The 72089-nt window shown below is 35.5% G+C and overlaps 1 protein-coding gene across 1 annotated transcript; it reads right to left on the reverse strand.

Annotated features, from left to right (window-relative positions):
- Window positions 1-20344: 20344 nt before the first annotated feature.
- On the reverse strand, window positions 20345-29943 carry SYT4 (synaptotagmin 4). The gene is made up of 4 exons (NM_020783.4): window positions 29701-29943; window positions 26033-26847; window positions 24165-24285; window positions 20345-23101 (listed from the first exon to the last, which is right to left on the reverse strand). The coding sequence occupies exons 1-4, from the start codon at window positions 29732-29734 to the stop codon at window positions 22794-22796; spliced, it is 1278 nt and encodes a 425-aa protein (NP_065834.1). The 5' UTR covers window positions 29735-29943; the 3' UTR covers window positions 20345-22793.
- Between the last annotated feature and the right edge of the window lie 42146 nt (window positions 29944-72089).

Raw genomic sequence — 72089 nt, forward strand, 5'->3', positions numbered from 1 at the left:
GAGGTAAAAATTAGGTGAAAGCTTAAAAGTTTCTATTCAGAATAGAATAAAGGAAAATGGCAGATCCCACGTTGGTACTTAAGAAGGGCCAAAACACTATGATACAGAGTGTGAATAGATAGAAATGCTGAGGTTGAGTCAAAAGAAACAAAATGTAATGAAGACATGAGACAAAATTCATTGTCTATGAATTTTAAAAGACTTTTGCTTCCCACATATGATGAGGAAAAAATATTAAACACAGGAAAAGAAAATCAGATAGGAAGACTTGTTTAAATACTACTGAACCCAGGTTGTTTTTTATGGATAGGCCCATATAAAAGCATAGCAATGGCAGGAAAAGATGACCCCAACCATATTTTATCTATTCTTAACCTTGATGTTAAACACCTTTGCAGTGTGAGAAAAAAGTGACAGGAGAGTTTATGACTATGCCGTGTTCTCCAAAGAAACCCAGCCTTGCAGAGCCAGGCCTGTGAGTGCAGTATAGTAGAGGGAAGATTCAAATCCTGAACATCTGTGTTTTACCAAGCACTTTACATATACTGTTTCATGAAAGCCTGCAAGGTAGTTATGCATTGCACAAGATGAGGAAACCAAGTTGCAGAATAACTTGCTCAATGTCACCTAACCAATAATGGAGAATGATGAAGTTAAAATCATGATGTGTCTGTTGGCAAAGTTTGTACATTTTCTAGCCATGCTAAGCTGCCTCTTGGTTGGTAAGATTCCTAGTTAAATGAATAGAGGTCATTTTCTGAAGTTAATGAGAACTTGGAGTAAAGAAAAAGAATAAAATATTATGACAGAAAGGATGCTTACATAAAATAAGGGAGCTGTCTACACAGCAAGATTAACTCATCAAAGTATAATAATAACGAACAAGAAAAAGGTTTGAGAGAGCTGTGAGGCTGCTAATGATGAAAAGTGTGACTGCAGTTATTAATAAAATAAAAAATTTACTCTGAAATTCCTAGATATAACATCTTCTCAACAAATATAACCAGAAAAACATGCCCAAACACTTGAAGAACTGTAACATCAATTTCTTCCCTTATCACAATTAAATGTTTACTAGTTCATTCTTTTCCATATTCTTTAGTATTCTCAGAGAATTATGCATACTTTTTTACTCTCTGGAATACATTTCAGTGAAACATGTAAAATTTGAATAGCCTGTTATCTGATCTGGAAATAAATGTGCTTGCTAAATACTTCCTGAGCTTTGTTGCCAGTTGGACTTTCAACTCATGATTCCAACATTTCCAGGTTTTCCTTTCTACACTATCTTGTACAAATGAATTGTGCTGAATTTGTGGTTTATAAATGGTATTTGATTTCTTCACTCATGTTTCACCCTTTACAAAAATTCATAGCATCCTAAAGTTAGTTTGAAGGGAACACATTTAGTAGAGTTAAAGGAAGGCAACTCTGCAAAAGGGAACACAGGTAGAAAACTTGAAAAGACTAAAGGTGTGAGTATAATGGTTCCAAAAAGGAGACCTTAGATGAACAGAGTTGCTAAACACAATGTTAGAATTTAATGCTGGGAGAAGAGCAGAGTGAAAAAAATCACAGAACTGGTCATCACCTCTAATGTACTAGGCTTCCAACCAATTATATGACATTGAGAAAGTCTTCCTACCTCTTAAATGGCTGTTTTAAGGCTTAGGGAATAATATTCGCAAACAAGCAAGTCACAGATTTTAGTAGCTTCAACAACAGTGGATTAGCTGGGAGCTCATCTTCGTATCATGGGAGTGAGGGTGACAGAGCAACAATTCTATCTGAAACATTTCCAAACACCAACATAATACAGGAAAAAAAGAATCTGGAAACACATTCTTGGCTCTCAAAACTTCCACATAAAATGACAACATTACTTTTCTATACTCAAACAAATCATCTGCCTCATCCACCTTCCTTCAGGTGAGGTGAAGTGTGATCTTTTATGTTGCTAGAGTAGAAAAAGCTTGGGATTTTGGATAGTCCTGCTAATATAAAGTTTATTTTGTAACATCCTGTGAAACATACTGCTGGGAATGTACACATAAGAGTGAAGAGGCGATGCTGTGCATGAGTACTTTCTTGTTCAAAAAGAGTCCCTGCAACAGCTACTGTCACTGCCAGAAGTAGTGTTATCTCTTGGAGGCCTCCAAAATATATTGGTTTTAACTTAATCAATCCCTCCTGATGCTAGGAAGGTAGCACAGACCAGCCAATAAAATTGAATAATTCAGATTACAGAATTAACTCGTTAATGTCCATTTGTATCACTCCATGAAACAAAGCTCGGTCATAAAAAGACATAGGAAAAATATTTTTTTTTCATAAGAGAGAGGGAAAGTTTTCCAGCACGAGCAGCCAATGTCCGGGGATGCAATGCCTTTCCAAGTGACGGAAGGCAGTGAAAGGGTAACCCTAAAGCACTGAGTTTGACGAAAGAAGGATAAGGTGGAATGGTTTCTTGAATGAATTATCTTTTTCTTCTTTTTTAACAATATCTTAAGGCATAATTGATATGCAAAGAACTGCACATATTTAAGGTTACAATTTCATGAGTTTGAACACATGCAAACAATTGTGTGATACCATTACCACAATCAAGGTTATAGACATGTCCAACGTCTTCCAAAGTTTCCTTTTGTTCCTTTGTTTTTATTTCACTTTTTTATCTTGTTTAGTGATAAGAACACTTAACATGAAATCTACCTTCTTAACAAATTTTGAAGTGCACATTACCATACTGTTCACTAGAGGCACTATGTTGTACAGCAGATCTCTAGAACTTCTTCATCCAGCATAGCTGAAATTCTATTCATTGAACAACAACTCCACACTTCCTCCTCCCACCAGCCTCTGGCAACCACCATTGTACCTCTGTATCCATGAGTTTGACTATTATAGGTACTTCATATAAGTGGAATCATGCAGTATTTGTCGTTTAGCGACTACCTTATTTCAAATAGCATAATGTCCTCCAGGTTCACCCATGTTGCTGAAAATAGTAGGATTTTCTTCTTTAGAAAAATACTCAATATTATTAGTAGCATTAGTAATCACGATAATAATTATAATCCTATATGTGGAAATGTTATGCATTTATATTCATTATCCCATCAGGTCTTGTTAAAAAAAAAAAAAAACTGTGTAAAACAGAACAAGTTACTTTCTTGAAAATTCTTAGAAATTTTACGTTACATGCTCATATGATTAACATATGTTATAGCCCCAAGAAGCAATACACTTCATTTAGACAGAAAATAAAGAACTAAAACATGTACTTTAGCAAAGAGAGAATGGAAGGAGGGAAATTCTATGATTTAATAGCAACCATTCATCAAGATGTACTGTCACTGCACCATTCCAAATTTATAACTAAGCCTGAAAAAGTATATGATATGAAATTTAATTTTCAGTTTTAATTTTTCTCTCTATATGCTTAGAATTAGAGATGCAAATTTCAAGGGAAAAATCATTTTTCAGCAACCTTTTGAGCTTATGTCTTGTTGGGGGAAGACATACATACATACATACATACATGCATATCTGCATATATAAAATAAAACCACCTGGTATTTGAAACTCGACATCTGCCACTATGATTTTTTGGTTAAAGATCAGAACCCAAAGGAATAGAAAAATAACAACAAACAACTTTTAATTTAGTTAGTGTGTACAGAAATATTCACATGCCTCAGTAGATAACTCATTCATAACCTTCCAAAATCTAGCTAAAACATATATTTGTAATTCTCTTTTCTCCAACATGTTTACCTCAGTAACAATGAATTGGTTGATATTGACAAGCTATGAACTTTATCAGCATTTTTTCTTTTACAAATGCCTATAAATGTTCAAATGTTTAAGTTTGTCTTAAGGTCACATTTGCAATGAATAGCAGCAAATTTATTGTTATAATTACTCTTTCCATTCTCTATAATCCCATTGTACTTCATATCACTATTATGGAATGTAATACATTTTACCATGTGCTTTAAGTCTTGTACATACATATGTCTATTTCTGTGTTTGAGAAGACCTTGAGGGCAGGTATTGTGTTTTATTGATCTCTTAATCCCATCAGTTACAAATTCTACAAGCATTTGTGTGTCTAATACTTTCCCTGATTTGAAATAAATTCCCATTGCTCTTCTAGTACACCACATGCCTTCAAAGTACCTAGCCATTACATGAATTATCATTGCTACCTTCAAAACATCCCTAAATCTTTTTAAGACGAAACTGTTTGTTTAGATCTAGGTAACTGAGCAATTTCAAAACATCAGAGCATTAGTTTAGATTCTCAGTAATGTGTCAGGGATGGAGGAGAGAAGTGGGGTGCAGAAAAAGTGTTATTACCACAAAGGATAACTCATTCATGTTACTTTCTGCCACAGCATCTATGGGCTTATTCCTGAGCACTGGCACATATAACTCATGGCTATAGCTAACTGGCAACATGCAAACTAAAAGGACTCTGAAAAGAACTATCTTTGTTTGGAAACAGGGGAAAGATAATCTCTAGGACTCATCTAATTCGACACAAAGTTAGCAGAGAGGAAATTTTTCCCAGTTCCATGCAAAAAAGAGTTGCAGTGTGACATCGGGGCTTTAAAAACACCACACTTTCTGATCACTGACAATGCTGGTGGTTTGGGCCTATGAAACACCTGCAAGCAGGAAGGCACTCATTAGCTGCAATGTGGGTACTTTCTGCAGTGTTGATACATAGCAGGAGGAATCTCACTGTCACATTATGGCAGCATTACTTGAGGCCTTGAAGCTTCCAGAGCATCACCACAGGGAGGGATGCTGACCATTGAGTGGAAGAAAATGGCTAGTACATTGAAAACTGTACTTGTGTGCATATAGGTGATGTTCCCTTAAAGCTATCGGAAATAGAAAATTGTATGGGTTTGGGAATCGATGATAGAGGATCAACTGAGAATTCTGGAACCAGAAGCATTTGAGGAAGAATTCCAACTACTGATTGTGACTGTAAGCGTGGTAGTTGTCATCTCTAGCCGGTATGGCCAGCCAAGTAACAGCTTTTTAGGGATGCAGAAACACAAGTGAACAGAAATGAATTTTATACAACCAGTAAATGAGAGCTGTTGCTTCCTTCTTTAGTCTTTCTGCATTATTTTCTAGAGCTCTTATTTTATACCCTCACTTTCACAAGGCATCAACCATTATGCTGCCCTTCAGCTGGCCAAGAACGTGACTTCTGATTCTCAATAATGCATCTATTTCTGAACCTCTAACTCTATGTCAAAACAAACCATACACTAAACCAGGATCTTTATTTGTAATAATGCAGAGGGCAAAGGATAAGTTATTCAGATGTCTTAATTGTGAAGTACCAGAAGACTACTTCAGCTTTGCCTGTATGCCAGCCCTCCTGTATAAAATAGTATATAATGTTCTGATCTATATGCCAGCTGGTCCTATTGTGATGCTGTTAGGTACCAAACACCAAAGTCCTGTTGTCTATACAGGGAGGTCGTATGGTTAATTAGATCTCTATTGTCTTTTAAGTGTTAAAGTTCTATCATTCATAGTCTGATTAAAGTTAGAGTTTTTTTAAGAAAGCCCTACATATCTGTTACCACTTTTGGGAATTTCCTGACTGCAGGATTTCACAGTGGGAAGTGGCCATTCTTTACAGTAGAGAGGAGCTCTCTGTATTTAGCCATCTTTAAGCTCACAGACTGGAACCCTCGTCTGTTGACTTGTAAGCCTGTATGGAACATATCATGTTATTGGTAACATTTTCACCTCTCAGAGGTTATTTCAAATCACAACACAACAAAAGGAGCAGTCTTGTGTACCTTGAGTGAAATTTTATTGCATCCCACTTTGCTTCTAGTGCACTGATGACAAATTTAGCCTTTTCGTTTTCATTGTAAGGGGAGAGCTGTCAATTTAAAAGAGATGGCAGTCATGTTCCAAAGGTCAGGCACAATTTCTGAGAGTATTGTATGCCTAAGATTTAAGACAGAAGATCCTGAATGTAGTTTTCTTTAAGCTATTTTTCTCCAGTTGGGCTTTTCTAAATTAAGAAATTTAATAAAAGCTAAAATTAGAGTCCAAATTTGGTTTTTCAGCTGTTTATTCATATTTTTTGATGTGATTATGACTAATTAGGGACACAGGCCTTAAAAATGCCCAACCATTAAATTTTTAAGTACATTTATGAAAGGCATTCCAGATTGAAAGCAGGATGACATGAGGAAATAGTATGTTGACTGGTTCTTCCAATTTACTATTGGACAGTAAAAAATCCAAATAATTTCTTAGAGAATTGTAGGAAATCCTGTATTCTAGGTCTATTTTCTTTTATTCTAAGATGCAAAAGTAAAAGAATCTTGACTAAAGGTGCATAAGTCATCAATACCTAGCACAGTTTCAGAAAGTTAGCTTCTGACATTTGTTTTCCTGATGTCTTTCATTCATACGTCAATTTAACACATATTGACTAGGTACTCAGAATATATAATACATTGTTCTAGGACTGGAAAATAGATACCCTAGGTCACTGCTAGTATGAGGTCTACATATCAGTGGTTGGGAACAGAAAATAAACAAACAAATCTATGCTTCCTCAGAAAGAAATAAGAGCTATGGGGATAAATAGATTGAAGGTGGCAGAAGCTGGGGTTCAACAAAGTTGCCTTGTAGAAAAGGACACTGAGAAGACAACCAGAGGAAATGAAACAGCAAAGCCTGCTGGAATTCTAGTGGGGAGAGCATCCAAGACAGAAGGGGAGTACCTGCAAGAGAGCAGTATGTTTGATGTTTCTGATAAGCTGCAAAGCCTATAGTGGCTAAAACAAAGTAAAGGAGAAAGCAAAGAGCAGAAGTGGTCAGTGAGGCTCCTAGAGGAGACCATGGAGGTTTTGCTGGTCATGTTCAGGTGGGAAGTATTTGGAAGATTTTTAGCACAAGAATGGCATAATATGGCTTGTGATTTAAAAGAGTAATTTATTAGGACTGATGTGTAGAGAAGAGTTTTTTGGAGAGTGCTTCAAGGATGGAATTTGGGAGACTATTAAGAGACTACAGAAATAGTCCAATAAAGAGTTGATGATAACTTGAAGTGGAATAGTAGTAGTGGAGACAGTGAGTTGTTTTCAGTTAAGAGGGTGGAGCTGAAGAACCGATGGAGCGGGTTTATTGTGAGTTCTGCTTTGAGTGTGTTGAATTTGAGATACCAATTAAGTATCTCACTGGAAATCCAGAATGGATCAATAGAAGATAATGCTGATTGAAAAAAAAACTATATTCTTATGTGAATGAGAAGGCAATTCTTCAAACCTCAAATATAATTAAAAAAGAAACCCTCTGTAGCATGGTATTAAAGGATAAATATAAAATTTAAAAACAGAAAATTTAGGCTCAAACCACAATTCTTCCATTTCGAATAAGTTATATAATGTCTTTAAACCTCAGTGTCCTATCTGTAAAATAGATTCAAAAATAACTTTTCTAAATAGTTCACATAGTAATTTTTTGAAGATTCAATGAGTTATTGCATAAATGTGCTTTATAAATTCTAAATGAATATTACTTAAAAGTTTCTGCTGATCAGAATTGCCTGCTGATGTTTTGTTTGTTTGTTTGTTTTGATTTTGGCTTATTATTTGTATGTTTGCTTTTAAGCCTCATTATATGATTTGACCTGAGGTTTACTGGGACAGAAACTTCAAGAATGAAGCTCGTTAATCTAGTGTTCTAAAAAAATCAAAACCCTCAACTTTCAATTTGCTTCTAGTTTTGAGACTCTGTGATCCAAATCTGTAACATTTAGTGTGTTTTAAAAATTGTATTTCATTATATAAACTGCTCTGTGAAGTCAAGCCAGTGTTATATCAGATTTGATATACAAAACTTGGCTTTGTTTAAAATTTTCTAGTGGGGACACTGTATGGGATAACAATTCTGTGACAATTCTGAAGTCAGATCTCCAGGATAATTTTGAGGAATATCAAGTTTATCTTCAGAGCCTATCACTCTTCTTCACACTATTTTTATTTGTTCACCTTACATTCTCACTTAAGAGCTCAGGTCCTCTTGGCTAAAGCAACCTGATTGAATTACACACATTCACTTCAGTTCCTATCAACTTAATGCATTATTACACTATGCTCTGAAATATCTTAAGTAATCTTAAGCAATACATCAGCATATTCTAAAGTAGACTTTTGGAAGAGGGACTATTGAACACAAAAGAATAAACAGTAAAATCTGAAATATTTCCAGACTGACATTTATTTAATAAAAAGAACTTGTAAAGGTTTTTTTTTTTTTTTTTTTTTTTTTTTTACCATTTTTGGAAAGCGGTTTCTTTCATCTTCAGAAAAGATGAGTCTCAATCAGTCTGAAGGAAGTTACTGAGGGAACATGGCAGCAGCCCAGGTCCCAAGTTAGTTATTTAAGAAGTCAACTGACTCAGTTACTTTTCATCTGACACAGATGCATGATTATGTGAAGGCGATGATACTGAAACTAAGAAAGAACAAGCAATGGAATAAAAAATAAGATCTATATTAACCAAATATAGATCTTGGTTTCAACATTGTTGTTTGAAAAATCTCTTTTTTTCACACTGTTCTTCATGGAAAATGTGGAAGGACTCAATTAACCAGATGTCAAAATAGAACTAAGTTATCTTGGGTTATATAGAATATGAAACCTTAAAATATTAGAACAAAATTGACTTTCTGTTCTAATAGCAGAGTTTAGACTGGGACCTTGATATCGTAACTGCCAGTCCTTTCTCAATATAGCATTTCTGTCCCTTCATGATTTTTTGCAATGTACTTATTTCTATGATAGCAAGATGAAGCTATGGAAATACTTTTTTTTTTTATTTCATGGCAAATTAATTATCACTTTTTAAGTCAAAAATCAGGTCTATAATTAATAAAAATAGTTTTTCTATCTATTATTGTAGTGAAAAAGCCAACTAGCATGGTATTTGTTTTTCTTCTTCTATTTTAGTAAAACTATATGTAGTTGTATATATATAACATAAAATTTAAAAATTTAGTGAAGGGCTTCCTCCTACTTTCTTCCAGTGAAATATGTTTTCAGAATATGGTTACAATGTTTACACTATCTCTCTTTGGAAATGAATTACTCTTTCTGTGGCTAGCTTTTGGGCGTAAGTATACAGATTCTGTGGTCCACGTACATCAAAGAGAGGAACAAATAGAACAAGAAAAGCCTTGATATCCTGGTGTCCAAAAGTTATGTAATGAATATAAAACAACATGTCTGTCTGCATCTGGAGAAGTAAATTTCTCTGTCATTCTCTTTTTCTCCATGTGTTATAAGCTACATTTTGTCCCCCACAAAATGCATCTATTGAAGTCCAAACCCCTAGTACTTCAGAATGTGACTGTATTTAGAGATAAGATCTTTAAAAAAGATAATTAAGGTAAAATGAGGTCATATGACTGGACCCAATCCAACGATTGGTGTCCTTAGAAAGAGAGGAAATTAGGACTCAGTCACACACAAAGAAGATCATATAAAGACAGTGGAAAGAGACAGCCATCTACAAACCAAGGAGCGAGGTCATAGAAGAAAGTGGCCCTGAAGACACTTTAATCTCAGACTTCTAGCGTCCAGAATTGTGAGAAAATACATTTCTGTTGTTTAAGCCACCCAGTCTGTGGTATTAGTTATGGCAACCTTAGCAAACTACACCAACACCTATGTTTTTATTTTTTTTAACATTCCTCAGAGTGCAAGCCTGTATTTGTTTTTTATATTGTCACTCTGTAATTCTTCATATTGTTTTCTGTGTGCTTTCCTTATAATTATTTGAATAAAATTATCATGCTATAATACTGGTTTGTAGTCATGTACATCTTTGCAAATATTCCAGCAACATTTGCCTTAGCGTGATTCCTTTTATAGCTTTTGAAAACTCAAGTTGAAAATTTTGCTTTTGCAGCTAATAACATGTTTGATATTTAGTTATATAAAAAGCATCCAGAATTTGGCAGACATGCATTAATATGCATGAATAAAGGCAGAGCTGAATCAAAATAGCAAAATAGTTTGTTATCCAACTAAACAATTGGTTACTACTTCAAAATAAAGCATTTTTCATACAGGTGGAATTATCTACTTGGCCCCCCTACCTCATCAGATCTCCCCATCATTCATGCCATGTCATCATGAATTTCTTGCTGTTCTCAACTTGATTTCAACATGGATTTTCTCTTTTTCATGAATTTTGGCTCTGTCTGACCTTAAACCTAAGCTTTCTCTGTATTTCTTACTCCCTCCAACCATGCCCTTTTTTGCATCCCCAATTGCCTTCACTGATAAAATGCAAATGTTAACCTCTGATAAATTGCCAAATTTCCAAATGATAAAATACCAGTATCTTTCCTACTTTCTTCATGGATGGATATTTTTGTGAGGATTCTTTTTACTGTGATGTAAAATATAGTTGTGAACTTCTAGAAGCAGTTGACTACTAACAGATATCAATACCTATTTTAAAAGTCCCACAGTTTAATTTACTAGATTTTCTTTTTTGCTTCTTTAGATTCAGAGAAATTCAATACACAGTTTCTGAAAACCCATTTCCACTCAGAACTAATCACTCTTCTACCATCCTCTCATGCAATCTCCACATTTTGCTGCAGTGGAATTATTATCAGCTCCTTTATAGAGAGGAAGAAACTGAGACACTTAAATATTTAATAACAAGGCAGTTCTCATTCAGCTAGTAAGAGATGAAGCCAGGATTCACACCAAGAGAGTCTAAATATGGAGCTCATGTTTTTATCCATTAAGATATAGGGAGAATAAAAAATGTTTTAGATTAAAAAAAGAGAAGTTGATCTAATAAAGCAATTTAATCAATTCACATTTCATTAACAAAAAGTCAAGAACTATGGAATTTTACTTACCAGAAAATGAATAGAAATATTTCCTTTAAAACAGGTAAACCTTTCCCAGCTCATAAATAATCAAGCCTATCCCTTTTCTATGAAGCTGTGATTTGGTCTCATAATCCATCTCAACATGATGTTCCACATAGTTATGATCACTAGATTGTCATCAGTATTCAAGATGACATCAAATTGTTACCTCTGCACCAAACACTCAAATATGCATGTTCAGAGAAGTAGATAGTAGTTCTTAAAAATGTTCAGTGGAAACACAACTCACATGGTTTCATGCAGGTTCTTATGTTCTTTTTTTTTTTTCTTTTCGAGATGGAGTCTTGCTCTGTCGCCCAGGCTGGAGTGCAGTGGTGCCACTATGGCTCACTGCAACCTCTGCCTCCCGGGTTCAAGTGATTCTCCAGCCTCAACCTCCCAAGTAGCTGGGATTACAGGGGTGCGCCACCACACCCAGCTAATTTTTGCATTTTTAGTAGAGACAGTTTCACCATGTTGGCCAGGCTTATCCCAAGCTCCCGACCTCAGGTGATCTGGCCGCTTTGGCCTCCCAAAGTGCTGGGATTACAAGCATGAGTCACTGCGCCCAGCCACGTTGTTTTATTTTCTACTACCTATGTATTATTGATCTGTGTTAAAAAACAAACAAACAAACAAACAACCACCACAGCAACAAAAAACTCTGGGGAATCAATTCAATTAGTACTCCTCATTATTTTCAGTATATGCTATATATTAATATCTAGCATTATCATAGAAACTGGGGGTCATAGAAGCAAAACACACAGTACTGTGTTATCTTAGAAGCAGCTCAGTATGATGCTGTATGCAAAGCAGAGATTTTAGATTCAAACAGCCCTGGGTTGCATCTCTTTTTGTCACTGTGGGGTTTTAAATTAGATAGCATTCTGATATTTATCTTTATCACCAGCAGAACTAGAAGAATATTGCCAACATCTTGTGTAGTTCCATGAATTCAGTGAGATAATATAAGTTAGAAAATGCATTATATAGGTTAGTTTTAAATGTAATCCAGTATATGTTTCAGGTACCTACTACTATGAACAGATCTGGATAGAACATGGAAACAAATGTCACAGAAAGATTCCCCCTTAAGTGAGAGTATAGATTTTAAACAAGTCATCCCAACTATAACGTGATGGTATTTGTACAAGAAGTAATAAGTCAGCAGTGGCACTAGCAACGCAGTGCTCTCTGCGACCTGGATCGGGAAACGATTTGGGGATGAGAACTAGGCTTATCTCTCATCCAAGGATTATGTATCATTATGGATTCTCCACTGGATAAATGACATATGAATATAACAGAAGCTAAGGCAATACTTTCAGTAAGTTCCTCCCTTTTCTCTCTAAGTCATGTGGGGTAAATATTTTTTCTAATACTATTTCTAAATTTGATTCAAATCTGGCATTTATAGTGTCTCAAACTTTCATTAACTAAATAAATAGTCACTGAGCTTACTATATACAAAACCCTGACTGAGCTATTATGAAATATAAAGATTAATAAAACACATTTTTTTTTAAATGATAGCCTTTAAAATTAAACCATGATGCATTTGAAATTGATGCTTTAAGAGAGTACTATACGGCTTTGTAAAGGAAGACTATCCCTATATGCAATCAGGGAATTCTTTCTGGAATACATTGTTATGTAAAAATATAAAGTAGAAAAAAACATGTATTCCATGCTTTCATTCATCTAATAAAGAGATATGTGTAAATATAAACACACTCATATTTATTTATGTTAAAAATTAGAAGAATCAACCCAAAACGTTTAAAATTATGGGAGAGGAGGGAAGACCTTGAGTGTATAAATAGAAGATAAGCTTTAATTAATATATTTTTTTTACAAATTTGAAATAAGAAAAATGGAAAAATTTCATCACCATAAAATAGAACTGTATTTTTAGAAAGAAAAATTTCTAAGTAGAAATGAAAAGCAAACAAGAGATGTACTTAAATAAATGATTGGATGTCATAAACACACAGAAAGTATCTCAAATTACTTTAAAATGTAATACATTTAACATTATATAAAATATAATATTTTACATATATTTAAACATTCTTTTTAAAAAAATATACTTTAAGTTCTGGGGTACATGTGCAGAGCTTGCAGATTTGTTACATAGGTATACACATGCCATGGTGGTTTGCCGCACCCCTCAACCCGTCATCTACTTTAGGTATTTCTCCTAATGCTAACCCCTCCTTAGCCCTCCACTCAGAGACAGGCCCCAGTGTATGATGTTCCACTCCCTGTGTCCATGTGTCCTCATTGTTTCACTCCCATTCATAAGTGAGAATATGCAGTGTTTGGTTTTCTTTTCTTGTGTTACTTTGCTGAGAATGATGGTTTCTAGCTTCATCCGTGTCCCTGCAAAGGACAGGACAGGAACTCAACCTTTTTTATGGCTGCATAGTATTCCATGGTGTATATGTGCCACATTAGCTTTATCCAGTATATCATTGATGGCCATTTGGGTTGGTTCCAAGTCTTTGCTATTGTGAATAGTGTCACAATAAACATACGTGTGCATGTATCTTTACAGTAGAATGATTTATAATCCTTTGGGTATATAGCCAATAATGGAATTGCTGGGTCAAATGATATTTCTGGTTCTAGATCCTTGAGGAATTTCCACACTGTCTCCCACAATGGTTGAACTAATTTAAACTCGCACGAACGATGTAAAAGCGTTCCTATTTCTCCACGTCCTCTCACCCAGTATCTTTTGTTTCCTGACTTTTTAATGATTGCCATTCTAACTGGCGTAAGATGGTATCTCATTGTGGTTTTGATTTGCATTTCTTTAATGACCAGTGATGATGAGTTTTTTTTCATATGTTTGTTGGCTGCATAAATTATTCCTTTGAGAAGTGCCTGTTCATCTCCTTCACCCACTTTTTGATGGGGGTTGTTTTATTCTTGTAAATTTTGTTAAGATCTTTGTAGATGCCGGATATTAGCCCTTTGTCAGATGGATAGATTGCAAAATTTTCTCCCATTTTGTAGGTTGCCTGTTCACTCTGATGATAGTTTCTTTTGCTGTAAGGAAGCTCTTCAGTTTAATTAGATCCCATTTGTCAATTTTTGGTTTTTGTTGCCATTGCTTTTGGTGTTTTAGTCATGAGGCCTTTGCCATGCCTTTGCTATGTCCTGAATGGTATTGCCTCAGTTTTCCTCCAGGGTTTTTATGGTTTTAGGTCTTACATTTAAGTCTTTAATCATGTTGAGTTAATTTTTGTATCAGGTTTAAGAAAGGGGTCCAGTTTCAGTTTTCTGCATATGGCTAGCCAGTTTTCCCAATACCGTTTATTAAATAGGGAATCCTTATTGCTTGTTTTTGTAAGGTTTGTCAAAGATCAGATGGTTGTAGATGTGTGGCATTATTTCTGAGGCCTCTGTTCTGTTCCATTGGTCTATATATCTGTTTTGGTTCCAGTACCATGCTGTTTTGGTTACTGTAGCCTTGTAATATAGTTTGAAGTCAGGTAGCATGATGTCTCCAGCTTTGTTCTTTTTGATTAGGATTGTCTTGGCTATACAGGCTCTTTTTTGGTTCCATATAAAATTTAAAGTAGTTTTTTTCTAATTATGTGACGAAAGTCAATGGTAGCTTGATGGGGATAGCACTGACTCTATAAATTACTTTGGGCAGTGTGGCCATTTTCATGATCTTGATTCTTCCTATCCATGAAATATGTTTCCATTTATTTGTGTCCTCTCTTATTTCCTTGAGCACTGGTTTGTAGTTCTCCTTGAAGAGGTCCTTCACATCCCTTGTAAGTAGTATTCCTAGGTATTTTTATTCTCCTTGTAGCAATTGTGAATGGGAGTTTACTCATGATTTGGCTCTCTATTATTGGGGTATAGGAATGCTTGTGATTTTTGCACATTGATTTTGTATCCTGAGAATTTGCTGAAATTGCTTATCAGCTGAAGGAGATTTTGGGTTGAGACGATGGGGTTTTCCAAATATACAATCATGTCATCTGCAAACAGAGACAATTTGACTTCCTCTTTTCCTATTTGAATACCCTTTATTTCTTTCTCTTGCCTGATTGCCCTGGTCAGAACTTCCAATACTACGTCAAATAGGAGTGGTGAGAGAGGTCATCCTTGTCTTGTGCCGGTTTTCAGAGGGAATGCTTCCAGCTTTTGCCCATTTAGTATGATATTGGCTGTGTGTTTGTCATAAATAGCTCTTATTATTTTGAGATACGTTCCATCAATACTTAGTTTATTGAGAATTTTTAGCATGAAGGGTGTTGAATTTTGTCAAAGGCCTTTTCTGCATCTATTGAGATAATCATGTGTTTTTTGTCATTGGTTCTCTTTATGTGATGGATTATGTTTATCGATTTGCATATGTTGAACCAACCTTGCATCCCAGGGATGAAGCCAACTTGATCATGGTGGATAAGCTTTTTGATGTGCTGCTGGATTTGGTTCCCTAGTATTTTATCGAGGATTTTTGCATCAATGTTCATCAGGGATATTGTCCTGAAATTTTCTTTTTTTGTTGTGTCTCTGCCAGGTTTTGGTATCAGGATGATGCTGCCCTCATAAAATGTTTCTTTTTTTTTCTATTGTTTGGAATAGTTTCAGAAGGAATGGTACCAGCTCCTCTTTGTACCTCTGGTAGAATTTGGCTGTGAATCCTTCTGGTCCTGGACATTTTCTGCCTGGTAGGCTGTTAATTACTGCCTCAAAGGAATTTACCATTTCTTCTGGATTTTCTGGTTTATTTGCAAAGAGGTGTTTATAGCATTCTCTGATGGTGGTTTGTATTTCTGTGGGATCAGTGGTGGTATCCCCTTTATCATTTTTATTGTGTCTATTTGATTCTTCTATCTTTTCTTGTTTATTAGTCTGGCTAGTTGTCTATCTATTTTGTTGATATTTTCAAAAAACCAGCTCCTGGATTCATTGATTTTTTGAAGGGTTTTTCATGTCTCTATCTCCTTCAGTTCTGCTCTGATCTTAGTTATTTCTTGTCTCCTGCTAGCTTTTGAATTTGTTTGTTCTTGCCTCTCTAGTTCTTTTAATTGTGATGTTACAGTGTCAATTTTAGATCTTTCCTGCTTTCTCTTGTGGGCATTTAGAGCAATAAATTTCCCTCTAAACACTGCTTTGGCTGTGTCCCACAGATTCTGGTACGTTGTGTCTTTGTTCTCATTAGTTTCAAAGAACATCTTTATTTATGCCTTAATTTCGTTATTTACCCAGTAGTCATTCAGGAGCAGGTTGTTCAGTTTCCATGTGGTTGTGCGGTTTTGAGTGAGTTTCTTAATCCTGAGTTCTAATTTGATCGTACTGTGGTCTGAGAGACTGTTTGTATGATTTCCTTTCTTTTGCCTTTGCTGAGGAGTGTTTTAGTTCCAATTATGTGGTCAATTTTAGAATAAGTGTGATAAGGTGCTGAGAAGAATGTATATTTTGTTGATTTGGGGTGAAGAGTTCTGTAGATGCCTATTAGGTCCGATTGGTTCAGAGCTGAGTTCAAGTCCTGAATATCCTTGTTAATTTTCTGTCTCATTGATCTGTCTAATATTGACAGGGGGTGTTCAAGTCTCCCACTATTATTGTGTGGGAGTCTAAGTCTCTTTTTAGGTCTCTAAGAACTTGCTTTATAAATCTGGGTGCTCCTGTATTAGGTTCATAGATATTTAGGATAGTTAACTCTTCTTGTTGCATCGATCCCTTTACCATTATGTAATGCCCTTCTTTGTCTTTTTTGATTCTTGTTGGTTTATAGTCTGTTTTATCAGAGACTAGGACACTGCTCTTCTCGAGCAGTATCTTCGTGGTGTTCTCTGTATATCCTGAATTTGAATGTTGACCTGTCTTGCTAGGTTGGTGAAGTTCCTCTAGATAATATCCTGAAGAGTGTTTTCCAACTTGGTTCCATTATCCCCATCACTTTGACGTACACCAATCAAATGTAAATTTGGTCTTTTCACATAGTCCCATATTTCATGGAGGCTTTGTTCATTCCTTTTCATTTTATTTCTCTCATCTTTTCTTTCTGCTTTATTTCATTATCTTCAATCTCTGATATCCTTTCTTCCTCTTGATAGATTTGGCTATTGATATTTGTGTATGCTTCACAAAGTTCTCGTACTGTGTTTTTCAGCTCCATCAGGTCATTTATGTTCTTCTCTAAACTGGTTATTCTAGTTAGCAATTCGTCTAACCTTTTTGCAAGGTTCTGAGCTTCCTTGCATTGGATTAGAGCATGCTCCTTTAGCTCGGAGGAGTTTGTTATTGCCCACCTTCGGAAGCCTATTTCTGTCAATTTGTCAAACTCATTCTCCATCCTGTTTTGTTCCCTTGCTGGCGAGGAATTGTGATCCTTTGGAGGAGAAGAGGCATTCTAGTTTTTGGAATTTTCAGCCTTGTTGCACTGGTTTCTCCCCATCTTCGTGGATTTATCTACCTTTGGCTTTTGATGATGATGACCTTTAGATGGGGTCTCTGAGAGGATGTCCTTTTTGTTGATGTTGATACTATTCCTTTCTGTTTGTTAGTATTCCTTCTAACAGTCAGGTTCCTCTGCTGCGGTCTGTTGGAGTTTCCTGGAGGTCCACTCCAGACCCTTTTCGCCTGGATATCACCAGTGGAGGCTGCAGAACAGCAAAGACTGCTGCCTGTTCCTTCCTCTGGAAGCTTCATCCCAGAGAGGCACCCGCCAGATGCCAGCCAGAGCTCTCCTGCATGAGGTGTCTCTCGGCCCCTACTCAGAGTTGTCTCCCAGTCAGGATAAATGGGTGTCAGGGACCCACTTGAGGAGGCAGTCTGACCCTTAACAGAGCTTGAACGCTGTGCTGGGAGATCCGCTGTTCTCTTTAGAGCTGTCAGGCAAGGACGTTTAAGTCTGCTGAAGCTGTGCCCACAACAGCCCTTTCCCCCAGGTGCTCTGTCCCAGGGAGATGGGGGTTTTATCTATAAGCTCCTGACGGGGGCTGCTGCCTTTTTTTCCTCAGAGATGCCTTGCCCAGAGAGGAGGAATCTAGAGAGGCAGCAGGGCCACAGTGGCCTTGCTGAGCTGCAGTGGGCTCCAGCCACTTTGAACTTCCCTGAGGCTTTGTTTACACTGCGAGGGTAAAACTACCTACACAAGCTTCAGCAATGGCAGACTCCCCCTCCCCCCCGCCACCTAAACTTGAGCATCCCAGGTCAACCACAGACAGCTGTGCTGGCAGTGAGAATTTCAAGCCAGTGGATCTTAGCTTGCTGGGCTCTGAGGGGGTGGGACTCACTGAGCCAGACTACTTGTCCCCTTGGCTTCAGCCCCCTTTCCAGGGGAGTAAACAATTCTGTCTCGCTGGAATTCCAGGCACTACTGGGGTATGAAATAAAAATTCCTGAAGCCCCCATTTTTGTGCTTGAAACCCAGGGCCCTGGTGGTGTAGGCACTGGAGGGAATCTCCTGGTCTGTGGGTTTCAAAGACTGTGGGAACAGCATGGTATCTGGGCCCAGTGCACCGTTCCTCACTGCTTCCCTTGGGTAGGGGAGGGAATTTCCTGATTCCTTGCACTTCCTGGGTGAGGTGATGCCCCACCCTGCTTTGGCTCACCCTGCGTGGGCTGCACCCACTGTCCAACCAGTCCCAATGCAATGAACTGGGTACCTCAGTTGGAAATGCAGAAATCACCCACCTTCTGTGTTGATCTCACTGGGAGCTGGAGACTGGAGCTGTTCCTATTCGGCCATCTTGCCAGCAATCCTCTATTTAATCATTCTTAGGATAATGTACCTTAAGAACAAAAAGAACTGCTCTTAAAATATGTTATATAATATTATTAATTTTGGGGAATCATATTTTTGACAGTGATACTAGTATTGTTTTCTTTTTTTGGTTTGGTTATAGTTGACTTCTATTTCCCATTAAAAAGCTTTATTGAGGTTTAATTCATATATAATACACTGCACACAGTTAAAGCATACAGTTTGGTATACTTTGGTACTCGTATGGATATTTTGGTACTTGTATGTATCGAGGGGTCATTAACTTTTATTGCTGAGAAGTATTCCATTGTGTAAATAAACCACAATTTTCTTGTTCATTCACCTGTTGATGAACATTTGACTTGATTCCAGTTTTTTTACTATTAAAAATAAAGCTGCTATGAAAATGCAAGTCTTTGTATAAATGTATGCATTCATTTGTCTTAAGTAAATACTTAGGAGCAAAATGACTAAGTCATGTAATAGGCAAATTTTTAACTTCTTATGAAAATTACAACTTACTTCCCAAAGCAGTTGGACATGCTATATTCCTTTTAGCAGTGTACAAGGGGTCCATTTCCTCCATAACCTTGTCAACCCTCGACATTTTCAAAACTTTAATTTGTGTTACTATAATTGGCGTTCAGGGTATCTTATTGTGGTTTTAGTTAGCATTTCCCTAATGGCCAGTTTCCTTAGAAAATCTCCTCCACATCTCTAGTTGCTTTTGGCAGGTACATTTTCTTAAAATATACTTGAATTCTAAAATGTAATGTCTCTTTTAACATAACTATGTACACTCTTACTACAATTAATACAATTTGAAACAAAATAAATTAACAGTAAATTCCAGTTTTATTCCATTTGCAAGACTGTTTTTTTCAACATGTGATTACCATAGAATATTTCTGTAGAGACTAGAGCTGTGAAAAATGTCTGATTCTCCAGGTGGTGGGTCCTGTTGTTCCCATTTACCTTAGCAGGTGTGTAATGGTAATATAATATATTATAGATGTTCTGGTCTGTTTTTTCCTCCTTCTTTAAGAAAAAATAAGACATCCAGGTCCTCATCATTTTATTAATCAAATATTTCTCAGGATGTGAAAAAAAAGAAAAAGGAATATAAAAGCAGTGATATGAAATAGGTAATGAAAGATGTTAAAATAAGAAATGAGATAATGGAAAAAAATAGAAGAGTAAATAAAGAATGGTGGCTGAAAATACTGGGGAGAAAAGTAAATGAAACATAGAAAAGTGAATAAAATTTAGAAAAAAGTCAAAGAATGTGAGAATAAGCCTAAACATCTAGCAAAGCCAGTTGATGAGGTCCCCTTGAGGAGAGTGGAATGGTATGGAGGGAAGGGCAGGGCAGGCCATGAAATCCTCTTGAGTACTATTCCTTCCTACTTGATTCCATTGCCTATGCTCCTTGATCCTCAAGTTTTGCTTCTGTATAATAAGGTTAATGATATCTGCTCCAGGTGATTGTTATGAAGATTTTTTTAAAAGGTGTATTAAAGATTCTGATGCTCAGTAATTAATGGTCCCTAACCTATACAAGGAGATCCACTAGGGAAACTTGAAAATTCAGTCAGCAATAAGAGAAGCCTTATTACAGAGTCCATTGGCAGAAAGTCTGCATTGAAACGGGTTGGGCAAAAGCAGCAATTTATTCATGTCTTACAAACATGGTCTTACAAACATCATACAGAGCTGGCACAAAAGAACAGACACTGTCTCACACACCATGCTTCCTTCCAAAACACTTCTATTGAGTTACAACATCAGAACAAATCAATTACTGAGTTACACAGTTCTTCAAACATGTATACCTCCCCATTTGGGTGGTGAGATTGGCTAATCAGACAAACAATTAATTTACATGTTTAATACAGTGCAGGATTTGTAACAGGATTCAAGATATTCACATTGATATTGTAATACATTCTAAAACAGTACATTTTCAGAAATGATGAAATTAGGTATTAAGATCTCCCTGCCTGTTTCAATTCCTTTGTTGTTTCTTTTCTCTTTTCTGAAAACCAGTTGCAAATAGTTTTACTCAACTTTTCACACTCAAAAACACTTTAAATTTTAAAAGCTAAAAACTATTTACAAATTATCCATTTTAATTTTAAAAATGTTTGTTGTTGGTTTCATTGTTCCATGTTAAAAAAAAAAAAATCGGCCTCGTCCAACAACCATACCTCAGCTGCTACCACCATTAACTTCTGGCTGCCGTGAAGAATACTTAGAATTGGCCCCTTACAACTTTTCAGAGGTCCAACATATATTCTGTTCCACGGCCCATGATACCAAATGCACATACATAAAATGGCCATTTGACTTCCCCAAACTACACACCTACTACAGTTCATTTCATGTTGCTTTCACAGAGATGCCGAGTGGAGCAAGATGCTGTGAGGTGACTTTGTAGTGGAATGAAGACAATGATTGGGAAATATGCTTTTTTAATCCCAAAGTCATTTTAAAGCACAAAAAAGAGGTTGATTTTTAATCTTTGTACATACAGAATGTAATACATTTTCTTTACATTAGGCATAGTCATAAAAAGCATGTATAAGTTGTTTGGAAAATGCATTTTTCATAGAATTTACAAACACTGTGATATCAAACACATTCTCAAAAACTGCTAAAGTACTGACACAAAACCTGACTCAAAATGTAAATTTTTCAGTAGACTTAATTTCTAACTTGCATATTTAATAATTCAACTGTACTCAAGTTCCACTCATACTTCTCTAAGAACTCAAATATAGTGACATTACTCTCAAGCTAATTCTTTTCAAATAATCACAGGGTGCAGCTTTAATCTAACAGGTTCTGAATGAATTTCAGAACCCTGGCACTGGAAAATGATACAAGACACAAGTCTGTAAACTGCTCTATAGACAACAGCTCAAGACAAATTAGCCTAGAAAAGATAGTGAAACACATTCTTTGTTGTGCTAATTTGACAGCCTAAGCATATTTTGCGTGAACATATGTAAATTATATTAGAATTGCTCTTGAACGATTTTGTAGTCTTACATTTGTTTGTTGGTTAAGTAACACTTTTTATCTGGCAATGTAAAAAATCTTCACAGTCTTTTCAAGTAGCATCTTAATCTTTTCTGGGGGACAATAAATTAAATGAAGACTTAGGTGGCCATGCCGACTCTGGGTACAAACGATGGCCTTAAAAGTACACTTGCACACTATACCTATTTCCTATAAGAAAATTGCACTTCTAACTGGATTTCTAGTTGAAGTTTATTTCTTTATTCACTAACTAATTCAACAATTTCACAAAGGTACATAGGGATTTCTCAGGCCACACTGAGGCTTGTGACAGGCAGTGAATAATCCAAGGCCATGGTTCTTATGTGAGGTTATATTTTACAAAATTTTGACTCACATGTAACCTTAGGGGGGAGAAAAATTATATTTCAGCCACAGTGTTCTCAACTCAGCCCTTTGATAAAATAATTTCTCAGCTTGTTCACTGTCCTTTTGAAATGAATCTGAGTTACTCTTATGATAAAATTGCATCAAATAATTACAAACCAAACTGAAATGACCAGATACTTTTATATGCAGGACAACCATTTGCACATGACAGAATTAATAAATACAAACTGGAGGACATTTTTTTAGTATCTTTGGATTTAAAGAAAAATTGATTTCCCCAACCTGAAGATAAATGGATAAATTTTCACAAGGCAAGGCATACTTTTCGTTTTTAAATCTTAATCACATTAACTTTTTGTGACATGTTCCAATGAGATTGTCACATTTATAATTTGGGATTCTGGCACAGTATTCATAAAATGTCTGACTATTCCTAGTTATATCACTGGTAATCTGAAGGAGATATTGAATATCTTATGAAAATTTATCCAACTCTTCTAATAAATAGGGAAATTATCATAATACACATTTGAAGTTACTTTCTGGTCTACTAATTCAATCCATTTCTAGCAACAACAACAACAACAAAAAGGTAGCTTGATTTCCCAAGCTTGCAATCCAATATAGAAAGAAAGAAAATTTCTCCTTGCCTAGTAAAAACCTTTAAGTTCCAACTCACGGCTAGGATGCTAACCATCACAGAGCACGTGCCACTTGGCAATTTGTCTCCTGGGGTAGTCACAGATCTCTTTCCAGTGCTCTCCACCAGTTCCTTCTGCTGCTGCACCCAAGACTAACTGCCCGATTACCTCATTTCGGGACCCCCTTTCAGAATCCAAAACCAAAAATTCAACACTTATATCTTCAAGGCCCTCACAAGGAATATCAAAGACAAACAGCTCATTGAACACTGCATTGGGGGTGCATTTCTTCACATGAGTCTTCTTCTTGGAGATTCTCTTTTTGGCATGGTACAGGTTCACTTTGACATAGGGATCTGCAGTGGAACATAACAGGCATTACAATGGCATAACTGGGCTGGAGAGCTGATATCAAGATAACAGTGCCCTTAGAGATCATGGCATGCCAATGACATGTGGTTACCAGGAAAATAAGTCAAAACAACAGAAAAATATGGATAAAACTTGGCATTTCTCTTGTCAACAGAATTGAAAATAAGGAAGAATATGGAAAATAAGAGAAAAAAGTTCTAAATTAGAGAATAAGGGAAAAAATTAATGATAGGAAAAGAAGTAACACAAAAGGAAAGAAAATAGAATGTTCTATGGACCCATTCTGATTACTATTAACTTACTCCAGAGAATAGGATAGAAGGAAAAAAATATATTAGACAACATGTAGCTTTACTGACTTGTATGACTTTGGGTGAGTCTATTTCCCTGACTTTTGGCTGTGTTTTCCATCGAATGAGGATTTAGAGTCCACAATGGCAATATTCTTTTTAGTTTTAACTTTTATGAATTTCTTTAGTCACAGGCTGGATTTGCTTTCTGTTTCCTAGTGTTGAGCTTCTCTGTGTCATTGTTAGTATGTAGATTTTAAGTTCATGCTACTTTATCACAATTACTTTTGCCTTTTTCTGGTGGCACCATATGAGTTAATTTTAGCTTCACAATCTAATCTTTTAAGACCATGTTTTCAACTCCCATCATTAAATAATAATAATATTATTAGATGATATCTGAAGAAGTATGTATTTCTAGTTCTCACAAGGCCCCTCAGGATGAGTAGCATTATGTCCAGTTTGTACAGTTTAAGAAACATACCCAATCATATTTTGCTAGTGAATGGAAGGGTTAGGATTTGAACTCAGGTAATTTTAAACTGTAGCTTATTTTGTTTCTCATTGTGCTATACAACATAAAATTGGCGTTTTGTTTCATTTTTTGTAAAGCTAGTCATAAAACTAAAAGCTAACTTTTATAGCAGATACATAAGGTATTAGAGAAAAGATAGAAGAGTAAGAGTAGGTGGGCTCATTTGCAGTCAAATACATTCCAATCATACAGTGAATCTGAATATTTCAGAAGCATTCTTACCTGAAAGTCCGGACACATCAGATTTAGGCAGATGTCGAGCTTTTAAGACAACCACAGTTAGAGTGTTTGTGGTGGACTGATAGCAGAGAGAGATCAGTAACTCACCCCGTCCTGAAGACTTCTGCAGAAAGAGAAATGTGATATAAGTATTTCTATCTTTTTAACTTTGAAGTGTGTACTTTCATTAAAGTTTAAATAACATCGTCATTTAAATATAATCTTACTTATTTTTATTTTAATATTCTAAGGAATTGAAGAGTAACTAAAAGCTTTTGAGCAGTACCATCGCTGCTTGAAAAACCACTGCCTGCCATCTTGTGGTCTTGTTTGGTACTACAGGAAGTTAAAATTGGCAATAAATTGGCCACACCCATTACTTAGAAATGTTTAAAGGATATTTAAATTATATCCTACACAGGATTATTTTTGGCTTTTGGTTTTTAATAACATCTCTACTTTTCAAAGTTATTAATAGTAATAAAGCTTATCTAATTCTTTGCATGAGTATGTGTTGGGTCAAATGACTACACATACTCATGCAAAAAATTAGATAAGTTTGATTTGATTTCAAATTCTTTAGCACCGACATATTGAAATTTGAACTCAGACCCAGTGAGAATTATTCTGATCCCAACTACATTCCTGGCCCAGAGGGATAATGGAGTTAAAATTCTCTGCCTCTTTCACAACAGCAAGTTTCCATTTAAGCCAAGGAATGAATTGATCTTAAGCATTGGAGAGCATTGTTTTTGGACAGTGTCATAGCGTCCTTCTTTGCGTGCTACTTAGATTTCATTTGTACTTTAAAGACAATAGATAAGATATACAATAATTCAAAGTAAAAGTTTTGACTGAAAGTAACAATATATTAACTTGGTGTTTGTTTGCAACTGAGAGTGATGGCTGACACAAAACTAAAACTGCAATATATTTATACAAAAACTAATATGGGACAGCTGTATAAGTAGGCACTCTAAGGAGAATAAGAGTAGAAGAAAGATCCTTATTCCCACTGTATCACTTAACCAGCCGGGTGTCTCAAACAAGCTGTGGAATGTATCTGAACCTTGACCGTCATTAATTTCAATAGGAGAGGAGACAGTCAAAATGAGCTCTCAGGTTTTCAGCTCTGAAACACTATGTTGTTTAAAAAACACAAATTAGTATGTCTATTGATTTTTATAAATCATTGTATTATAGAGAGAAGTTATTCTGATATACCACTGTTGAAATCGAGTTTCAAATTTAAAGTGAAAATGGGGTTAAATTTGTTTCATTGATGTCTTACTATTTTCTAATAAACCCAGAACTACCAGAGTAGTGTAACTACAAAAATAGCGGGACTCATTTCCTACTATACAATTTAGAGATGAGCATTTATAATTGAAAATGACGTGATGCCTCTTCCTTGAAAGGCAATTCCATGGAAAGTCAATACAATTTCCAAATCTTCAGGAAGAATTGATTTAATTTTAAATTTCAATTTTAAATTCAATTATGTTGACCTTGAAATCTCTTTGTTAACTTGCTTATGAATAAGAAATATTCACCTGTATTTTAAAGTAGCAGTGTCTGTCAAAATATTTATGATAGAGATTAACAAAAGTATTTATATAGGTGATATCTAAATATCCATAAAGAATGCCTATTTATTTTACATCATTAAAACACTTTGAGTATTTCAGTTATGGATTAAATTTTATTTCATCTGTTCTATTCCCTTGATCTCCATTAGATTATAATTAATAATAATTAAACATGGTAAGGATGATATGTACAAGCTTATCATATTAATAAAAATTCCTTAGACACCAAAATGCTACATAAAAGATTGTTTATAAATACTTTAAGCACTGAAAATAAATTACCCTAACATTTCTCTTGATGATCTCTCTATTCATTAACATTTTTCCTTCAGATAATTCAATTCCCGAGAGAGGAATTAGAACTTCCCCAATGATATCATCTCTTGAAAACCTGTCAAAACTCAAAATTGTGAAGTGCAAGGCCAATTCTTGGATTTGGGTGTAGGGTATCCCATAGAATGTAAAGGTCTCATCAAAAGCTGGATCCAAGGTTTTTCTCAGCACTCTAGTTTTCACTTTATGCTTCTTCTCTGGGAGGATCGTCATTTTGATATATGGGTCAGAGGTCATCGACTGCTCATCCATGGCTGGCAAGCCACGGGCTTCCTTGATATTGACCACAAATGCTTTTCTCTCGAAGTTGTATTCTAAGGAGAAGAAGAGAGTTCCCAGCTTCTCTTGTTTCTCTTCTGAAGTAAGGGAAGTGCTGGACTTTAAACTCTCAGGGGAAACTGACTCTTTTTCCCCTTCTAAAAAGAGCTTCGGGGTTGCATTCTCCAGATCAGAAGGACTGCCAGGTTTGAGGTTGGTTTTGGGAAAATTGCCATTGAGATCTCTCTTTTCAAGATCCAGATGCAATGAATTCTTTGGCACAGCTGGCTTATTCTTTACTTCATTTTTATCATCTGCTCCAAACTTCTTTTTGCTATTTAGGTTTTCAGGGTAAATATCAACTCCCTTAAGCACATGCACAAACTTGTATGGAGGAGTCTTGTTAGACTTGGATGATTTTCTCTGACAGCAGATCCATGCAAAGAGAGAGACTGTGAAGACCAGGCCAAATGCACTGAAGATCCCCACCACTGTGGGGATTTCATCTGAAAAATCAAATGACCAATAATATACATTAAAGAAGCAGAGCTGGAGATATGAGCCTTTTGAAAAGCCTAATAGAGCTAGCAATTGCTATAGGTTGGATAGATTGAATTACTTTCCAACTGTTCTGGGTATGAGTTAAGTGTATATTTCACACTAACTTCGGGTACAAATACATCCCCACAGGAAAAACATAAAGTGTGCTAGAAATTCCTTCATTTCAGTGGTTTTTCATTAATGAAATAAAAAGATGAAAATGGTCCTGAATCAGATATGGGGGAATGCTTAATGACTCTGACCTATCTTTGTTTTCTCAGATAACATGAGACAGCTACAATATGATGGATCAGTACTAACTTCATTATTTTTTATTGTCATTTTGAGGCTTTCCAGAGCATCACTTTTTACTGGAATTCTAAGTAGTTCTTTACTCAGAATTCAAGCAGCAAACATTTAGGGACTCAGTGGTTCACTCAATTGTAGGAAATTGATTGTGAAATGATATTTGCCATTGCCACAAACTCATTAATAATTTTCATCCCAATTATGGAACAGTGGTAAAAGAAATATACATATATTAGAGAAAGTAAAACAAAAACAGAAGAGCAACAAGGTACCGATATTTTGTAACTTATAACACTATCATCCCTTTGTATGACAATCCCAAATTTCTCAGTCAAACACTGAATTATACAAAGTATAAATTAATTAAACTTAAATAAGATAAAAACAGAACAATGGTTATAAGTGAATCAGCATTCTTTAACATGTAATGAGAACAGTGAGATTTAGAGTTCAATTTTATCTATAACTGTCTCTTCCTCTAGCACATGGCATGGCAAATGATAATCAAACTGAAATTGTCATTATTTTCTTGAATGATGGCACATTAAATTACTGACATTAGGTAATATCAATTATGCATAAGGCTTATCCTATTTTATATGTAAGCATCTTTCTTGAACAAATGGTTAGTAACACTATGGAAGTAAAAGCAGTATTACTACATCTATACATAGTGAATCCATAGAGTCAATGCTTAATATCATCAAAGTGAAAATAACTAATGTAATATTATATACATTTAGTTCCATTGCAATATGCTTTTATCCTGAATAGTAAATAATAAAGTTATAAGTTCCAGCCCAGAAAGGGTTAAAACTTTTCTAAATAACCACAAGAAATCCAGTCTTTTGTTACTTCCCTTCCCCATCCCCCCAAATCTTCTGCCAATCTACTTCACAATTATAAAACTGAACTCAGAGAATGTAAGGTTAAGAAAAGACAAATGAAATAGAAGATAAAAAGGCCAATAAAATCGCAATAAAAATCCTGTATTTTAATGTACAGAAACTGAATCATGTAAAGATGAAATAAACCTTTGACTTCTCCAGGTGGAAAAAAGAAACAGTGACTACTACAGTATAAAGCAAGAGCTAAAGATAATCAGCTAAACTTGGTATCAGCTTTTCAGTTTTTCCTTCTATTCAAGTCTTTGTGAAAAAAAAATGCACCCACATTCCTGGACCATAATAACCCAAGGCCAGGGAGCAAAAGCAAAGTCATGAACTGAGAGAGTTCTTTAGCCAATGTAAAAACAATAAAAACAGTAGAAAATCATTTTTTAAAAGTAGACTGATAGTCCATGCTAGAACATATTTTCACTGGCACAGTCTCTAAAAATTCCTCCATATTAGAAAATCATTCAGGTTTCAAATGAAGAATTGGGAATAAATGTCATACCAAAATAAACCCAATAACCCAAATGGAAGGCTGGGAAAGAAATTCATTTATGAACATAATATCACAAATTGTCCCTATTGAATAGTTATGTCAAATGGCAAACATTTTCTATAACGTGGAAACACTTATCTACTCCCTATGTATTCTCTACTGATAAGGTCTTACAATCTTGAAAGTCAAGATCATAGTTATTTTACTCAGCTTAATAACAATTATCACACATCTGTAGATATCACTCCTCTTCACAACCTTCTATGAAATTTCATGATTTAAAAAATACGTGTAAGTAAAATTCTGACCTTTTTCCTTTGGAATATACTGAGATCTAAAAATAGTACTTTTTTACTCTATGAAGTACGTCTAATTTTATGTACTGAAACCAAAAACTTGGTGTGAGAAAAGGAAAACTGAACGGGAAAATTGGAGCCCTAATTCAAGTTTCCAGCAGCTTTTAGCTAATTGTGCAACCTATAATACTTCCCTCATCTCTCTGGGCTTTGGTTAGCTCAGCAGTGAAATGAAATGGGCTGAGCCAGTTCATTTTGAAACTCTCTTTAACCCTGCTACCATATGATTCTGTCTTTCACTAGCAACATATTTCAAGGATACAAGAAAAACATAGCAGAGAAAAACACCCATATGGTACGCCCTGTAATAAAATATACATTGCCAAACCCCAATAGACAAGTTGCTTTTTTTAACCAAGATCAAACCCCAATGTAACCAGAGATATATTTATCTTCTCCTAATAAAATATAGATTTACCTACAAATAAGAATCACCTACAAAATAGATGAAACCAACATGGGAAAAACAGACCCCTTTTTCTTTACTCAGTACATGCTGCAATTTACAGAAGTACCTGAAAATTTAAGAACTTCCTGAAGGTAAATTCTCCCTAACAGAAGACAGTTTCAGGGAGAGAGATACCAAGGAAGGGAGAGAAGCTGCAGAAATAAGCCACAATTGCCTGACTGCCATTCTCATTTTCCTTTTAAATTAACTACCTAGGAAATCTGTATTCAACAACCGGGCAAAAAATAAATGAATAAACAGTCCACCCCAGAGTATTCAAGGAATAACCGCAGTCATAAGTTCAGTAACTTGCTTACCAAATTCTTCCCGGCTGGTGGTGATCGGAGCCATTTTTTACTGCGTGTTCTGTCCGAGGTGCTGAAGGGAAAACTGCCTGGCTGGATTCACTTGCCTGGATCTCAAGCGCCGGCTTTCGGAGCGCTGAAAACAACAGCGCAGAGCCCAGGGCACCAGCTCCTGGAACAGGGAGGAGGCAAAGAGGGAGGTCCACTCGCCCTCGCACAGTGATTTGCCACCTCGGTTCCTGTTTTGGCTCTTCTGAGAAGCTCGTCTCCGAGACTCCAGACGTGGCTGGAACCCGAATTGACGCAATCCTGACGCTACAGGGCTGAAATCAGCACCTGCCCCCCTCCCCTCCTCCCTTCAAGCTTTCCTTCTTGCTTCCTCCCTCCTCTCTTGAGGATTCAACACATGCTCATCAATTATTTTAACTGTTGGACCACTAGAGATTAGCTTTGCTGTTTTGTGGGGGCTCAGAGGCTCACCGAGATAAGCCCCGAAACTGATCCCTGTCAGTTCCTAATATAAAATCTCCTGATCACCTAGATGAATAAAAATATGTTTCTGAGTTTTCAGAATAACGTAACTTACAGAGGAGAAGTTTCTGCTTCAAATTACTCTTTTTAACATGCAAAAACATGTTTTCTTGCTTTTTAATTTTTTTCTTTGACATGTTATACCTATGATACTTATTACATTTAGAAAAGATTCACTACAAATTGATGCATTTGATATAAGATAGTTTTCCCAGTATAATCCTTTATGTTCTAATAAATTATTAGTCTAAATATTTTGCTGGAACAGTTGATCTTTCCTGGTCTCTCAGCTCTCTTCCCTTTAATATCTGACATTTGACCAGTTAAAGCACTTAGGAACAGATGGGGATAATTCCTTGGATATTCAGAGTCACTCTCAGTTATGACTTTTGCAAATAATAAGGCGCTTCTGAAATGACATTTATGGTTAAAAGGCCTGACTTCTAGTACGTTTGTACAAAATAGTTTCCAAAATCAGGCCAACATCTAAAGTAACATTGGTAACATTGGTTATTTCAAAGGAAAGCATTCCTTTTTCTAAACTGATGATATTCTCGGAGGTGAAAAACTGTGAAAAATATGGTGTCGGATTCTGATTCATTGGAATCTGAAGAGTGTGCCTTTCTAAAACAAATGCTTAGCAATTTTTCAAAGGAAAGAAGTCAAGCTGTAACTCCAACTGTCAATTATTGCTCTGCAAAGAATTTCTTTGCTCTGGAGTTAATAAGGAAATGGCATTCAGTGTGTGCTGGGATGTGGGAGAAGGGATACAGGGTGAGTCTCAGAAAGCTACTGTGCAAGTGACAGGTCCCTGCACATTGGCTAGCAGCAGCCCAGAGCATCAGGGCTCTGTCTGGGGAGAAATTGGCTTCAGTTCTTTGCATCATGGAAAATTTTATAAACCAGTCTTTTTTCTTTGCTATTCTATTTGCTCCCACATACTTGGCATTGGAGTGTTCCTCTAACAGATTTTTTTAAACTTTATATCTTCATGCTTTGAAAACACACAAACTAATTTGCTGTATTTAATTTTTCTGCTGGCAGAGTCTGTGGTTGTGTCTTTATCATTTCACTTTATTCAGATTACCTATTTCCTTAATTATGCATGCATGCACCCTGTAGGGTTGTCCCTAGAAACAAATATCCATTAGGTTAAAGAATAAGTGGCATTTATTTGTGATGCATATCATAGGTGGACCAAATACATGGTGTGATGTTTACTAAAGTATATATTTTCTAGCTAAGTTATTGCTAACATATGTTTAAGCTCATTTGTTGTAAACATAAATACCTTATGTGTTTGTTCTATAAATTAGTATCTCATTAATTTTACCTTCAGATGGTATAATGTTGTTATCTGTAAACTGTACAGATTGTTTAAACTCTATTTCTACGGAACCCACCCCATCCTTTGCTGTCTGACATCTGAGGAAACATCGTGATAAGATTACCTCTTGCCCAGAGCTAATGCTATTGTGGACTAAGTAACTATTTCATTGCTTGCTTTATAAGCAAACTGAAAAGAACTGTTATTAATTAAAATGCCTGAAGTTTCCCTCATTTTCATTTGATGAATAACATTTTAGGTATTATTCAATCTCTTTAGACAAGCTTCTAGCAACACCAGATGAGGAGTGGGCAGTAGACAGACCCCACACAGAGAAAAACCTGTACGTTTTTATGATTGAGATTCACACCCTACCACATTACTGAATTATTCTTTTTAGATCCATCAAACAAGTAACCAATTTACTGACGTGCAAAATACCGCTCTAGCAGGGGAGACTTGGGAGGAGGAGTTGTTGCTAGGTAACCACTTTTTCACCACCCAAAACACACAGCCTCAAACAAGTTCTTGCTTTGGCAAACACAGACCATTCTGTGCAGGCGGCAGTATTTACTTCAGAATGATTTTTTCACTGTTAAAATGGTTCAACTTTCACATTACTTTCTTTTCCAATTGCAAATGTCTATACATAATTTGAGAAACAATTAATAGAACACTTGAATTTAGTTTTAAGAAATTCAGTTTAATCTGAAAGCTATTGATGACTAATTATATGTTTTTATTCTATTTTATAACGTAATTAAATTTAGTATATATTTTGATTTTTAAATTATTGTTTATGTTATTTATTAATTGTATAGTTCAGTCTATATTTTCTCTTTTCTTTGAAAAATATTATTGGTGAAAGTATTTAGAACCTCATGCTAAGAAAAATATAATTTCAAAAAGTTTTGAAAATGTTGCCATGATCTTCAGTAATCTTTAGTAATACCTACATTAGTAATAAAATATCACTTTACTAAAATATCATTTTACCTACTGGTATGTGGGTGGAGTAGACTGAAGTATCTGATGATGGGAAATGGATAATTGTTTCAATGTTCCATATTATTATATTATGAATGCTGACAATAATGCTAATGGAATAGATTTATATTACAAACACACCCAAGTAAAAATCTTGCAAGACAAATCCCTCTTCATTTGGTATCACAGAAATCCCTTTACTACATTTGTTTTTCTTCAACATATTCAGCATTTACTATGTGCATTTAATAGTTCATATATGACAGTGAAACCAAACCACCAAATAAATAAGTAAAGCTTATATTCTTCTTTTCTTTATTTTCTTTCAACACATATTAAACATGTATCACTAGATTTTTACTAAGTGAGTGATTTATATTTGTCAAAATGAGAAAAAATGATCTTTTTCTTCATGGAGCTTACAGACTATACAAGAAGTTGACAGCTTTTTTCTCTAGAACTAGACAAAGAAACTTATGAGATCATCGTTACATACATATTTATTTTGCCTTGTTCTTTCTACAAACTCCGGTCAGCACTATTCTACAGCCATCACACCTATCTTATTCAGTCTCTTCTTATTGACCTTTTCCCCCTCACTATGGATCCATTATGATTCTTACACAGATTGCATTTTTTCTTTCCCTGTATCTCTCTATAAATTCTTTATCCTTTAAGAATCAGTTGAAGTTTCATTTGTACTATGAAGTTTCTGACTTATCAGCACTCATGGATTTCTTCTGATTTAAATTCTTACAACACTATCTCTAGTGAAGTCTTTTAAGCCAGCTTGACATATCCTTGATCTACATACCAACAATCCCAAAAAGATAAACCAAAGGCCTTCACTAATGCTAACCCCAAATATTCCACAAGATTCTTAATTTTTTATCTTCTCTGCACTAATTTATTTTTAGGACTTCTATCTCCATTTTATTTTTACTTTTTAGGCCTGCCTTCACACTGCGGCCTTTGAATACACTTCTCAAATTCCTAAGTCTTGATATCTCAACAATAATTTGATCTAGAGCCATCCTAGAAGATTTTTCTCTTTCAGTTCATCTTGAATGTATTTCTTGCTAGCTCCTCTACCTCCTTTTCCAATCTATTCCTAAGTGAGACCTCTCTTAGCCTTCCATTATCACTAAAAAACTGGGATTGGGCAGAGCAGAAGTATACTAAATTATTCATTTCAGGTAATGGAGATGTAAAAAATGTTTTATTATTAGACAATATTTATTTTGAAAATATAAAGATAAACACTGGTAAAACTGGCATGGATTAAAGCTCAAAAATTACTGGATTATATATACTCTTACATAAAATAGACAGATATTAAAAAAACAGGAAGCAAGAGTAAGGTTAAAATGAATCATAAAAATGATACAAAAGAAAAACAAGCAGATAAATTGAGCAAAATCTAATCATCTAAGTAAGCATGGAAGATTGACAAATTCCAAGGTAAAAGATCTTACACTGAGTTAAAAAATAAAGTTTAACCATATGCTGCTCATAGTAAAAATACTTAAATAACAGAATGCACAATGATTTATTAAACATAGAGAAATGTAAAGGATTAAGTTAAAAAGTCAAGAATAAAACTTGCTAGGCTTTGTGGCACGCCTGTGATCCCAGTACTTTTGGAGGGCTGGGCATGCTGGCATGCCTGTGATCCCAGCATTTCGAGAGTCCGAGATAGGCAGATCGCTTGAGCCCAGGAGTTCTAGATTGGCCTGGGCAACGTGGCAAAACTCCATCTCTTCAAAAATTACAAAAAATATTTGGGTATGGTGGCATGCGCCTGTGGTCCCAGCTATTTGGGAGGTGAAGATGGGAGGAACATCTGAGCCCAAGTGGCCAAGGTCGCAGTGAGCCACGATCGCTTTCCTGCACTTCAGCCTTGGTGACAGAGTGAGACCCTGTCTCAGGGAAAAAAAACAGTCAACAATAAAACATCAAAAGAAATAAGATATACAGTTTTACTATGTGAAAGTATATACTGACAATAAAAAGGCAACCGTTTTTAAGGCTTATGCTCCAAATAGCTTACCATCAAATGCGTAAAGCAAAATTGTGAAAAATATTGATGAGAAATATACAGCAACATAACTGTTAATTGTAGACATTATTACTTCTTCCAACCACTTACAGACTATTTTAATTCCAGGCTTGGGCCTTTTATCTGGGATGACAAAGTCTTACTGTCATTCTGTAAAAATTCAAACTGTAAAATTCAAATTGTTTTCAAGGCATGAAAACTCTTAGAGAACAGAGATATTTCCTCAAATATTTATTAAACGATTACTAGGAATTCTAAGAAAAGTGAGAAGATATTAAAATATATGATATTTTATTAAAAGAAATGGACTTAAAAATCAAGAAACTATAATCTTCAATGATTATGTAGTAGAACACCATTGAAAGAAGTATAGATATATATGTGTGTGTGTGCGTGTGTGTGTATGTATCCAACAAACCAACAAACCAACAATCTCCTCACTAGCACATATAAATAACAGAGAAACTTTTACACAGGGCCAGGAGGGTCCATGGTCTGTAATATACATGGCAGCATTCTGATAGCTGGAAGTGGAAGGCAACCTATAAATGCCCGTTGCAACACGAATGATTAAATTGAGTTAGGATTCTGTAATTCTGAAGTTAAAAGCAACCGACTATATCTATATCTACATCTGTTTCTGTATCTATATCTATCTATATCTAAAATACATACATATTCCAACACACTTATATCTTATAAAATATTATGTTAGAGAATTAGAGTTATAGGAAAACACCACTTACGTTATAGTGGATTTTATTTATGTCAGACCTTCCAAAAATAATTAGAAAGCCATATGAAATGTGTTTGAAAAAGTTTGTATTACAGCATTTATGAATTGATGAGACAACTAAAGATTCTAGGGCCAAGATACAAGGGAAACTATAGAGAGGTGAACTGACAGTTTGCAAGTCACTTTTCCTCTCAGGAAATTATCTGATTCTTAAAAGAAAATTTAAAAAAACTGAGAAATCAGGAAAAGAAACAGAGCTAAAAAATAGAAATGCAAGCAGATATTTTACCGATCTCACAGGACTGAAGAAGCAATAATTAGAGTTAGGGAATGCCTAGAAAGCTAGGAAAGAAGGAGCTGGAATCCTCAAAAGGAAGAAGATACAGAAATTGTCACTGCCCTGAGTGATTTTTAGACTCCAGACATTTGCTCAATATTTCAACTTTCAGGTGAGAGGTTTAGAAGCTAAGCAGAAAGCCACTGAGAAACAAAATGATGGCTTCAGCTGCCTCATGGTGCTGAGGATATAAAATGTATGCCGTATTATCCATCAATGAAAAGAACTCTTGGCCGGGCGCGGTGGCTCACGCCTGTAATCCCAACACTTTCGGACGTCGAGGCGGACAGATCACGAAGTTGAGAGACCGAGACCATCCTGGCCAACATGGTGAAACCCCGTATCTATTAAAAATACAAAATTAGCTGGACATGGTGGCACGCTCCTGTAGTGCCAGTTACTCAGGTGGCTAAGGCAGCAGAATCGCTTGAACCCAGGAGGCGGAGGTTGGCAGTGAGCCGAGATCACACCACTGCACTCCACCCTGGTGACAGAGTGAGACTACATCAAAAAAAAAAAAAAAAAAAAAAAAAAAAAAAGAATTCTTAGTAATCTCCACAGGCTGTAGTTGGGACTACTGTAGAACTACACCAAGGAGAACAGATAAATCATCTGTAGAATGAACCCTATAGAAACATAATCCTGGCTCCATGTAGTTTAGTTCCTGAGTGGATAAATGTAATGCCATTCTACCAGGGGATATTCAAACTCAATCTGAAAAAGATAATATCACCCAGAGCTGCTACAAGTTTTTATACACAATGTCCAGCATACAGTTAAAAAAAAATAAGGAGAAAGTATGCAATAAAAATCGGTCAATAGAGTAATGACATGGACAACTGTCATTAATATTGATAAGAGATAATAAGATGAAGTTATTTACCAGATAATTAGAATTTAGAAAACTCAGACTAACATTCTAGACCTAGAAAATACAGTTTTGACTGAAATAAGAAGTAAATGGGCATAATGAACAGAGAGTTGAATAAAGTAATAGGATTGGTGAACCAGAAGAAAAGTCTATAGATAACATCCAGACTAAAATAGAGCACTAAAAGTGTGGAAAATTCAGAAGAGTTTAAGAGACATAATGAAACATGGTAAACAGTAGTAGCAGAAGTACAATTTGGCAACCCAGAAGTGAGGGAAAGAAAAAATGAAGTAGAAGCAATATTTGAAGAAAAAATAATGACAATGAAATTTCTCAACACAATGAAAAAGATCAACCTGTACATTCAAAAGACACTAAATACTCCAAGCAGGATTAAAAGAAAACCACATAAAGCCTCATAGTTAAATGACTAAGACCAAAAGGCAAAGAAAAACATCTTGAAAACAATTAGAGAATAAGATAATAACATTTAAAATGCAGCAAAAAGACTCATCCAACATCCCAATAGAGATGACAGATGTCTGAAGACAGTAGAATAGCAACTTTAAAATGCTAAAAGAATAACTGCCAATCTAAAATTTAATGACAGCAAAATCAAGGTGAAAGAAAGAACTTTCTAGAAAAGTGGAAACTTAGAAAATCCATTGATGGCAAATGTTGACTTATAAAGGGAAAGTGATCACAGACAAAACCCAAATGCAGAGCAAAACAAAGAACATGGAAAAGGGTAAAATACATCTAGGTATAAATGAATATTAATAATAAATATTCAGGGTGTGAGCTAACATATAGAGGAATTTCAAATGTATGGCCAACAATAATTTAAAGGGTAAAATGGAATGATTTCAGTTCCAATGTTTTAAAATCTGGGAAATGTTAAAAGTAATAACTTATAGTTGACTTGTAATCTCCAAGGTAGTTATAAACAACAGCAGGAAAAAATATAATTAAGAAGTGCCAAAAAGCTAATAAAAGTTAAAAGAAAAAAAGAATAGAAAAGAGAGAGAAATAAGTGGTTTAATAGAATATAAGTAACAATTTGGTGTGTATTAACCTAAAAATAACATTATATTAAGCAATTATTAAACATTCCTTTTAAAAAGAAAAAAAAGTTTGTCAGACTAGGCAAAAGATAAAAACCCAACTCACTAATTCTATACTGCTTATGAGAGACAAAATTTAAAAATGAGAAAACAACAAAGTGAAAAGAAAAATATCCTATCTATTGTACACCAACCGAAGGGTGGAATATGTATTATATATATTCATATATACATATACCATATATATAATATATATTCTGTTAACTTGGTACAAAAGTAATTGAAGTTTTTGACATTACATTTAACCACAAAAACCGCAATTACTTTTGCACCAATCTATATAATTATATATTCTGATATATGTGTGTGTAAGAAAAGTAGATTTTTAATTCAGACAAACTGGAATTAGAAAAAAATAACATTTTATCATAGCTATACAGGGTAGAGTGATAAATTTTTCACTATGTAAGGAAGATATAAAGCTTTTAAATTTGTATGTGCCCATTAATATAGCTTTAGAAGATATAAAGCCAAACATGGAAGAACTATATGAGAAATAAAAAAATCCACATCATAAAGAAAACTCACCCAAACTTTGTTATAACTGATACAAAAAGCAAGGAAAATCAGTACAGATATAGAATATTTAAATGAATTAATAAATTTGACCTAATTATCAACTACCATACAAGTTGATAATTATACAATAATAATCTTTACAAGAAAACATTGAACATGGATCACAGAAGAATCTCAATAGAAATTAGAGGAAAATAGAGGGGAGGAGCCAAGATGGCCGAATAGGAACAGCTCCGGTCTACAGCTCCCAGCCTGAGCAATGCAGAAGATGGGTGATTTCTGCATTTCCAACTGAGGTACCGGATTCATCTCACTGGGAAGTGCCAGACAGTAGGTACAGGACAGTGGGTGCAGCACAATGTGCGCGAGCCAAAGCAGGGTGAGGCATCGCCTCACCTGGGAAGCCCAAGGGGCCAGGGAATCCCCTTTCCTAGTCAAAGAAAGTGGTGACAGATGGCACCTGGAAAATCGGGTCACTCCCACCCTAATACTGCGCGGTTCCAATGCACTTAAAAAACGGCACACCACGGGATTATATCCTGCACATGGCTTGGAGGGTCCTATGCCCACGGAGTCTCGCTCACTGCTAGCACAGCAGTCCCAGATCAAACTGCAAGGTTGCAGCCAGGCTGGGGGAGGGGTGCCCGCCATTGCCGAGTTAGTTGTTTGATTAGGTAAACAAAGCAGCCAGGAAGCTCGAACTGGGTGGAGCCCACCACAGCTCAAGGAGGCCTGCCTGCCTCTGTAGCTCCACCTCTGGGGGCAGGGCACAGACAAACAAAAAGACAGCAGTAACTTCTGCAGACTTAAATGTCCCTCTCTGACAGCTTTGAAGAGAGTAGTGGTTCTCCCAGCACGCAGCTTGAGATCTGAGAACAGGCAGACTGCCTCCTCAAGTGGGTCCCTGACCCCTGAGTAGCCTAACTGGGAGGCACCTCCCAGTAGGGGAGGACTGACACCTCACATGGCTGGGTACTCCTCTGAGACAAAACTTCCAGAGGAACGATCAGACGGCAGCATTTGCGGTTCACCAAGATCCGCTGTTCTGCAGACACTGCTGCTGATACCCAGGCAAACAGGGTCTGGAGTGGACCTCTAGCAAACTCCAACAGACTTGCAGCTGAGGGTCCTGGCTGTTAGAAGGAAAACTAACAAACAGAAAGGACATCCACACCAAAAACCCATCTGTATGTCACCATCATCAAAGACCAAAGGTAGATACAACCACAAAATGGGAAAAAGACAGAGCAGAAAAACTGGAAACTCTAAAAATCAGAGTGCCTCTCCTCCTCCAAAGGAATGCAGCTCCTCACCAGCAATGGAACAAAGCTGGATGGAGAATGACTTTGATGAGTTCAGAGAAGAAGGCTTCAGACGATCAAACTACTCTGAGCTACAGGAGGAAATTCGAACCAACGGCAAAGAAGTTAAAAGCTTTGAAAAAAAATTAGACGAATGGATAACTAGAATAACCAATGCAGAGAAGTCCTTAAAGGACCTGATGGAGCTGAAAACCAAGGCTCGAGAGCTACATGATGAATGCACAAGCCTCAGTAGCTGATGTGATCAACTGGAAGAAAGGGTATCAGCGATGGAAGACGAAATGAATGAAATGAAGCGAGAAGACAAGTTTAGAGAAAAAAGAATAAAAAGAATGAACAAAGCCTCCAAGAAATATGGGACCATGTGAAAAGACCTAATCTACGTCTGATTGGTGTAACTGAAAGTGATGGGGAGAATGGAACCAAGTTGGAAAACACTCTGCAGGATATTATCCAGGAGAACTTCCCCAATCTAGCAAAGCAGGCCAACATTCAAATTCAGGAAATACAGTGAATGCCACGAAGATACTCCTCGAGAAGAGCAACTCCAAGACACATAATTGTCAGATTCACCAAAGTTGAAATGAAGGAAAAAATGTTAAGGGCAGCCAGAGAGAAAGGTCGGGTTACCCACAAAGGGAGGCCCATCAGACTAACAGCGGATCTCTCGGCAGAAACTCTACAAGCCAGAAAAGAGTGGGGACCAATATTCAACATTCTTAAAGAAAAGAATTTTCAACCCAGAATTTCATATCCAGCCAAACTAAGCTTCATAAGTGAAGGAGAAATAAAATACTTTACAGACAAGCAAATGCTGAGAGATTTTGTCACCACCAGGCCTGCCCTAAAAGAGCTCCTGAAGGAAGCACTAAACATGGAAAGGAACAACCGGTACCAGCCACTGCAAAAACATGCCAAATTGTAAAGACCATCAAGGCTAGGAAGAAACTGCATCAACTAACGAGCAAAATAAGCAGCTAACATCAAAATGGCAGGATTAAATTCACACATAACAATATTAACTTTAAATGTAAATGGGCTAAATGCTCCAAATAAAAGACACAGACTGGCAAATTGGATAAAGAGTCAAGACCCATCAGTGTGCTGTATTCAGGAAACCCATCTCACGTGCAGAGACACACATAGGCTCAAAATAAAGGGATGGAGGAAGATCTACCAAGCAAATGGAAAACAAAAAAAGGCAGGGGTTGCAATCCTAGTCTCTGATAAAACAGACTTTAAACCAACAAAGATCAAAAGAGACAAAGAAGGCCATTGTATAATGGTAAAGGGATCAATTCAACAAGAAGAGCTAACTCTCCTAAATATATATGCACCCAATACAGGAACACCCAGATTCATAAAGCAAGTCCTTAGTGACCTACAAAGAGACTTAGACTCCCACACAATAATAATGGGAGATTTTAACAACCCACTGTCAACATTAGACAGATGAATGAGACAGAAAGTTAACAAGGATACCCAGGAATTGAACTCAGCTCTGCACCAAGCAGACCTAATAGACATTTACAGAACTCTCCACCCTAAATCAACAGAATATACATTCTTTTCAGCACCACACCACACCTACTCCAAAACTGACCACATAGTTGGAAGTAAAGCACTCCTCAGCAAATGTAAAAGAACAGAAATTATAACAAACTGTCTCTCAGACCACAGTGCAATCAAACTAGAACTCAGGATTAAGAAACTCACTCAAAACTGCTCAACTACATGGAAACTGAACAACCTGCTCCTGAATGACTACTGGGTAAATAATGAAATGAAGGCAGAAATAAAGATGTTCTTTGAAAACAATGAGAACAAAGACACAACATACCAGAATCTCTGGGACACATTCAAAGCAGTGTGTAGAGGGAAATTTATATCACTAAATGCCCACAAGAGAAAGCAGGAAAGATCTAAAATTGACACCCTAACATCACAATTAAAAGAACTAGAAAAGCAAGAACAAACACATTCAAAAGCTAGCAGAAGGTCAGAAATAACTTAGATCAGAGCAGAACTGAAGGAAATAGAGACACAAAAAACCCTTCAAAAATTAATGAATCCAGGAGCTGGTTTTTTGAAAAGATCAACAAAATTGATAGACTGCTAGCAAGACTAATAAAGAAGAAAAGAGAGAAGAATCAAATAGATGTAATGAAAAATGATAAAGGGGATATCACCACCGATCCCACAGAAATACAAACTACCATCAGAGAATACTATAAACACCTCTATGCAAATAAACTAGAAAATCTAGAAGAAATGCATAAATTCCTCGACACATACATCCTCCCAAGACTAAACCAGGAAGAAGTTGAATCTCTGAATAGACCAATAACAGGCTCTGAAATTGAGGCAATAATCAATAGCTTACCAACCAAAAAAAGTCCAGGACCAGATGGATTCACAGCCGAATTCTACAAGAGGTACAAAGAGGAGATGGTACCATTTCTTCTGAAACTATTCCAGTCAATAGAAAAAGAGGGAATCCTCCCTAACTCACTTTATGAGGCCAGCATCATCTTGATACCAAAGCCGGGCAGAGACACAACCAAAAGAGATAATTTTAGACCAATATCCTTAATGAATATCGATGCAAAAATCCTCAATAAAATACTGGCAAACAGAATCCAGCAGCACATCAAAAAGCTTATCCACCATGATCAAGTGGGCTTCATCCCTGGGATGCAATGCTGGTTCAACATATGCAAATCAATAAATATAATCCAGCATATAAACAGAATCAAAGACAAAAACCACATGATTATCTCAATAGATGCCGAAAAGGCCTTTGACAAAATTCAACAACTCTTCATGCTAAAAACTCGCAATAAATTAGGTATTGGTGGGACGTATCTCAAAATAATAACAGCTATCTATGACAAACCCACAGCCAATATCATACTGAATGGGCAAAAACTGGAAGCATTCCCTTTGAAAATGGGCACAAGAGAGGGATGCCTTCTCTCACCACTCCTATTCAACATAGTGTTGGAAGTTCTGGCCAGGGCAATCAGGCAGGAGAAGGAAATAAAGGGTATTCAATTAGGAAAAGAAGAAGTCAAATTGTCCCTGTTTGCAGATGACATGATTGTATATCTAGAAAACCCCATTGTCTCAGCCCAAAATCTCCTCAAGCTGATAAGCAACTTCAGCAAAGTCTCAGGATACAAAATCAATGTACAAAAATCACAAGCATTCTTATGCACCAATAACAGACAAACAGAGAGCCAAATCATGAGTGAACTCCCATTCACAATTGCTTCAAAGAGGATAAAATACCTAGGAATCCAACTTACAAGGGACGTGAAGGACCTCTTCAAGGAGAACTACAAACCACTGCTCAATGAAATAAAAGAGGATACAAACAAATGGAAGAACATTCCATGCTCATGGGTAGGAAGAATCAATATTGTGACAATGGCCATACTGCCCAAGGTAATTTATAGATTCAATGCCATCCCCATCAAGCTACCAATGACTTTCTTCACAGAATTGGAAAAAACCACTTTAAAGTTCATATGGAACCAAAAAAGAGCCCACATTGCCAAGTCAATCGTAAGCCAAAAGAACAAAGCTGGAGGCATCACGCTACCTGACTTCAAACTATACTACAAGGCTGCAGTAACCAAAACAGCATGGTACTGGTACCAAAACAGAGATATAGACCAATGGAACAGAACAGAGCCCTCAGAAATAATGCTGCATATCTACAAGTATCTGATCTTTGACAAACCTGAGAAAAACAAGCAATGGGGAAAGGATTCCCTATTTAATAAATAGTGCTGGGAAAACTGGCTAGCCATATGTAGAAAGCTGAAACTAGATCCCTTCCTTACACCTTATACAAAAATTAACTCAAGATGGATTAAAGACTTACATGTTAGACCTAAAACCATAAAAACTCTAGAAGAAAACCTAGGCAATACCATTCAGGACATAGGCATGGGCAAGGACTTCATGTCTAAAACACCAAAAGCAATGGCAACAAAAGCCAAAATTGACAAATGTGATCTCATTAAACTAAAGAGCTTCTGCACAGCAAAAGAAACTACCCTCAGAGTGAACAGGCAACCTACAGAATGGGAGAAAAGTTTTGCAACCTACTCATCTGACAAAGGGCTAATATCCAGAATCTACAATGAAGTCAAACAAATTTACAAGAAAAAAACAAGCAACCCCATCAAAAAGTGGGCAAAGGATATGAACAGACACTTCTCAAAGGAAAACATTTATGCAGCCAAAAAACACATGAAAAAATGCTCATCATCACTGGCCATCAGAGAAATGCAAATCAAAACCACAATGAGATACCATCTCACACTAGTTAGAATGGCGATCATTAAAAAGTCAGGAAACAACAGGTGCTGGAGAGGATGTGGAGAAATAGGAACACTTTTACACTGTTGGTGGGACTGTAAACTAGTTCAACCATTGTGGAAGTCAGTGTGGCGATTCCTCAGGGATCTAGAACTAGAAATACCATTTGACCCAGCCATCCCATTACTGGGTATATACCCAAAGGACTATAAATCATGCTGCTATAAAGACACATGCACACGTATGTTTATTGCAGCATTATTCACAATCGCAAAGACTTGGAACCAACCCAAATGTCCAACAATGATAGACTGGATTAAGAAAATGTGGCACATATACACCATGGAATACTATGCAGCCATAAAAAATGATGAGTTCACGTCCTTTGTAGGGACATGGATGAAACTGGAAATCATCATTCTCAGTAAACTATCGCAAGGACAAAAAACCAAACACCGCATATTCTCACTCATAGGTGGGAATTGAACAATGAGAACACATAGACACAGGAGGGGGAACATCACAGACCGGGGACTGTTGCGGGGTTGGGGGAGTGGGGAGGGATAGCATTAGGAGATATACCTAATGCTAAATGACGAATTAATGGGTGCAGCACATCAACATGGCACATGTATACATATGTAACAAACCTGCACGTTGTGCACATGTACCCTAAAACTTAAAGTATAATAATAATAAAATTTAAAAAAAGAAATTAGAGGAAAATATTGTGAACTGAATGATAATGATAACATGTCATATCAAGATCTACAGAAAGTAGCTCTAAATGTGCTTAGAGAGTATATGGTTTATACTCTCCAGGTATACAATTCCTGATAACATTGACGGGAAAAAAGACGGAAGAATGCAAATTACAGATGACTTGAGAATAAAAAAGGCAAGGCACAGGGTAGAAGTTAGAGAGTATATTTGCAATGTATAATCCTGACATAGGAATTGTATCCAAAATATTTAAAGAAAAATCAATGTTTAAAAGACAGACATTTCAATAAAAAATGGACAAAAGTCTTGTAGCGACACTTTACTAAGAAAGACATAATATCCCAAAGGTAGATGATGATAGGAAAGTAGCTTGGCATCGGCAGTCACTAAAACCATGCAAATTAAAATCACACATAATGTAGGTACTAAACACCTACTAAAAGGATCGATGGAGTAGATACTAAGGGTTGACAAAAATATAAGGCAACAAGGGAAGCTGTCTTAGGGTGTTTATATTAGTACAAACATTTATAAAAAATATTTTACAGCATTTAGTAAGCAGAACATAGCCACACATTAAGGCCCTCCAATTCCACCTATTGCTAAATTCTAAGTTGAAATGACTGGAGTGTTCATAGTAGTATTATTTGCAGTTGCCAAAAATTAGAAAGAGCTGGCTTTTCCTATCAGTATTAAATTGGATAAATAAGTGTATTCAGTAGACTATTATACAGAAATGAAAAAGAAAATGCTGCTACATATAACAAAAATACATTTAGTAAATATAATATTAAATGTTAAGCAGAAAAAGAGTGCATAATAAGTGATTCCACTTATTTAAATTTTATGAAACAAGAAACACTAGTCAATAGTGGTAAAATTCATTTAGTGATTATATTTGTAGGGGTCAGTAACTGGTATGGAGCACATAGGCGGTTTCTGGGTTGTTGATATTCTCTATATTGATCAGGGAAGAGGATATAAGGTTTTTTATTTGTTTTTAATTCATTAAGTTGACATGTTATAATTTGTGTACTCTTCTTTATATATGTCAAAAAGTTTAACAGAAGTTATGTGTGTACATAAACTTAACATTGCTACATGTTTTACAAAGGTAAATATATTTTTAAGCACATGTTTATAAATGCCTACACATGCTTATAGATGCCTATAAGGGAGAAGAATGTGACTGGTAATTGGACTTAAAGAAAAAAATAAGTAAAATTAGAGATGAACTATGTGTAGATTTAAGATGTATCTATGGGTTTTTTAAAAATAAAACCTAGTATTCTTCTGAGCAATCTTTAACTGTTTAGCTATCTACTCACTTTAAATTCTATCTCAGAGTCAAAGATTGGCACTTACCTTTTGTATTTACAGTAACATATTAACTCTGAGCCGTTTCTTTTATCCCAGTATACATATTGTAAAAATAGATGGTTAGTAGGAGGAAAGAAGTAAGAAAAAACTCTGCATAAAGATTGTATGAAGACAATGTATATGAAATGTGAACTTCTTGAACTTTTACATAAAATGAATATTCATTTCCAAATGTTCTTCACCGTGGTCTCAGCCTTAGCAAATGAAACGTAGAAGATGAAAGTCCCAGATTTCACCCAAGAATCGTAGGAGCTGCATAGCATGTGAGGAGTCCGATTATATATATAACTCAGCTAGGGATAAAGTTCAAGGAGCTGGAATAATTATGTAGCATCAGAATAGTGGAGTAAGGATTTGAAAGTATAGAACTCCATGACCTGCAAGCTTCCTTTCAATTATTAGGTGCTATAACCTTTTCTCTACCCCAGATAAAATACCTCTGATTTCCACATCATTGAACACTATCGGGTGTTACTTCCAAAGCCAAAAATCCACATGTAGCAATCAACATGCCCGGTCTCCCCGCAAAAAGATGAAATATATCTTTGCTTCCTCATCCTTGCTTTATATATACTTCCCTTACTTCACGGTAGTCACTTCTTCACACGAATTTAACATTCACCTGCTTATCGTTTTTCTCCTCTTCCCTTCACAAACTTATATCTACTCTCAAGTGAAAAACTAGTAACAGTTACTTATAGCACATCTTGAAATAAAATATTTTTGTGACTGCTCTTGAGTATATATGTATTTTAAAGACTTATGTCTGTGAATGGAACCAAATACTGTTCTATACTCCAGGAAGTTATGAAAAGGGCAAAATCATCTGTGTCCTTCCTTGAGCATCTAAAATCATGTAATAGTCATGCTATTTTGTCTATTTTTACAGTATATTTCCTTAGAAAGCAGGACACACACTCATAAGCAATAGTGGAGAAATTAAGATCAAAATTTAACAATATGATTTAATAGTGGCAAGGAAGAAAAAAGAAAAAATATTGAAAGGTTAACTTGGGAAATCTTCAATATCTGAGAAGATATCCTCCAATAAAGAAAGGAAAAGTCAATGATAGCTTAATGAGTCAAACCACAACTATTAAAATGTTATTTTTTTAGGTGACAGTGGCTAATCCCAGTTAGGAATTACTGAAATTAATTTAGTCTGGTTTGCACATTTTTCTAACCCCTTCCTTCCTTTACTGAAATTAATTATTTTTAATTGAACTATAATCTACTTATCCACTTTGGGCATACAGCCACATTTAGTGGATTTGATGCGCTGTCATGACTTTCAAAATTGCTGATTATTTCTACTGAAATTGTAGAAAATTATTAAATGTCATCTAAACATCTAAGGTTAAATTTTTGCCAATATCCAGGATATAGCATAGGCCAACAAATAAAAGACAAAAAGGAAGAAAAGGCAAAAACAGATACAATGGTAAAGGAGTAGGGAGATGGGAGAGAAGATAGCAAGACCATAGTGGAAAGGAAGAAGCTAGACAGAAAGATGAGTGAGAAAGCAAGCAAGAAAGGAAAGGAGGAGGGAAGAAGGGAAAAAAAGAGAGAGTATAACTGGCAACAAACCAAATGTCCTTCATTGGATGAAAAATAAACCATGAAGTCTTGTAATAAGTTTGTGTATTATTTGATAAGAAATTGCCAGGCCAAGCGCTGTGGCTCACACCTGAAACGCCAGCACTTTGGGAGGCCAAGGCAGGCAGATCACTTGAGGTCAGGAATTTGAGACCATCCTGGCAAATATGGTGAAACCCTGTCTCTACTAAAAATACAAAAACATTAGCCGGGCATGGTGGTGTACACCTGTAGTCCCAGCTACTCAGGAGGCTAAGGAAGGAAAATCGCTTGAACCGGGAAAGCAGAGGTTGCAGTGAGTTGAGATCAAGCCATTGCACTCCAGCCTGGGTGAGAGAACAAGACTCCATCTCAAAAAAAGAAAAAAAAAAAAAAAAAAAGAAAAGAAATTGCCAAACCATTTTCCAAAGTGACTATGATTTTTGCATTCCCATCAATAATGCATGAGTGTTCCATTTGCTCTATATGCTCATCAGTATTTGGTAGTGTCTGTATTTTTAATTTTGGTCATTCGACTAGGTATGCAAGCTACGTAGTGATGCCTTATTGCGGTTTTCATTTGCATTTCTTTTATGGCTAATGATATTGAACATCTTTTCATGTGCTTACATGCCATCTATGCTCTTTGGTGAGGTATCTCTTTTAATTCTACATCCACTTTTTAAAATAGAATGTTTCATTTTATTACTGCTAAGTTTTGCGATTCCTTAACATATTCTAGTGGACTATAGATATGTAGATACCTTCTGTTGCAGGTGTGATTTACAGATATTTCCTACCAATCTGTACCTTGTCTTTGCATTGTCAAAAGTATAATTTACCATGTTTCTTCTTTATGGATCATGGTGTTGGTATCATTTCTAAAAACTCAGCCTAACCTCAGTCAGAAAGACTTTATTTTAAAAGTTTATATTTATTTGCGTTTACATTTAGATCTATAATTCATTTGGAGTTAATTTTAGTTAAGGTCTGATGTTTAGGTCTGAGTTCAGTTTTGTTTAGATATGGATTACCAACTGTTCCAACATAATTTGTTGAAAAGACTTTCCTTTCTCCATTTAATTGCTTTTGTATCTTTGTCAAGATGAAATGACCATATTTGCATGGGTGTATTTCTGGACTCTATTCTATTTATCTATGTATGTATAACTTTTCCAATACCACACTGTATATCTGTAGCTTTATATTAAGTTTTAACTCCTATTAATGTGATTCCTCCAACATTTCATTCCCAAAATTTTTAGCTGTTCTAGTTCCTTTGCCCATTCATATAAATTTTAGAATGAACTTGTCTAAATCTACAAAACTTCATCTGGGGTTTGGATTGATATTATATTAAATCCAAAGATCATTTTGAGAAGAATTGACATCTTTACTGTGCTGAATCTTCCAAACCATGAACCTGGTAAGTCTATTTATTTAAGTTTTCTTTGTTTTCTTTTTTTCAATCCACATTTTGTAGTGTTTCAGATACAAACCCTGTACATATTTTGTTAGATTCATGCCTAAGTATTTTATTATTTGTAAATATATTATCATGATAATGTGTTTTAAATTTTGGGTTTTAAATGTTCATTGTTTGTGAGGAGAAACAAACAATTGAGTTTTCTGCATTGCCTTTATATCCTATGACCTTATTAAGTTCAATTGTTAGTGCTGGAAGATTTATTTTTTATTATTCACTGTGATTTTCTGCATCAAAAACATCTCATCTGTATGGTTGTAGAGTAGAACAAAATTCCATTTTGGAATATTAGTTTCCAAAATAAATTGTTATTAGTGGGCTGATTTACTCAGGAGCAAGCACAGGAAAATGTACAAATGTCTCTGCATCATGTAACTGCAACAAAAGTTTATCTGAAAAGGAAAGATTTAAACAGATTCAGTGAGTATAGAAGGTAAATCTTAGTAGTGTTTGTACAAGACAGTAGTGGCTAAAATATTGGAAATAGCTTAGCAAGAGTTTGTGGTACAGCCTGAACACCAACATAATGGGCTTGTACTTGTTTGAGTTGTTCATCCAGTAAGCATCTATTAAGCATCTGTCAACCCATAGACATTCAAGGACTGAAAATAGAGAGATGAATTAAAATATCTGAGTCTACATTTAAGGAGAATATGTTCCAGTGAGAAAGATAAGTTTATTAACAACCAAAAAGTACAATAACATGTCATCAGTGCTATAAATGGATATGGACGTTGACTCATTCTAGCCTATTGATGATTTGAAAGCATTTTATGCTTTACAGGGATAAAGAGTGATATGTTTAATGTAGCTTTAAATTAATCTAATCCCATCTTGAGAGTAAATAAGTTTTATTTCAGTCTATTATCAATATCCTTCCAAATCCAATCATTTATGAATTATGCTTTATCCGTCCAGAAAGTATTGATCCACATCAACCAGGCTTGATGCTATTATTAGCAGTATTTGGAACTATCTCAAGTTTGAGTCAGGTCCTCATCGAACTTTTCATCCCATTTCAATCTAGAAACCAAGCTCATTTCTGGCATTGTAAACCTTTGTTAGTCTCCTCTCTTCTCTTGTTGATGGAATTAACAAAGACAATCAATATTCATCTATGGAGCATATATAGCAACATAGGTATGTTTTAGAAAATGGGACTAAGTGATCTCATCTCCCCTATGAAGTGAGATTGACAGTTCTTTTGTTTTGTTTTGTTTTGTTTTGTTTTCAGAAACTCATTCTATTGGATAAACAGATTTTGTTACCACATTCTAGATTAAAATTACTGAAGAAATTTAGAGAACGGAGAAATCCAATTCTGCAGGCTTCTCCTCCTGATATTGCATTTTCATCTTTTAAACTTTATATTAGTTTCTTCCAAACTCCTTCTAAAGTTTCTCATTTACTTATGTCTTCCAAAGTGAATGATGAAGAATTAAAGGAGATAGAAGATGTGAAGGGCGGATTCAAACTCTGTTCCCTGCTTTTGCAGCAACATTCTCCTTCCATATGGCCAGGATAAGAGCATTACTCTGTTTGTCTGTTGTTGGTGTATAAGAATGCTTGTGATTTTTGTACATTGATTTTGTATCCTGAGACTTTGCTGAAGTTGCTTATCAGCTTAAGGAGATTTTGGGCTGAGACGATGGGGTTTTCTAGATAAACAATCATGTCATCTGCAAACAGGGACAATTTGACTTCCTCTTTTCCTAATTGAATACCCTTTATTTCCTTCTCCTGCCTGATTGCCCTGGCCAGAACTTCCAACACTATATTGAATAGGAGCGGTGAGAGAGGGCATCCCTGTCTTGTGCCAGTTTTCAAAGGGAATGCTTCCAGTTTTTGCCCATTCAGTATGATATTGGCTGTGGGTTTGTCATAGATAGCTCTTATTATTTTGAAATACGTCCCATCAATACCTAATTTATTGAGAGTTTTTAGCATGAAGGGTTGTTGAATTTTGTCAAAGGCTTTTTCTGCATCTATTGAGATAATCATGTGGTTTTTGTCTTTGGCTCTGTTTATATGCTGGATTACATTCTTATACACCAACAACAGACAAACAGAGAGCCAAATCATGACTGAACTCCCATTCACAATTGCTTCAAAGAGAATAAAATACCTAGGAATCCAACTTACAAGGGATGTGAAGGACCTCTTCAAGGAGAACTACAAACCACTGCTCAAGGAAATAAAAGAGGATACAAACAAATGGAAGAACTTTCCATGCTCATGGATAGGAAGAATCAATATCGTGAAAATGGCCATACTGCCCAAGGTAATTTACAGATTCAATGCCATCCCCATCAAGCTACCAATGACTTTCTTCACAGAATTGGAAAAAACTACTTTAAAGTTCATATGGAACCAAAAAAGAGCCCACGTCGCCAAGTCAATCCTAAGCCAAAAGAACAAAGCTGGAGGCATCACACTACCTGACTTCAAACTATACTACAAGGCTACAGTAACCAAAACAGCATGGTACTGGTACCAAAACAGAGATATAGATCAATGGAACAGAACAGAGCCCTCAGAAATAACGCCGCATACCTACAACTATCTGATCTTTGACAAACCTGAGAAAAACAAGCAATGGGGAAAGGATTCCCTATTTAATAAATGGTGCTGGGAAAACTGGCTAGCCATATGTAGAAAGCTGAAACTGGATCCCTTCCTTACACCTTATACAAAAATCAATTCAAGATGGATTAAACGTTAGACCTAAAACCATAAAAACCCTAGAAGAAAACCTAGGCATTACCATTCAGGACATAGGCGTGGGCAAGGACTTCATGTCCAAAACACCAAAAGCAATGGCAACAAAAGCCAAAATTGACAAATGGGACCTAATTAAACTAAAGAGCTTCTGCACAGCAAAAGAAAGTACCATCAGAGTGAACAGGCAACCTACAGAATGGGAGAAAATTTTCGCAACCTACTCATCTGACAAAGGGCTAATATCCAGAATCTACAATGAACTCAAACAAATTTACAAGAAAAAAACAAACAACCCCATCAAAAAGTGGGCGAAGGACATGAACAGACACTTCTCAAAAGAAGACATTTATGCAGCCAAAAAACACATGAAAAAATGCTCATCATCACTGGCCATCAGAGAAATGCAAATCAAAACCACAATGAGATACCATCTCACACCAGTTAGAATGGCAATCATTAAAAAGTCAGGAAACAACAGGTGCTGGAAAGGATGTGGAGAAATAGGAACACTTTTACACTGTTGGTGGGACTGTAAACTAGTTCAACCATTGTGGAAGTCAGTGTGGCGATTCCTCAGGGATCTAGAACTAGAAATACCATTTGACCCAGCCATCCCATTACTGGGTATATACCCAAATGACTATAAATCATGCTGCTATAAAGACACATGCACACGTATGTTTATTGCGGCATTATTCACAATAGCAAAGACTTGGAACCAACCCAAATGTCCAACAATGATAGACTGGATTAAGAAAATGTGGCACATATACACCATGGAATACTATGCAGCCATAAAAAATGATGAGTTCATGTCCTTTGTAGGGACATGGATGAAATTGGAAACCATCATTCTCAGTAAACTATCGCAAGAACAAAAAACCAAACACCGCATGTTCTCACTCATAGGTGGGAATTGAACAATGAGATCACATGGTCACAGGAAGGGGAATATCACACTCTGGGGACTGTGGTGGGGTGGGGGGAGGGGGGAGGGGTAGCATTGGGAGATATGCCTAATGCTAGATGACGAGTTAGTGGGTGCAGCGCACCAGCATGGCACATGTATACATATGTAACTAACCTGCACAATGTGCACATGTACCCTAAAACTTAAAGTATAATAAAAAAAAAAAGAATAAAAAAAAAAAAAAGAGCATTACTCGAGGGTGGTTGTTGGTATAAAAAATGAAGAAAGAAAAATTTTGTCTTCAGCATTTCTTTGTTCATTGTCTACATTTTCTCCTTTTTTTTTACTTTCTCATCTTTCAGGCATACAGGACTCCTAGAATTTACCACACGGTGCCTCACACGGAGTAAGGAATTTAGTTGCACCCAAACTTCATTTCCCCTTCACTTTTTTCATTTCTATTTTCACCTTCCTGGGCTTTTCCTTCTCCTTGCCCAGACTTATCTGATTAATTAGATTCAATTTAGTATTAGGTCATAATGGCTTTTCTGCAGTTTCTCCCCTCAGGTACTATTTATAACTTTTTTTTTTTCTCTGAGACAGGATCTCACTTTGTCACCCAGGCTGGAGTGCCGTGGTGTGATCTCAGCTCACTGCAGCCTTGATCTCCTGGGCTCAAGAGAGCTTCCTGCCTCAATCCCCCAAGTAGATGGGACTATAGGTGTGCACCACCACACCAGGCTAATTTTTTGTATTTTTGTGTTTTTATTTTTGTAGAGTCAAGGATTTGCCATGTTTCCCAGTCTGTGCTCTAACTCCTGAGGTCAAGTGATCTGCCCGCCTCAGCTTCCCAAAGTGGTAGAATTACAGGCCTAAGCCACCATACCTGGCCTGGCCCTATTTATAAATTAATTGTCACTGTATTTGCGAAACCATCTAAAGAAGTAAGCAGCATGAACCTTGTAAGAAAAGGTGGGAAAACAACTCAGTGCCATGGTGGGGGCACTATGTAAAACATCACCTTGACAATTTTTTTTTGTAAAACACTTCCCTGCCTTGAAGTTTCCTTGAATCTATCCTTTAACTCACTTTTCTTCATGATCAGGCATATGTTTGTTTGCCTGTTTTTCTTTATGTCAGAACATTTTGAATTCATGGAGCAGCTAGAAAAAATTCAGATGAATCTTGAAAACAAGTTCTCATCTAAGAAGGCAAGGATATAGGTAAATTTCTTTTGTTGCTTTTGCACCACCTTCAATAACTCTGGAATCCAAACTAAAATCTGAAGACAGATACCTGGAAATAAATTCTCAGACACAAATTAGGAATTTGCACTCAGGATAAGAATTTTAAAAAATCTTGTGTCCTGCTTGAAATGTGCATCATAGTTCTGTGAATTTCTACATGCAATGGAAAGTAAGTACATTGGCCTAACTAAATAAAAGTCATCGGATTGGAAGCACGACACACAGTAAATGAAGTACCTGCTGAAGTGACTTCCTTTTCTCTAGGGATGCTAAGTTATTGAGTTTTCTTCAGAACTGATTACTAAATGATTACAGGGTATATGCCCAAATTCTTTGAACTGCAGAGTTTCTTGTAACTCTTCCTAAACATGTTTCAGGATCAATATCCAAAGTGTTTCCTTGTCATGGACTCCTTATCTGTCATTCTTGGCACTAATTCTCCATACAGATAAAGGTACCTTTATGTAGATACCCACAAGCTAATAACATTCTCATCCACTCAGAAATTCATTCTGAAATGGGAAAGGCTGTTGAGAATTCTATCTCTTTCCAAAGCCCATCTGTACATGAGTATGTGTATCACAGTGTACTTGCTCTATGCAGTCTTGCATTTTGGCTATTTCTACATTTCAAATGGCTTTTGTGAGCTTATGAATAATGTTTCCTTGCCTGCCTGGGCAGCAGCACATGTGTAATGTGGTTCTTTGTTTGTATCTTTCCACGTGCCATGAATGTACATGCATTTTCTTCTCTCAGTTCTCTGTATATTTAATTACAATCATCCAATCTTTGCATCTTTCCAATGGCCCCTGGTGATGTGATGATGTTTGCTTTCATTGACTTCTTGTCAATGAAAATTCATGGGAATTTCACTCTAAAGCAAAGCGTTAGAAAAATAAAAATATTCTTTCTATTTAAATATATTCTTTTTATTTTACTGCATCACTAAATTTGGTATAGATGGCACTTACATTCCATTCATGACCACTTTTGTATATGTAGAACCTATTGTGCTTTTAATTTACTCCTGTTATTTTCATTTAATTTTTATTTTATATGCAGTATCTTTTTTTAACCAATACATTATAGACCAATATATTAAAAGTGTTACACTGTTGTCTTGATTACTTCAAGACCCTAAATGAGTAATCTAAAATAATCTTTCATTGAAGTTGAAGCCTAACATATTTATTTGTGATAATTCCATCAAACTAAAATGAATAAACATTTCATGTACATAAGCAAAACTTTCCAAAACATAAAACCTAAGCATTGTTATTACAACTAGATAGTAAAAGGAGTTTGAAACGTCTACTGAGGACAGTGGGCACAATAATTTATCTCTAAATGAAACAGAAAAGGATAAAATGCAATGCTGAAAGTAACATGAAATGAAATTAACCTAATTCCATTAATTGGCAAAACTTACTCTTAATTATAGTGTTAATAATTTTATTTTATAGACAAATATATTAAGGCCTAACATGAAAAGTAGTAGAGTTTTCTCTTTTGTTGCTTACTTACCCCTAGAAAATAAGTTACCCCTAGAAAATGAATCCTATAGTGGTTGAAGGAATTGATAAGTCCCCTGAGGCCATACTGTAGAAACCTGATAAAACTGAGTAAATTGAGTTGATATTACAACTGCATTCATTTTTGTTAATCCTTTGACCTTGTTGAAATCATGTGCTGTGTTACTCTGCTGTTGAACTTGTCTTTAATCTGGCACAGGCATTCTGGTAGCAAACCAAAGTGAGAAATAAACGAAGAGAAATGAATCAAACATTCATTCTCTAATTGAAAAATCTACTGCAAAATGTTTGGAACTCCTTGAAGATAAAAGCTCTAAGAAGGGATTTTCTGTTCTTGATGCATCTCACACACTGTAATTTCCCAATATTTTTAATCAATGTGCTAACATCAAGGCATGATATGTTTCAAAGCAGTTAGCAAATTTGCAATAAGAATAACAATCCATTTATGTATTTTTAAAAGAAGAGTACCCTTTTTCTTTTAATATAAATGTCTCATTATTTATTGTCTCCTCACGCACCTTTAAATTCATGACTCATAATTGAGAGATAGTCCTTTATACACGTTGCATCATCTGATGGCTGGGACTGAGGATGATGATGCAGAATGTGAAAGTGTCTGTAACAGTCAATGCATCTGCAGATGAAATGACTGGAAATGAGTCAATCATCAAGTGTAACCTGTAGATTCTATGAGCAATATGTTTCCCTTTGTACTAATGCAGCTTCCTCTTAAATAGCTGTAGACTTTAATAGTATAAGAGAACCATATAATTTTATAGCTGTTAGAGACCTCAGAGATCTTTAAACCCTCCTTTTAAAAATCTAGGTGAAGGCACAAATACTCAGTTTAGTTAAGAATTTTGATACAAGGTCACATAGCATGGTAGTGGCCAGTCTGAACCACAATTTAAAAAAATCAATGTTATGTCCTTTTCAAAATAACTTTCAGTTTCTGTATTTGATGAATGCAAAGCAGTTTATCTGCCTCTTTTATTGATAAGCATTCAAGAAAGTAAAAACAATTTTAAGTTGTTACCATGTTTAAAGTTCTAAGAAAATACTGAGAAACCCAAATTATTTATTCTTTTCATTTTTCAAGATATTTGAATCTACTATTGATAATTATGTACTTTGGAAAATTAGGTACAATTTATAATTAATGTTTAGTATTATGAATGGAAAAATAAAACATTTCCTATGTGAAGAAAGTCAACTGGGAGAACCCAAACCTCTGCCTGATGTTTCATTAACAACTGCCTCTATTATCATCTAAAATTTAAATGCTTCTAGTTATAAGCATTCTTCTCATTGCTTCTCTGCATGTCTTGATATTTATGGGATCAATATGTAATTTAGCATCAGTATGTTTAATCATAATCAGCCAGAGTGCTGTGTTTAGCTGAACCTATAAAATGTACCATAATGATTCAAAAATGTTTAATTTAAGAATCACTGCCTCTCTGCATATGAATCAGAGACCTGTGTTTAATTATTGATAACAATTAGTACACAGAAGCAGGCAAACACCATGTGGTGGTAGAAATGCTTCTATGGCTGTCCTCCTTTCACTCTTGGTTCTAAAGTCATGCATCATTGATTGGGTTCCCCTCAATGGAAAAATTTGGTTTCTTTTCATACCCCAACTACTGGAATTTCTGTTGCTTTAATTGCCATAATATCAACAGCTACTCTTCTCAGAGCTAAGACAAAGCCATCAGAACTAGAGGGTAGTCAACTGGGTTTTTGCATCATAATCAGACCCCAAAACAATTTTTCAGTAAAAACTCACCTTGAATGCATCTCATGAATAATAATAAGAGTGCTGTTAAAGTGATTGAACCTCAAGGTCAGATGTTCAGAACAAAAAGCAGTGTTCAACATATTAACTATAGCAAATGCCAAATGTTAACTAATTAGGTAAATATATTATTCAGAGACAAACAGGTGCACCTGTATATATGTGTATGTGTATGTGTGTGTGTATAGACAGCCTTCTTCTGTATTATAAAGTTTAAGAGAGTTTCTGAAATGAGGGTAGAGGTAACTACCAGGAATACTCTCAAGTGACCCACCATTGTTATCTCACCAGGACATAAATTGCCTTCATATACCTACTGTATCCTCAACACAACTGCTTAAGCCCAATGTGGGACTATGTCACCAGGGCCCCAGAGCTGACACCTTTTTATTCCTTGTTTTTTTTTTTTTTTTTTTTGCTGTTTATCCATGTCATATACTCTAACGTATCATTAGAGTATCATTGGGCAAAGCTGAATTATATGTGTACCAAGATCTAATTCTTCTCAGTCCTCTGGTTATGGGGCAGAGCCAGAGGCAGCTCAATCTCCTGGGAGGTCACCTGCAGCATCAAGTAGCCTTGTCCAGGTTGTATGGTTTGTCACAACATCTCCACATGAACAGACATACTGTGTAAAATTAGTGCCCGTTATGCCATTTCATGAAGCAGAATGCAGCCCAAAAGGGGTTCTGCCACCTAGACACATACTTTAGTAGCCAGTGACAAAATGCTTAATAGTACTTCATGAGCAAGGGGCCTAAGGAATTGCTAAAACAACTTCTGGGTCAGGTACAAAGAGTATCATAACCTAATCAAAGTGAAACTAGGGTGGAGAATGAAGGTTTAACGGTAGTCTCAGGCAGTGTTCTCAAGGCTTAGACTATATCTGATTTAGATATCTTTGTCTTCACATGTATTGGTTATTTCTATCCATTTGAAGCTAATGTGTCCTTTGGTGGAGTTCAAGCTGGAAGGATCAAAGTAAAAGCAAAACAACATGAGTAACCTGCAAGGTCTAATGAGGTAGAGAGGGGGCTGGTGGCAGGACATTTAAGGTTGCATTATAGTTCTGTGTGATTTTAAATTCACAATGTGAGGCCCTGGTCCACAACCCAAAGGACTGAAGAAGGACTGAAGGGAATCAGATCTTGTTACACACATAACTCAGCTCAGCCCAATGTATGTCATATAGAACATGAGCTGGGTTACACAATAAGAAGAACATGAAGGAGGAGTCAGCTCTAAGGCCCTGGTGGCATACTCCCATATTGGGAGGGGCCATGCAAGAAGCCTGGGCGCTCTATCCAAGTTATTAGGGATCCACATTAGATCTTGGCCTGAAGAGAAGTCTGGGACATCAGGAAGAGTGCCTGAGAATTTAAAGATAAAAAGAGGAAAAAATGCTCAACCCCAAGTCTCTGGAGTAGGCCAACGCATCTAAGCCACATGCCGTAAAGTCCTGCGAGCCTATGGAAATGTTTCAGGTACCACGTGCAAGGTTGCAGCTGTACAAGGGAAATCTGGGTGTTCCACACTGGGTTCTATCTACTTTATGTTGCTTAACAAGTACCTCCTATCTGTTTTACATAATAGATTTCCATGAAAAATTCCATTTGAAGAAAGTATTCAATCAAAAAGCCTCTAAAAGTTTACTTGACTAGACAATAAGGGCGATAAGAATGCAGCATCTCAGAAACCAGACTGTAGTCTGTTCTGGTGAGCATCATGTTTTGCCCCCAAGGATGGTTGATGGCACTTAGGCTTCTGTGCTGTTATGGCAGGTTAAAAAACTGAGATAGCCCTTAAAGAGGTGGCTGTCTGGAAAAGTGATGGGCAAAAAGACAGGCAAGGGCACCTGAGATCTGTACAACACTCTACAGTGTAGAATGATGAGTGGGTTGAGTACATGCACTGATGTCTGCTATACTCTCAGAAACCAAGGTTGGCGAACAGATTCCTGTGCATGACCTCTGCCAGTGGCAGGAGATTTGATCAGACCTTTGATTTTACAAGAAAAGATACATGGGTTCTTCATCCAATCCACTGATTTAATCAAATTTGTGAAGAGGTTAAAAGCATCACAGATTGCTGTATTATTTTCTTTATACATTGCCCCTGAACTATAGATAATTGTGGCTACAGCTGTTCATGAAATATTCATTCATTCAAGCATGGCTTAAGAAAAGTCAAGAACAATGAAATAATTTAACTGGGGCAAACTTGTTCTAAAGGTCACCCATATATTTCTTCCAAAAAATATTCTGGCAGAGAATCAGAAAAGATAATGATTTTATCATATAAAAATATCAAATTGAGCCAGGTTATTGCACTGGAAAAATTCTAATTATATTGTTTCAAAAATGTGCCAAAGAGGACACATTTATACCTTGTACAAGCAAGTCCTTTTTGGTTTCCCCTACATTGCATGGTAGAACTCAGTCTATTAAAAAATTTTCCCCAAATATCTACTGCTATAACCATGGAGAAGCAGGAATTTGGAAAGTTTGTGTATAAAATGTATAGTAAATATGTATTTGAGATGTGTCATTTTTCTATTCGATTCCTGTCCCTTCCTTCCCTGACTCAAGAAGTTCCCTTCAAAGTTATAATTTCCTCAGTAAGAAAGTTTGTAGACAGGTTCGTGGAAAGAGGGTTTATCTGATTAGAAATACGGTAGTTCATATGAGTACTTAAAGTTTGAAAATATGTTTCAAGAAGTCATATCTAATGAAGAATTTCAAAACCTGTATTTGAGGGCTGAGGTCAAATTGAGTTCCAAAAAAAGAGATCAACCTAGTATTTGTGATTGCTAACCATGCGATTGTGCATGACTCCCAGAGGGTCACTAGAGATATGTACTATGAATGAAAAGCAAACCATAGGGTCTGTGGTTCTCAGTAAATGACAGCAACAAAATCCAGAGAAATTCCTGGTATAGATTTTGTAAAAGAGGCTTAGTAAAATAGTTCAAACTTAATGTTTGTACGTTATAGTGAAAAGTAAATAAATATTACAAAAGAAATAAGTCATAATGAAGTCTAGTTAAAATATTGAGAGCTTATAGAAAAATATGCTATCATGTTAGGAAAATTGTTAAAATTTTAGCCACAAATGTACTATAATTTACACAAATAAGAGAAGCACTCTTGAAACAACTGAATTTTAAGATTTCAAGGGATTTTAAAAGTCAATTGGCTTAGTGGCTCCATTTTCAAACATCCCAAGTGGGATCCCATATAGAAGGCCATTGGTTCCTGAACCTACCTATGGGACCATGAGGAAATGGCATTCTGATTAAACTCACAGCCTCAAGAGCTAAGCAGACCCCTTACCAATAATACAACTTTAGCAAGTGACTTGACCTCTCTAAGCCTCAATTTCTGCATTTGTAAAATGGGTATAAAAATAGAACAGTTGATCCTCCTTATTCACCAGTTCTATATTTTGAATCTGCTTACTCACTAAAACTTATCTGCAACCACAAAATTGATACTCCTGGTACTTCCATGTTCATTTGTGATCATGCACAGAGCAACAAAAACTTTGACTTGCTTAATGTGTACATCCCCAGCTGAGGGTCAAACAAGGCAACTCTCTGCCTTCTTGTTTCAGCTCTCCTACTACAAACGACTGTAGTTTTCATCATATATTTAGTGCCATGATGTACCTATTTTTGTGTTATTTGTTGCTGTCTTCACCAATTAAAAATGGTCCCCAATCATAGTGCTGAAGTGCTATCTAGTATTCCTAAGCACAAGACGGCTGTGATATTCCTTATGCAGAAAAATGTGTTAGATAAGCTTTATTCCAATGTGAGTTATACTGCTATTTGCTGTGAATTCAATGTTAATTAATCCATATTCTATATTAAATAAGATGTCTTTAAACAGAAATGTTTATAAGACAAGGTTATGTATTTATTGGTTAGTAAAAGTGTTATAACCAGAGACTCATAGGAACCTAACCCTGGATTTTCCCTAGGAGCATTGGTTCAGTGTTTGATAACTCATGACAACATTATAGAACATAACTACCATAAATAACAGTAATATACTCTACTTACCTCTCTCAGGAGATAATATATTTTCATCTGCTTAGTACTGGACTCAATACTTGGTACATAAAATGCATTTAATAAAAATAAACACTGTTATTAAATACAATATCATAAGGAAGTCTTTTCCATTTCCAGATATTTCACATTAACTAACTTTTACTAATTTGTTGCACCTGAAAAATTGGTGTGTGTGCTATGTCTATCTTTGTTCAGGTGGCCATTGCAATGCAAACCATGGCTAGTGCCTTAGTTTGTTCAGGCTGCTATAACAAATTATCATAGATGGGGTGGCTTACAAACAACAGAAATTTTTTTCACACAGTTATGGAGGCTGAAAAGTCCAAGTTCAAGGCACAGGCAGATGTGGTGTCTGATGCAGGTCCCACTTCTTCATAGCTGGCTGTCTTCTCACTGTAACCTGGCATGGCAGAAAGGGTGAGGCATCTCTCTGGAGTCTTTTTTTTATCAGGACACTAATCACATTTATAAGGGCTTTGCCCTTCTAACCTAATTGCCTCTCAAGTTCCCTACCTCCTAATAACATTATACTGGGGGCTAGTATTTTAGCATGTAAAATTTGGGAGAGCATATACATTCAGTCCACTGCAGTAAGGTTGACATGAATTTTCTTTGTTTCCTTATTCAAAACCTCCCCTTTGATCTGTGTCAACAAACACATTCGTAACACTCATTGAACATGGTCGTTTGACCTGTTACAGAGAAAATATTTCTCAATCATCAGTGTTTCCTGACTTTGGAGGGGGATTTAGATATAAATATATCTATAGATATGGATGTACCTACTTGGCAACATGTTATAGTGGGAATAATGCTTTGCTAGTGTGGTGGGAACAGCCTTGTTCACTGAACTTGTGAACTGTTTCTTCCCCGGGAGACACAACTAGATGACATTTCCCAGCCTTTCTTGACATTAGACTGAGTTTTACTAATGAAATGTGAGAAGAAATTATGCCACTTCTGAGCCTGGCCTATAAAAACATCCCACGTTCTTTCCTTTTACACGGCTTGATGCAGGCAAAGACTGTGACTATGGAAGCTGCTGGTAAAACCTATGTGTTTGAATTACACTTGGAGGAAATTGCACATCAGTTATGAGCACATACTTTAGACTTTATATGAATGATAAATAAACTTCTGTTATATTGAACTATTATATATTTTGGCATTTATAGCAACAACCTTACTTATATAGCTGGGATTCAGAAGACTTAAATTTTGGTATGGGTTCTACCATTAGATGATGATGAGGTTTAAACTCAAATGAGGTATTTAATTTTGTCATATCTCAGCATTCATCTGTATAATGGAACTAATAATGCTTTCTCAACCCATCATACAGGATCAGAAGAAACTCCTAATAAGATAATGGATCTGAGAGTACACTGCAAGGCATGATATATGATATGAATGCAAAGCACTATAAAATAATTTGGGGTGCCCATGTCTCTCAAGTGACCAGTAAATTGAATTAATACATCCACTCTGTGAAAAACAGATCCTGCTTCTTCTACATATGAATGATTTCCTGCTCAGCTTTTGTAATTCTAATTAGTATAGATGGAACATCATGATATTCTGACGAGATGGTTAGCACATAGCTTCATGTAGCCCTGCCTCTTACACCACAATGTGGAAATACTCCCCTGTGTATCATTGTCCAAAGTGAAAGCACTAAATTACAAATAAAGGTCAATTATAATCTAGTCTACAACTTCACTCAGGTCTAAATCACATTAATCTCTGCAGTAGATGTTTAAGTGAAAAATACACCAAAGTGTGATGTAAGCACTCAGGAAGATGATGCTAATGGTTCATTTCTGAAAACCTAAAGAAGCGTTTCAAATTCATCAATCCATTTTTTCATTTTTTCTATTAATTATTTAACATATTGACTTTCATATATAAAGTAAAAATATGTATTTTAACTTAAAAACATGCTGATTTAAATTTTTTGAGGGATGTAGAAAATTTTTCATATCACTAATCATCAGCGGATTTAAAATCCACACTGCTAAAAATTATCAGATGGAGCAAGACACCTGTTTCCTTACAAGCTAAGATACACCTGGGGCACCACTGTAGGTGTTCCAAAATTTCACCTGCCTCATCCCAGTCTCCACTCCCCACTCACCACTTTCTACAACACATCTATAGGTCCTATCATTTCTAGAATTCTTCATTTGTAAAGTATATAAACTTTTAAACTTTTACTTTATAAGAAGGAGATCATGATATGTATAATCTTTTGAGGATGACTATTTCCACTTACTTGCTAGGGTTCATCTGGATGATGCCACATCACTGCTGTTTATTTGTTTTGACGGTTGCATACTGTGGGAGGTAGGATTATGGAAAAGAAAGATGTTCTGGTCCTAATACTCAGAATGTAGGAATGGGTTAAATTACATGGCAAAGGAGAATTAAGGTTGTATATGGAATTGGTGGGGGTAGATATGGACATTATCCTGGATTATCAGGATGAGCCCTGTGTAATCATAAGCATTCTTTCAAGTGGAAGAGGGAGGCTAGAGGAAGCATTTCAGAGTAATTCTATGTGAGAAAGACTCTACTAGGCATTGCTGGCTTTTAATATGGAAGGGAACAATGAATCAAAAAATATAGAAAACTTCTAGAAGCTGAAAAAGCAAAAAAATTAAAAAAGGATTTATCTCTGAAAACACAGCCCTGCTGACACCTTGATTTTAACACAGTGATACTATCTCAGACTTCTGAACCCCCAGAACAGTAAATTAATAAATCTGTATTGTTTCAACTCACAAAGTCTGTAGTAATTTGTAGCAGCAGCAATAGAAAACTACCACATCACTCTTTGACTCTCCCATTTAGGAATGCTTGTGTTGTTTCTAAGCTGTTAGTATTGTGAACAGTGATTCTGAGAACATTCCTGTACACACCTCTTTTTGCACATGTGCAAGTTTTTCTCTTTGGTATTTACTTCAACATGAAATTGCTGTGTCTATGGATGTGCAAATGGTCAAACATAAGAGATCAATTAAAATTATCATCCAAAGTGGTTGCACAAATTTATATCCCTAGAAACTATGTATAATAAACTATGTAATTTTACATCCTCTTGACATTGTTAAATTTTTAAATTTTATCTATTTTTTTCTAATTGCATAATATTGATTTGCAATTCCCTGATTACAAGTGATATTGGGCATATCTTGTTTGTTTTCTGGTCAACGTGCTCTTTCCTATAAAATATTTATTTTTTTCACTTATTTTAAAGTTAGGTTATTGGGTTTTTTATTTGTTAGAGATTTTATGCATTTTTATACTAATCCTTTGTCAGTGATGTAGACAAAAATTTCTGAGGACTTGCATGACTGAGACATTTAATTTGAGAGTAGTTTTAAGTAACCATTTAGGGTCCTTCAATACTTTGAAGACTATGTTGCATGTTACATGTAGCATAATCTTAAAAAATATCTTTGCCTTTGAATATGATCTATAATGTCTCTAAACTTCAGAAATTTTCTTGGTGTCTACAGTATTAGCATATCTCATTATTATGTCTACGTGTCTCTCCTTGTTGGCACTTTCTACGCACTTTCAAATTGTGGCATATCATCTTTTTTTAAATTATAGAAAATGTGTCTCCATTATTTACTCAAGTGTTTGTTCCTTTTATTTTTCTCTCTTTCTAGATTAGCTGCATGCCAGAATTATTATTTATAACTTCTTTATATCTTAGCTGTGTTTTGCTATTTCTTTATTTTTTCCTTTTTTATTGAGGGTAAATTTATTTTTTAAATCTGATCTTATAGCTTGCTAATTCATTCCTCAGATGTACTTCATCTTTTTGTTTTTAAAATGAATTTTAGGTATTATACTCTTCATACATTTCTGTTTAGTTCTTTTACGCTTTCTTGAGTTTATTTTATGTGGCTAATCTTCACACTGGCATTGTGAAATCACTAGTATTTCCAAGTGACCAGCTGAGATATAATTGCTTGACTGAATCAAAACACTCTAGGTTGTGATTCAATTTTAATCTTAATTCTTTCAAAGGTATATTTGTAATTTAAAAGTAAGAAACAAATAGACTTTTAATTTATAGAATACGTGGGCTAGTAGATTTTAGCAAAAGGTATTTTTAAATTTCTCAACTAATTTCTGAGCCATCTGAGCTCTCCACAAGAGGCACAGCATAGTAGGAGATATTTAATACTAACTTCTTAAAGGCTGCTAGATTTAGGGACTGATTCATTCAGAATCAGTCCAGAACAGTGCCTGACTCACACACAGCAGCCACCCAGTAAATATTTGCTTAATGAATCAACAAATAAGTACCTTGTGAGGATAGCATAATTTAGTGCTCTGCACTTCTTTAATTAATCAGAGTAGAAAACTCCCAAATGAAAATAGATAAGTATGTTTCTGATTTGCCTGATATTTCTAAAGCTGTGTGGGTGGGCCACAACAGAATAATGTGCACCTTAGTCAGATTCTATAGACTGTGATGCTTTTAAGAAGGTAATGTGGTGCACAATGTCTCTGTTACATCATTTCACTGAAAATTCTCCACTATGGAGCTCAACAGAGTAAGTGTATACCTTTAATAAATACCAATTAAAGCATTTTTTTCCTTGGACTTGGATTTTTGTCTTGAATTTTTTAATGGACTTTATGAAGTTGAGGAGTAGCACCCTATAAAAACAACATTTCCTGCCTTCTCGAATCCTGTTATGGATCAAGTGTCTCTAGTATTTATAGCATTGATTTAGACAAGAGGTAGGGATGCAATTTCAGTACAGGGCCAGAAAGTAATTATCATAGGATTTGGGGGCCAAATGGTGTCTATCACAATTTTTCAATTTGCCATAGAGTGTGAAAGCAGTCACAGATAATATGTAAATGAAGAGGCTGTGGCTGTATTACAAAAAAAAAAAATTCTCATTTACGGAAGCCAGTGGCAGCCTGGATTTGGCCTGCAGGCTAAAATTTGCAGTTCACTGACCACTGATTTAGACATTTCAAGTAATCAAAGACACATACATGGTTGGTTATGTCAGATCGATCTGAAATCCAAGCCAGCATAGTATAAATTAGGGATTTCATATTTAGATGAAGCTCAATAGGCAGCCAAGGCCCAAATCTTAAAACATTATTATGATCAATTCCAAAGAATTTGAATTGTATCAATGAGAATTTGTTACTGAGTTTCAAGCAGGGCAATAATACAAACAAATCTTTATTTACAGATCAATCACAGGAGCAACGAGAGGGAGGTGAAGCTGGAGAACAATCAACTAAGAAGTCATTCAGCAACCAGGTTAACAAAATATGAAAGCCTAACTCAAGAGAAAGTGATTGTGGTAATTATGAGGAAGGTTGGATTTGCATCTTCTAATAGGTTTAAAATTTCCAGGATGCAGTGAACCTAATTAGAGTTGGAAAATGAGCAAGTGAAAATCTCCTAGAAAGATCCAGAGCTTTGTTTAGACTTGAGCCTCTGGGTGAATGCTGGTGCCCTTTACTAAAAGAGAAGACACAAAAGGCATATCTGATTTAATAGGGTAAAGTGATGAGCTCCTTTTAAGATACTGGAAGTTTATATTGCCTGTGAAGTATTAAAGTGGAAATGTCTAGTAGGCTGTTGGTCATTTTGCCTCTGAGCTTAAGAGGTAGGTGTACATGTCAAAGAACAGTGAATTGAGCATGGAACTCTGTGAGCAACAGTATATAAGGGAAGGATGAAGGAAGATGGAATTAGTGGAAGATCTGCATTACTGTTTTTCTCATTACCTTTTTCATCTTCCCTTCGAACCTTGAAGTTTTCCAGGTTGCTGTCGTTCTTCCCCTCTTTCTTTTGTCATTCTGTGAGTTTTTTCTCTGGACAGTTTTATCCATTTATACATTTGGCACCAAGTTTATGAAACTTCCATACACTATTTATTTTCTGAAACTCTAATGTATTTCCAGTTAAATATAAATAGGTCCAGCTGCAGACAACATAAACTTAAAATGTCAAATACTCATCTAATATTCTTAACCCAAGTAACACCCCCAACCTCTGAACTCTCAAGAAAAAATAACATTGTCAACATCTATGCAGTATACTTCCCTTATCTTTCACATGTAGTCAACAACCCAGCACATGGACTCTCCTCAGGTGTTTCTTCCTCTCCACTTATATGATCCATAACTTTACCACCTCCTGCCTTAGATAACTGGACATCTTATCTGGATTACTCTGTCTCAATGTCTACTAATTCCTGTCCATGTTCCACAGTGCTGTGGAATGATCTTACAGAAAAGGAATCTGGTTGTTTTGCATACTTAGAACGATTTAGCCCATGATGCTCTCACCACCAACAATGATGTATGATGTAAGATTTGACAGCAACTCTTTTTGGACTCTTTGAAGGAATGTGTTGCCTGTCATCGCAAAGGAGTTGAATACTAATTAAGACCAAAGCCACCTGAGAAACAGAGAGAGAGCCTTTCACAAATATTTTACCGTGTTAATTTTCCAAATAAACTTCCTTCAATAATATTCTCCTCTTATAATATAATTCTCACATCTCTTTGATAAGAGGAAATAAAAGAACTTCTCAGGAGAAGTTGCTACTATAATGTCATATTTTTTGTGTATTCCAAATATTAATAACCCAAATTCCAGACTTCCTATTCCAGTCACATTTTTTCCAACATCTTTCTTTAACAAGAGTTATGTCTGGAACCAATTTGATGAGCTGGGAAAAGAAGACAAGGAGTTAATATAATGAACATCTCTGCTTAGTATTCCAAGCAATTTTTTCTTAAGATAAAATTTTGCTTCTCCATTTACTCCTCCACAACTCTGCAGCTTACTGTTAATTCAATTTAAATATTATGCCTTCAGTAGTAACAACAAAAATGGTAAAATAGTAATGATAAAGCTAACAATCATACATTGCTTCAAAATGTCCGGCATTGTAAATCCTATACATATGTTAACTCATCCAGTCTCCAAAACCAACAAAGGAAGTAGTTGTCCTTGTTTGGAGATGAGGAAACTGAGATGTGAAACTTGCTCAGGGTGATGGAGTGTATATGTACTTGAATTGAGTATGTATCATGAAATCTGATTAAAGGGTTCACGTTCTTATCCATTGCCCAATACTGCCTCTCTTAACTATATGCTCTACCAAAATCATATAATTAACAATATAAATTCATATTATTCTTGCCACTTCTATCACTTCTTGAATAAAATATAAACTCCTCAGCTTAGAATACAAAGAAGTTCAAATATTACTGCATCATATTTTGTCTCCAGCTTCCCAAGGGTTCTTCTGACACTGAGTCTGGACACATAATGCTCCCACTTCCCTAGAAAATCTCTACATGATTTGACTAATAACTTGGTGATAACTGGAAGGATCACAACCTGATACAGGAAATTTGTTGGCATTAGTGTCTTCTGTAAAGTGCGAATTAAAAAATTTTGGAGTGCCATCTCAATTACATTCGAATCCTTAAAACATAATAGGAATTCTGAAAATGCATTGATAGATAAATTTCAAAAAGCATATTATAATCTCTAATTACTTAAAGGCTTAACTTTAAAATATAATATGTTTGGTTGTGTTCTTAATTTATTAATGCTAAATTAAAGACAAAAATAAACTTTTGTTTTTTGCATGTCTCATGGTCCCTAACTATGGAACCACATGTCACTTTTGATTATATTTTGAAAATCCTTTAAATTATTTATCCATCCATACACACGCACACACAATAAGGTGACTCTTTTGATTATGTGAGAAATACATAGAAGCTACATTGTCCTGCATTTTATTGTGAACATTCTGTGTTGCAATCCCTAAGGCAGTGCTTTAAAACAGACTATTTTCAGAGAAAAGTCTCCTTAGGAATTTTTTAAATTAATGTCTTCTGCATAATTGGTTTCATTTCAGAAAAACATTACAAATTGTTTAATATATCTATTTTTACAAATTTACGTTGTCTACAAAGTAGCAAAATAGAGCAGAAAAAAATCACTGGGTTGGTTTTAAACTGGCTTATTCCATGCATTTCTAAATTTAATATTCATTTGTTGAGTACCTTTTTGTGTGTTAAATCTGTCTTCAGGAAGTACACAATCTAATGGAAGATACTCATTCAACAGTGGATCTAATCCACAACTATTTATTCTGTGTGTAGAACATGCCTTGTATATTCTACACACATAAACAATGAACTGTAATAAATATTATATGTTTTCTGAGGTGGTCATGTATTGTGAGTGGGGATGAGTTTAATTTAGTGTGTTGTAACAGTGCCTGGGTGGGATGCCTTCTTGCCCTCGGAGACTGGATAGAGGAACCAGAAATAATTTCTAAAACGACAGAATTTACAGGATGAATTCTTGTTCATATGACCTTAGAGAACTAACTCAACCATTTTGAGCCTAAAATAATTTATAGGGAAAAGGATAAGATTTAACACAGACCATACAAGTTCTCTTATGAATTCAAAATATAAATTTTATAAATTTATGAAAAAAGAAGAAATATAGCTAATAAAAATCGAGAGCAGCATTTTTTCTTAGGCTCAAGATTTGCAACAAGGGCCTAAGTTTGAACTCTACAGAGCCTCAATTAGAAACTAAAGAATCTATACCATATATATAGATTCTATAAATTCCATATATAGATCACATTTATATCATGTGTCGATCATATATTACATCTATAGATCTTATATAACACATATAGATCATGTGTATAACATATACAGATCATCTATATACACACCATACATATTATTATCTATATACACACTATATATAGGTGATATATATACACATCAGATATTGTATATACACACACCATATATAGATCATATACATACACACCATATTTATAGATCACATACATACACATCATACATATAGATCGTATATATACACCATATTTATAGATCATATACATACACACCATATTTATAGATCATATACATACACATCATATTTATAGATTATATATACAAACACCATATTTATAGATCATAGGCATACACACCATATTATAGATCTATATATATACATACACATTTATAGATCATATACATACACACCACATTTATAGATCATATACATACACACCACATTATAGATTATATGCACACACACCATATAGATGATATATATACACACACCATATATATAGATCATATATCTATATAATCCCCAAACTGTTTTGACATCTATTCATCATTAAAAAATTAAGTATACTCCCCAATATGTAAATATTTATTCATTTATAAATTACATAAACATGGAACACACAGCTCAATCAATATACTTCTGCAGAATTAGACAAAGAGGGAATACTTTCTAACTCATTTTCAAATCTTGATACCTGAACCTTTCAAGAAAAAGAGAGGAAAAAACATTATAGTCCAATCTTGATCAAAAACCTAAATGTCAAAATTATAAAGAAAATGTTAATGAACGGAAACTGGCAGTACATTTTAAAAGATGCTAAAGTTGAGTTAAGCTGATAAATGTAAATTTGATTTAATATTAAAAAATAAAATAATATAATTTACCACATTAAAGGATTAATCGAGAAAAATTATGTCTTCAAGTCAGTAGATATAGAAAAGGCATTTGATAGAATTCAACAACGCACTGATGATTTTTTAAAAATCCTAAACTCCTTTTTAGCAAATTTGAAGTGAAAGAGGAAAAGTTCTCATCTGATAAGAGGTGTCTACAAAATTGCCCAAGGCAAACCTCATACTAAAACGTAAAGTGTTTTCTTTATAATTAGAAGTATGACAAACACACTTCTTATACCCTCACTTCGTTACTAACATATTAGAGGTCTTGGCTGTTGCTTTATGGCAAGAAAAATCAATAGAAATATGACTATAGAAAAGGAAGACATTAAATTGATATTTCCCTTTAGTCACAATTGTGTATGGAAAATTTCAGCTGAATGGTATTAGTTTAAATGGGTTACATTATCCTGTGATAATGAAGACACATTAAATTCCAGAAATTTAAAATAGTAAAAACCTATCTTCTGTTCACACTACATTCTAACAAAAGTGAATAGGGAATTCCTCACTGAATTCTCTCAAGGACTGCAGATGATGGTGGCCCAATTGAGACACATGATTTCATCATTATCTTGAGAGTGAGAATGAAAATTAAAATTGATCACCAGCAATTACATTTTTCCACCCAGAAGTGACAAGTGTAATTTCCACTCACATTTTATTTCACTGACCAAAGCAAGTCAGGAATATGCCTAACATCAAATGGATGAGAAAATGCAGCCCTCCAGATGGTCCCAGTGACTGGAATATTTGTGAATAATCATAATGGCAAACATTGGAATCTGCAGATCAAATATGATAACTAGTAAAAGTTCAACAAAGTTACATGATATGAAATATATGTATATATACACACAAAAAGCAATTGCACATTCACTAGAATAAATAGCTAGAAAATATAATTTTAAGACTCTTAATAATGTGAATTTGAATAAAATATACAAAGTTCCAGAAATAAATCTAAGATGCAAGACTGAAATGGACAAAAGTATAATACTTTATTAATAAAAATGAAAGAAAATTTAAATAAAGATATAATATGCTCCCAGAAGAATCTATACATTTTAATGTTATAACAGTCAATCTAAATTGATCCTTATGTTTGCTTGTTTTCATAAAATCAACAAATTCACTCTATAATTTATAGCAGAGAGCAAGGAACAAAGAATTGTTAAGAAAATTAACCAGGTAGAAAGACTTGTCTTATCAAAGAGCACAAAGTATTAA

Source organism: Homo sapiens, chromosome 18 (genome assembly GCF_000001405.40).
Source record: "Homo sapiens chromosome 18, GRCh38.p14 Primary Assembly".
Taxonomy (NCBI): Eukaryota; Metazoa; Chordata; class Mammalia; order Primates; family Hominidae; genus Homo; species Homo sapiens.

Coding starts and splice junctions, on each gene's coding strand:
- SYT4 (NM_020783.4), bottom strand. CDS start 29,734: ATGGCTCCGATCACCACCAGCCGGGAAGAATTTG. Junction 24,286..26,032: donor TCATCAAGAGAAATGTTAGG/GTAATTTATTTT, acceptor CTCTTTCTGCAG/AAGTCTTCAGGACGGGGTGA. Junction 23,102..24,164: donor TGATGTGTCCGGACTTTCAG/GTAAGAATGCTT, acceptor GTTCCACTGCAG/ATCCCTATGTCAAAGTGAAC.